The sequence below is a fragment of the Chrysoperla carnea genome, chromosome X (genome assembly GCF_905475395.1).
Source record: "Chrysoperla carnea chromosome X, inChrCarn1.1, whole genome shotgun sequence".
Lineage (NCBI taxonomy): Eukaryota > Metazoa > Arthropoda > Insecta > Neuroptera > Chrysopidae > Chrysoperla > Chrysoperla carnea.
The window spans coordinates 937,779-1,009,867 of NC_058342.1; positions in this window are offsets into that span (position 1 = coordinate 937,779).

Below are 72,089 nucleotides of genomic sequence, written 5' to 3' on the forward strand. Positions count from 1 at the left end.
AAAGAAATAATTGAAAATTATCTTATGAAGAAAGATGATGATGATGACAATGGACACTTTTCAGAATAATAATTATAATGTATTTTCGATAATTTATAAATATATATTTTTTAAATATTATTATAATACAACTCTGTTTTTATACTTTTCAGAATAATAATTATAATGTATTTTCGATAATTTATAAATATATATTTTTTAAATATTATTATAATACAACTCTGTTTTTATATGTTATAGATAAAATTTTACAATAAAAATAATATTTTTACAATGTGATATTTTTTATTTTTTTTTTATAAAACACAAATATGTTCACAAAAGCGGTCCACTATGACAAAAATTTTTTGTTACAAGTATGTTCATAAAAACGGTCCACTATAAAATAAGACTTTTTTGTCAATATATGAATCGTGTAAAGAGTCGAACACTAACCACCTGACTTTAACGTTGGATCCACGTTTAGCTAAGACCTTTTCCACTAAATAAATGTTTGGATCGTGAACTTTTTGTAATTCTTCGGCATAGAAACCACCCTTTATATCTTCGTTGCTGTTATCCTTCAATAAATATACAGGTCTCTTTCTAAACAGGTCTGTTTCTAAACAGGCCTGTTTCTAAACAGGTCTCTTTCTAAACAGGTCTGTTTCTAAACAGGTCTCTTTCTAAACAGGTCTGTATCTAAACAGGTCTGTATCTAAACAGGTCTCTTTCTAAACAGGTCTGTTTCTAAACAGGTCTCTTTCTAAACAGGTCTGTTTCTAAACAGGTCTCTTTCTAAACAGGTCTCTTTCTAAACAGGTCTGTTTCTAAACAGGTCTGTTTCTAAACAGGTCTCTTTCTAAACAGGTCTGTTTCTAAACAGGTCTCTTTCTAAACAGGTCTGTATCTAAACAGGTCTCTTTCTAAACAGGTCTGTTTCTAAACAGGTCAAAACCAGTATTAAACAGGTCAAAACCAGTATTAAACAGTTTTTTTCAACCTAGTATTGAAAACTTATGAAAAAAAAAAAAATTGATTCCAATAGTGATCGTAATATAATAATTGATAAATTAAGAAGACTACATTCTACAAACATCAGAAGAGAAATACTATCTATAATCCATTACTTGAGGAAAACAAATATAATTAAATAACAAGTTTATAATAACTTTATCAAAAATTAAAAAGCCAGAGTAAAATCGGTGAAAGCCGGAGTAAAACCGGAGTAAAATCGGCGAAAGTCGGAGCAAAATCGGTGAAAACTAGAGTAAAATCGGCGAAAGTCGGAGTAAAATCGGCGAAAGTCGGAGTAAAATCGGTGAAAACCTGTTTAATACTGGTCTGTATCTGTTTAATACTGGTCTGTAGCTGTTTAATACTGGTTTTAACCTGTTTAATACTGGTCTGTATCTGTTTAATACTGGTCTGTATCTGTTTAATACTGGTTTTGACCTGTTTAATACTGGTTTTAACCTGTTTAATACTGGTTTTGACCTGTTTAATACTGGTCTGTATCTGTTTAATACTGGTCTGTATCTGTTTAATACTGGTTTTAACCTTTTTAATACTGGTTTTGACCTGTTTAATACTGGTCTGTATCTGTTTAATACTGGTCTGTATCTGTTTAATACTGGTCTGTATCTGTTTAATACTGGTCTGTATCTGTTTAATACTGGTCTGTATCTGTTTAATACTGGTTTTGACCTGTTTAATACTGGTTTTAACCTGTTTAATACTGGTCTGTATCTGTTTAATACTGGTTTTGACCTGTTTAATACTGGTTTTAACCTGTTTAATACTCGTCTGTATCTGTTTAATACTGGTTTTAACCTGTTTAATACTGGTTTTGACCTGTTTAATACTGGTTTTGACCTGTTTAATACTGGTCTGTATCTGTTTAATACTGGTTTTAACCTGTTTAATACTGGTCTGTATCTGTTTAATACTGGTGTTGACCTGTTTAATACTGGTCTGTATCTGTTTAATACTGGTTTTGACCTGTTTAATACTGGTCTGTATCTGTTTAATACTGGTCTGTATCTGTTTAATACTGGTTTTAACCTGTTTAATACTGGTTTTGACCTGTTTAATACTGGTCTGTATCTGTTTAATACTGGTTTTAACCTGTTTAATATTGGTCTGTACCTGCTTACAAACCCAAGAACATATCTACTAAAGGACTACAACAACGATGATATAAAGGGTGGTTTCTATGCCGAAGAATTACAAAAAGTTCACGATCCAAACATTTATTTAGTGGAAAAGGTCTTAGCTAAACGTGGATCCAAAGTTAAAGTCCGGTGGTTAGGGTACGACTCTTTACACAATTCATATATTGACAAAAAAGTCTCTTTTTATAGTGGAACGGTTTTTGCGAACATACTTGTAACAAACAAAAATTTGTCATAGTGGACCGCTTTTGTGAACATACTTGTGATTTATAAAAAATAAAATAAAATAAAATAAAAAATATCACATTGTAAAAATATTATTATTATTTTTTTTTTTTTGTAAGTTTCTTATTTAAAAAAACAGTGTTGTATTATAAATATTTAAAAATAAAAATACATAGATTTTATAAAATGATTTTTTATTCAGAAATTTCTGATGTATAACAATAAAATATATATATATCTTGCAGTAACAAAATTCAATATAGGAATGATTTTAAAATAATGCTTGACTTTCTTCTTCGATGTCAACACAATCTTCGTTAACGTCGTCTTCGAATAGGCGCAGCGTTAATTGGTGACTTCTTCCAATTTTCCCCTCCACCCTCAAGTACCCCGCTTTATTCTTAAATAATTGAAGCGTGTTATCGGTCATTGAAGCGAAATGACGTGGTAGAAACACTGCCTTCTCTCTAACCTCACCACCCCGGCTCACCTCCAGTGTCACCTTTATGGATGCTCCAAGTTTCGTCATTAATCGCTCCAATTTTAAAATTGTTAGTTTTTCTTTAATTGGCAAATTCTTCATTTTTACACACGGTCGTAGTAAACAACTGTCTAAAATTTTTTTTTCTTGTTTGTTCATTTTCAACTTTTATTTTTTACTATAGTTATAATATTAACTAATAAGTATTTGTTATAAAACTGATGTTTCCTGCAATGTAAAGCACCTTTTTATATCCGATTACCACCACTCCAAAAATCCCCCACCAGCAGAAATTATTATCTAATCTCATGTAAACGTGTAAAATTATTTTAAGAAACAGGATGATGATATCATATTTTTCAAGGTTAGATGTTATCTATTTCAACATATTCTTGAGAATTGCTGACTCCCATAATAATATTCAAACGAATTATTTTTTCTTGGAATTCAGACTTATTCATACTTGCAAATTATTATCTAACACGTATAAAATTATTTTAAGATCAAATGCGATTCAAACAAGTTTTAACATGTATTTTTATCATGTAAATTTCAAGTGTCAAATTACAATATTTTTCAAGGTTAGATGTTATCTATTTCAACATATTCTTGAGAATTGCTGACTCATAATATTCTTTTCTTGGAATTCAGACTTGCAAATTATTATCTAACACGTTCAAGTGTCATATTACATTGCTTAATCATAAAAAAATATTAACATCCGGTCACGTGTAAAATTATTTTAAGTCGATTAAAACAAGTTTGAACTTGTAACAGGATGATGATATCATATTTTTCAAGGTTAGATGTTATCTATTTCAACATAAAAAAAATAAACATCCGGTCACGTGTCTTGAATTTTATCATGTATATTTAAAGTGTCAAATTACAATATTTTTCAAGGTTAGATGTTATCTATTTCAACATATTCTTGAGAATTCTCTTTCTCCTGTCCCGTTAGATTTGGATATGAACATGAGTACAATACATGAGTATTAAAGCAGATATAAAAACAATTTTATTAAAAAAATTGAAAAAATCAGAGTATTAAAGCAGTTATCAAATCAATTTTGTTAAAAAACTTATAAAATCGGAGTAGTTTTTAACAAAAACTTATAAAATCGGAGTAGTTACCAGAAATATTCACCATTCACGAGGTGAAACTTACAAACCCAAGAACATGTTTATTGAAGGATTACAACAACGAAGATATAAAGGGTGGTTTCTATGCTGAAGAATTACAAAAAGTTCACGATCCAAACATTTATTTAGTGGAAAAGGTCTTAGCTAAACATGGATCTAACGTTAAAGTCAGGTGGTTAGGGTTCGACTCTTTACATGATTCATATATTGATAAAAAAAGTCTTCTTTTATAGTGGAAAGTTTTTGTGAACATACTGGTAACAAAAAAATTTTGTCATAGTGGACCGCTTTTGTGAACATATTTGTGTTTTAAAAAATGTATTTTTTAATATGAATATATATTAGACTAGGTTCATGAAATTTTATTGAAGCAATTTTTAACTAACACAAAACAATATAAAAATATTGTTGTAATACAAATGTTTTTTGATTCATGTTTATTACTCAAAATTACTTGATGGTGCGAATATAATTATCACAAACAAGGTGTATTTATAACCTGAAAATAAGGTGGTGAGGTCATTTCATAGATAAAACAAAACAATGATTAATTAAATTATAGGTGTTTTTTATTGTAAATACAAACACATTTTTAAAAAAAACTTATCATAGACAATTATATTCATGTTTTTATTTCTATATACAATCATGATCATCACTATTTCTTCCACAATCACATCTGTCTATTTCATTACAATTTGTAGCACATATCCATGGCTCGAACCATTTCGGTATATTTCCACCATCCATTTGTTGGTATAGCATTCTACAGAGAATTTTAGGATCTATTTGTTCATACCATAAAAACATTCTCTCATCATGTCTAGCACTACCACCAATCCATTGTTTTCGGCGGATATCGTATGTACCCCCAATTTTTTCTCAAGTTACTTCCATGGGTAATATCATCACAACATTCATTTAGTAATATTTCAAACTGATTGAAATCTCTTTTAAAGTAGTTGAACTTTTTCGCATAATTTACAAATAAGATTGCATCCAAACAATTTCTTACTATAAATGCAGCAATATGAAAGCAATCATCAACTTCTAAATAAGAATACCGTAATGTGTCGATTAACTTTGTAGGTATACTCCAACGACATGCCTCCATAAGTTGATAAAATTCCATCTATAAAAATATTTGGCTACAATTTTCTAAACAGATCTTATCAAACAATACTCACATTAAAATATTCTGGGTAAATCATCTCCAAATTTTGAAACAGATCAATATGATTTTGTAACGACATTGTACCCCATAATTGTAATGAATTAAAATAAACACCATTTTTTACAAAAATATCCATAATTTATTTAGTATTTTTTTTTTTAAATATCAAAAACATAAACCTTACAATTTTTTTATAACAATAACAATAAAATATATATATCTTGCAGTAATAAAATTCAATATAGGAATGATTTGTTAAAAATTATGATGTTCTTGAACATAGTCATCATCATCATCATCATCACCATCGTCTTCGAATAGGCGCAGTCTCAGTTGGTGACTTCTTCCAATTTTCTCCTCCACCCTCAAATACCCCGGTTTTGTGTTAAATAATTTAATCATGTTGTCCGTCAACACTGCAAACCTAGATGGTAGAAAAACCCCCTCGTTTTCTGTACCATCTAGGCTTATATCCAGTGAAACTTTTATTGATGGCCCATGTATCGTTAGAATCCGCTCCATTTTTAGTATTTTTAATTTTTTTTTTCAGTGGCAAGTCGTCCATTTTTATGCATGGTCGCACTAAACAACTATCTAATAATTTTAATTCTGCTCTATTCATTTTGATTAATATTATGAAAATTTAATGAAAACTGATATTACCGTAATGTTGAGCGCCTTTTTTATATGATTACCACCACTCCAAAAATCCCCCACCAGAAATTATTATCTAATCTCATAACACGTGTAAAATTATTTTAAGATCTAATGCGATTCAAACAAGTTTAAACATGTTCAAACAAGTTTGAACATGTATTTTTATTCAAACAAGTTTGAACTTGTAGCAGGATGATGATATCATATTTTTCAAGGTCAAATCTATTTCAACATATTCTTGAGAATAGCTGACACGTGTAAAATTATTTTAAGATCAAAGTCCATTCAAACAAGTTTGAACATGTATTTTTATTATGTAAATTTCAAGTGTCATATTACATCGCTTAATCATAAAAAAATATTAACATCCGGTCACGTGTTTTGACACATGTAAAATTATTTCAAACAAGTTTGAACTTGTAACAAGATGATGATATCATATTTTTCAAGGTCAAATCTATTTCAACATATTCTTGAAAATTGCTGACACGTGTAAAATTATTTTAAGATCAAAGTCCATTCAAACAAGTTTGAACATGTATTTTTATTATGTAAATTTCAAGTGTCATATTACATTGCTTAATCATAAAAAAATATTAGCATCCGGTCACGTGTTTTGAATTTTATCATGTATATTTAAAGTGTCAAATTACAATATTTTTCAAGGTCAAATTAACATATTCTTGAAAATTGCTGACTAATGTCAACGTCCCGTCCCCCGTTCACTCTCCGCCACTATTGGTCAAAGCCAATGACGTCATCAATGCTTAGGCAGCCATTCCTCCCCACCAATTCAACCACACCTCCCGACGCCATCTTGATTTTTACAGCGCTACTATTGGTCAAACCCAATGACGTCCCCCCTCCAACTTCGCATTCAACCGAGGTTTCCAACATTCACCTAGGTTTGCCCTTTTTGGAAAAGCGTACCATTCTTTTGTGCTGAAACATACATGACTATACTACTAACATTCAAAATATTAAAGTAAAATTTGTTAACACAAAATTTCAAACAACTGTATGTCTGCCAAAAATCATCGAATTTGGAACAGCAACAGCTTCTTTAAAAACTGGTACTTTCTAGTTTTGGAGTTTACCACTCTCCCACTTTTCGTTTTTAAAACGGAAACAAATTATAAATATTATAGACGTTTTTTCACCTGGCTGCCATTTTAAAAAAGGTGTATTCTATAATACTATGATGCTCATACGCAAAACTAATACTTTCTAATTGATTGATTGTAGAGAGCTTTACTTTGTGGAACTCCATAATAGGTTTTGAAGAAATAACTTCCAAATTTTCTTTGCTTAGTCCACTGTTTTATTTATAAATTAATAATTTAAATTACTATTCCAGACATGTTTCGTCTAAACTTAGACATTTTCAATGTGAAGTATAATTTAATGTTGATCGCTTTTTATACCGCAATTTTTGTGACGTATTCATATGGAATGTGTACCAAAATTAACAAGTTTTATTTTTGTTTTCCAAAAAACACATTTACAAGGTGAAATACCTTTGTGTCAAATTGTTAAAATATTAAGAAATTAGATAACAATAGATAAAAATGATTAGAGTAGATAAAATATTTGCATAGAATAAATAACAGTTTTGAGAAGATAAAATTAAATAAAATAGATCACAGATAGGTTAAAATAGTTAAAAGAACAAATAAAATAAATGGATAAAAGAATAAGTAAATCGATAAAAGAGTAAATAAAATAAATAGGTAATAGAATAAATACAATAATAGATAAAAAGATAAAAAGTTAAAAAATCAATGATCTTTCCGTTAAAATTGAGTTTAGATACATAAAATAATAGGGTAGCTATCGGATTATGTCGAAAAAGGTCGAGTAATAGTCTGTTTGGTCATTAAGTAATGTTGAAGAACCTCTCTTGTGTTTGTAAATCTCGATAGCCTCCCATAAATTTAATTTTTGACCCTTTTGCGCAACATGTAGAATTTCTATTTTTTGATCCGGAATGTGGCCTTCTTGTATCAGATGATTCGCAAATGCTGATTCACCCGTCTTCTTCCTCCAATATCTCCAATGCTTACTTTTTCTCACCTTAAAACTTCTCCCAGATTGACCTATGTAAACACCAGTTCAATCTTTACACCGTAATTTGTATACTCCAGATTTGTTTAATTTGTCCTCTTTTTGTTTATTATTTATGATAATGTCGCCCAGTTTTATTGGTGCCATGAATGCAACATTAATTCCTAATTTTTGAATTTCATTTTTAATTTTGTCCGATGTGCGTCCGTAATACGTTAAAACTTTAAACTGTGTGGGTTTAAATATCGGTTAACAGATATGAATCCAAGAGCACCTGTACTTTACGGACTAGAAAAATCCATAAAGACACAGCACCAATACGTCCAGTTGTGTCATACATTGGTCGTCCTTCCTATAAGCTGTCGAAACATCTAGGTTCTATTTTAAAATCCGAACAAGATCTTTTCCATAAACACAGTGTAAAAATTCAATAGAACTAACAGAAAAACTTAAAAACTTTAAAATGGAAAAAGGAAAAAGGATATAAATTGGCTTCACTAGATATTTGTAACATGTTTGGAAACATACAAACTCCAGAATGCATAGCCATTATTTTGGATCTTTTGGAAAAGAAGAACGTCAATCCGATCAAAAGAACTGAAATAACAAGAGCGTTACGGACTATCCTAAAACAAAATTATTTTTTTTTCAACAACAAAATATATAGAGCGACGGCTGGCCTAGCCATGGGATCACCTCTCAGTCCTTTGTTAGCTGATATTTATATGAACAATTTTGAGGAATATATCTTAAACTCGAACCGGGCCCGACAACACATAAAATTCTGGTACAGATATGTGGATGACATAATTATATGTTTCGACGGTACAGATAGACAATTGGATAATTTTTTAGAATACATTAACACCCTAAATTCTAAAATTAACTTCACGTTAGAAAAAGAACTAAACTGCGAGATCAACTTCTTAGACTTAAAAATTTCAAATATAGGCAACAAATTGGAATATGATATATATAGGAAACCCACATTCTCGGACATCACGATTCCCAGTGATTCTCTACACCCAAGTAATAAAAAAATGGCTGCCTACCAATCAATTGTTCATAGAGCTCTAACTACACCATTGTCCACAGGAAATTTCCAAAAAGAAATTAACACCATAAAAACCATTGCAATTATAATGGATTCGAAACAACAATGGTAGACCGAATATTAAAAAAGCAGCAAAGAAAAATCGCTTTAAATGCAGTACACCAAACAGTCATTACTATACCCACACAGTTTAAAGTTTTAACGTATTACAGACGCACATCGGACAAAATTAAAAATGAAATTCAAAAATTAGGAATTAATGTTGCATTCAAGGCACCAATAAAACTGGGCGACATTATCATAAATAATAAACAAAAAGAGGACAAATTAAACAAATCTGGGGTATACAAATTACGGTGTAAAGATTGTACTGGTGTTTACATAGGTCAATCTGGGAGAAGTTTTAAGGTGAGAAACAGTGAGCATTGGAGATATTGGAGGAAGAAGACGGGTGAATCAGCATTTGCGAATCACCTGATACAAGAAGGCCACATTCCGGATCAAAAAATAGAAATTCTACATGTTGCGCAAAAGGGTCAAAAATTAAATTTATGGGAGGCTATCGAGATTTACAAACACAAGAGAGGTTCTTCAACATTACTTAATGACCAAACAGACTATTACTCGACCTTTTTCGACATAATCCGATAGCTACCCTATTATTTTATGTATCTAAACTCAATTTTAACGGAAAGATCATTGATTTTTTAACTTTTTATCTTTTTATCTATTATTGTATTTATTCTTTTACCTATTTATTTTATTTACTCTTTTATCGATTTATTTATTCTTTTATCCATTTATTTTATTTGTTCTTTTAACTATTTTAACCTATCTGTGATCTATTTTATTTAATTTTATCTTCTCAAAACTGTTATTTATTCTATGCAAATATTTTATCTACTCTAATCATTTTTATCTATTGTTATCTAATTTCTTAATATTTTAACAATTTGACACAAAGGTATTTCACCTTGTAAATGTGTTTTTTGGAAAACAAAAATAAAACTTGTTAATTTTGGTACACATTCCATATGAATACGTCACAAAAATTGCGGTATAAAAAGCGATCAACATTAAATTATACTTCACATTGAAAATGTCTAAGTTTAGACGAAACATGTCTGGAATAGTAATTTAAATTATTAATTTATAAATAAAACAGTGGACTAAGCAAAGAAAATTTGGAAGTTATTTCTTCAAAACCTAATACTTTCTAGTTTTGGATTCAATTGCTCGAGAAATTTTATCATCCGTTGCGACTTTGAACGGAGGATTGAAAGGGTTAGAAATGTAAAAGCGTACGAAAATCAAAAATTTTTTTCAATAAATATTTAAGACCACTCTAATATTTGTTTATTTTTCTTGAAAATTAGCTATAAAAAGTCCCATACAAGCTTTTTGGTCCAAGATATTCGTATTCTAAGCAAATTTAAAAGCAATAAATTTTTATTGAAATGTTTAATCAAGTTACTAGCGTGTATTATGTTTACTTACTTGTTGTGCGTGATAAAAGCTTTTACAAAATCATATATAAGAGCCTAAAAGAAGGCAGTTTCAGTTTTCAAATGACATATAAAATTTCATTACGATGATACAGGATTTTAAATCAAAAGTGCCAATTTTGCTTGGAAAGCGAATATCTTAGTAAAAAAGCTCGTAAGGGAATTTTTTATAGCTCGTAGAAAAATAAACAAGTGTTGGTCTTAAAAAAGTAACCAATAAATATTGGTCTTGAAATAATTTTGAAATAATAAAATAAGAAAAGCAGAGAAAAAATATAGCATCAAAAGACGTTTTAATCGATTTTTATTAAAGAGATGAAATATTGTGTTTGCAAACTTTACGTTCCTTTGGTTGAGATTATCCTAAGAACGAATGTCGTGATATTCTTTTTAAAATTTTACTAGTTATCCTTTTTATAGTCCGAGACTTTGCTTAAAAATTCTTTTAAATTCCCTGGTTAATCATGAATCCTACAGAGAGTTGGCCTCTTATGTATTACTTGTAATGGGAAAAAATCTTTTTTGCCAAACGAGCGCCAAGGGAACTTAAGACTTGTGGTTGAAATTATTTTTACAGAATTTTCAACTTTGATGCTGAATTTTGTTATAACTTCATGAATGTAAACGAAAAATAAGAATAAAATTATTCGATATCTGCCTGGATATTCGAAGCATCGAGAGCAAAATAATAAAACGAGTTTTACAATTTTCAATATTTTGAAAATTACTCCGGATATCGAAAAATTTTATTCTCACTTTTCGTATTATATTGTCAAGTTATAACATAATTTACCACAAAATTGGAGAAAAAAAATTTTTTTTTAAATTTGTGTCTCACCTATTGTGCCATGATCATCCATCGCATCGTTAATTAGTCCGACACAGCATTTTTTTTCAATAATTTTTTCAGGTTTTAACTTTAATTTGAATTTTGTTTTACCGTTTTCCCATAAGTCAATGTTAAATATAATTTATTTATTTAAATAATCAAACTTTCAAGACTTTCATCCAAAATTGCCCTGGCGCTCGTACATTCTTAAAAAATAAATCCTGATTTTTTTTTTTTTTTTTTAAACTGAAAGGGAGCGATTTTTACTACATTACAAATATAGTGTACAAGTTTGGGACTAATCGACTGTTGTTTTCAAAGATATTTATTAAAATCGTTATTTAGGCATTCAATTATCAATTTTCACCTAAGTGAACATTCCCAAAACTGTGGATTCCTCAAAAACTACACATTAACAAGAAATATTAAAGTTGTTAATTTTTTCACATAATTGAAAAAATTGTACATATTTATTGAAAACAAATGTACATATATGCATACATATTTACATATTAAAAGTTCCCGAAAACTAAAAATTTCTGAAAAACCGTACATTATAAAAAAAATTATAGGAGACCCAAGTTTTTCAGCGGTTTCCTGTAAGAATGTTTTCTTTTTATTTTAAAATACTACCGCTTTTTCCGAAAAAGTTAAACACCAATTATGCGTCGTTTTCCTCACTTGAAGGTACATCTGTCCTGAAATCGGAGAAATTACACACACTAATTAAAAATGATTAAGTACAAGTTCAGTGACTCTAAATTATCATGAATAAAACCCTTAATGGGAATCCCGACAGAATATAACATATGCATTCTCCATACAAAATCAAGTTGGATTAGTTTGAATTGCAAAAAATGTTTCCCTTAGTTTCGGAAAAACTATGAGGAAAGCAAAAACAATAAAAAACCATGTCATTAACTTAAGAATATTGTTAAATTTAAGACAATCTCACCCGCATTAGAAGAAAAGTGCAGATTATATTCCACTTTAAAAATAATAAAACTTTTTCAGAACATTGAAAAAATTTTTTGCGATAACGCGAATGCAAAACAAACTAAATTTCGGAAAATACGAACTTCAATTTTTTATGGATTTAAGCTGTCGGGGTTTCCATTTAAGACATCAAATCGCCCTTTCCTTCATACAGCAGAAGTTGTCTTAAAATTACCATTTGTAGGATAATTTCAAGTAAGTCAAATGATTCATTATTATATTTCATTACTTTGTAAAATTTCTTCCAATATTATGAACTACCACGAATAAAAAAAAAAAAAAAAAAAACTAGTAAAACTAACTATTTTTCACATGCAGAATCTGAAAGTATAATAAAAAATTGCGATTTTCATTTCAATAAATTTTTTTAAATATTGGACATGTATTTTCTTTCCTTTATCGAGTTCTTTGATCGTTCCGATACTTTCTTTAAATCCTATATATGATATGCGAAGTAAAACCTCAAACTTATCTAATTAAATCAACCACTTTACTGTCGTAACAGTAAATACAATTTGGGCCTAGCAGATCGTATTTGCTCAGGAAGCTGATCTATGGTTTTAAAATCAAACTAATTCATAATTTTAGTTCAAATAGTTGATATAGTATAGTATAGTATAATATATTTATTTCTTCTAAGAAATAATCTTTTACAAAGGTTTAGGTACATTAATTAATATTTTCTAAAGTATTTGAAAGATAGTTTCATAATGTTTTTACCATAACAAGACAACAGCAAATCAAATTATAAATATTTCACAAAATTAAGAATGGATAATAGAAAGAAATTTAACAATAGATATAAATAAAAATGCATAACTATAACAACAAATGAGAGTCTATTCGTTAAGAATAAACGATCTCAATTTAAGGGCATTAGCGGTATATAGAAAGATATAATTGACCTTTTGAATTGATTCTATGCTCAATAATGTGTCTAATGTCGTCGCGCCATCGGTCTGGTAGTCCGCAAGATAAGTATATCGAATATAATTGTATAGTGGACATGAATCATGAAATGCCTCAGGTCTTCTTTTTCTTGCAAGGAGCATATTGCACAGTTTACTCCAGTAGCAATAATGTATTTTATCCCATTAATGATAAGAATTATAAATTTGGAACCTGTTAGTCTTAGTTGAGCCAACACCCGAGTTTTATTCAAAGCAGTTTTAAATAAAAGGTACTGTGTGGTGTTGTACCTATGCTCTATATTTGTTATATTTTTATAAATATTATTATAGTCATCGGGCTTAGCAAAATGAAACTGCATTTTATGCAGAAAGCAAGCCACTTTACCCAGTGATTCTAGGGACCAATATGAATGATTTCATCCGGGGAAACACAAATTTTATCCACTGGAATTCAAGATGGCGGATCTTTTCCAAACTAGCGTCTGTATACATTAAAAAATTTATAGAATCAAAACGGATGCACCGATTTAAGTGATTGAGGTGTCAATCGATTCCTATTAACATCTCTAATCAAAGAAAAACATGCCATTAAAAAAAATAAAGACGGCGGCCGAATATTCAGAAAAATGTGTAATTTTTCCATAAATTTTTTCATTCTAGTGAAAATAACAACTAAATATCCTATGATATGGTCACATTTGTTTTACTTAAGCAAATCCTGATTATTTTAGCTACAAATTAAAAAAAAAATTGCTTGACAATCCCTCAAGTAGTTTTTGAACTATAAGCATTACAAAAGAAGCGCCTGGTTTTGAAAGCCTTCATTGCACGTATTGTGATGCAATCTACATACTCCAGTAGACATGCACTTTCTACCTGGAAAGTACTCCGAAGTTAATGGTCTATAGTTGTAGAACATTAAATTTGACAAAGTTACTCGAAATGTAAAAAAGTAGCCGAAACATGAAGGTTTTGTACCTATAACTATTTATTACCATCATATCATGTTAATTATATTAATCGCACATCAATATCAACAGTTTAATACAACTATGGCCACAGTCCTACCCTCTACCCCTTCCCTACCCCTTACCTAACTATCCCCCTTCCCAAACGTGAAGGTCTCTCATTTTAATGTAAGAAATGCATTTTTAGAAACCTTCACCCACATCAAATACTCTTACGTTGTACACACAATGTGATGTCAAGGAGTGGGAGGAGGTTCCGTCGACCAAGATTTGATTTGCAGTTTCCACACTTTCATTACTAATTTTTTTGCTTGCGTTTATTCTTTTATATTGGTCTGAACAAATAAATAAAATATTATTGGTTTGTGATTTTGGAATATCTTTAATTATTTTTAAAACAATACATGAAAAAAATTTGGAAAGGTTTGGAAAATTTAGTGGAAAAAATTTACAAAAAATCATAAGTCAGGAGATAATTATGAATATTTAGGATTAAATAATTAAAAGTCTCATAGAGGTAACACAATATGTTACGAAAATCTGCGAGCGTTGGGTGGCTGCTGGACTCCTCGTCAACAAAGTTCATGGGCTTATCTGCCTCATGTAATTTTGGTGATGGAGAAAAGAGGAGATTGGTGGTGTACTCACTCTCATTATTCGTATCAGCTTCGTTGGGGTCTGGCCGATTGAAGTTTAAGCTTGCTGTGCAGGGCTTGCACTGCAGAGTAAGACAACCACTCTTACACTAGTAGCTTATTATATGAAGCAGATATTCTGGAGCAGCGTCCATCGTTGTGGTGATGGGTACCAGACCTGTAGACCGGTATGTTACGAAAATAATTAACAAAATACCTATCATGTTTGGTAAACTTCCGTCCCCATTGAAAAGGGTTATGTTGATGGCTTTCTTGACTTTCCACCCACGCCTGAACTTGAAAGTAGGTCTTATATGAGTGGTACTTGGCAGCATCTCTAGTTGACGGTAGTCTGACAAGCTCACATTTCATGTTTTTCCAAATAACATCAATAAAAATGTTTGGGAAATTCGATTAAATAGAAAATGCTACCCCCTACCCCCATAATGGATGTTTTTTTGTCATTTTCGATCAATTAATTATTCAATTGCATGACGGTAAACTTGATTAACAAAGAAAAAGATTGTAATAACAACTTAGGTTTTATTACTAAATATCATACACAATCACTTGAATAATGAACAAGTTTACATTTTCCCACAAATTTTTAAACATTTCTGAGTTTTTATATGTATAATGTTTTCAATAAATAAAAACATTCCGAAATCATAAAAAAAAATTATTTTGAATGAAAATAATAATTAATGATGAAAAAATTATTATCCTGAAAAAATAATAACGAAAATATGGAAACTGCAAATCAAAACAATAATCTTGGTCGACGGAATTTCCTCCCACCCCTTGACATCACATTGTGTGTACAACGTAAGAGTATTTGATGTGGGTGAAGGTTTCTAAAAATGCACTTTTTACATTAAAATGAGAGACCTTCACGTTTGGGAAGGGGGATAGTTAGGTAAGGGGTAGGGAAGGGGTAGAGGGTAGGACTGTGGCCATAGTTGTATTAAACTGTTGATATTGATGTGCGATTAATATAATTAACATGATATGATGGTAATAAATAGTTATAGGTACAAAACCTTCATGTTTCGGCTACTTTTTTACATTTCGAGTAACTTTGTCAAATTTAATGTTCTACAACTTTGTAAGCGACTATAGACCACAAAATTGGCTTAAGTAACGAGATATAAGCGAAGAACTGTAATGAGTCCGCAAATTTTGATGTTTTCTCAAGGTATTCACACAGGAGCACAGGATTCTCAAGGTCGAAAACTTATTATAGACATCCTAGAGTACCCCAAATGGCCTGTGAAAATTTCATTAAATTCGGAGTACTTTCCAGGTAGAAAGTGCATGTCTACTGGAGTATGTAGATTGCATCACATTACGTGCAATGAAGGCTTTCAAAACCAGGCGCTTCTTTTGTAATGCTTATAGTTCAAAAACTACTTGACGGATTGTCAAGCAATTTTTTATTTAATTTGTAGCTAAAATAATCAGGTTTTACTTAAATAAAAAAAAATGTGACCATATCATAGGATATTTTGTTGTTATTTTCACTAGAATGAAAAAATTTATGGAAAAATTACACATTTTTCTGAATATTCGGCCGCCATCTTTATTTTTTTTAATGGTATGTTTTTCTTTGATTAGAGATGTTAATAGAAATCGATTGACACCTCAATCACTTAAATCGGTGCAACCGTTTTGATTCTATAAATTTTTTAAAGTATGCAGACGCTATTTTGGAAAAGATCCGCCATCTTGAATTCCAGTGGATGAAATTTGTGTTTCCTCGGATGAAATCATTCATATTGGTCCCTAGTATCACTGGGTAAAGTGGCTTGTTTTCTGCATAAAATGCAGCTTCCGATGAAAATATCACCGTAAGCCCTAATTTTATAAGAAGAGTTTATTATTTTGTTTTTGTCATCTTCATATAATCTATTTTTAAATGAATTCATTAACTGTGGTATTGCTTCCTCTAATATATTAGGGGTTTTGGAGCTCAGCAGCTCCAACGACCCAGCTGTTTGAAAAACACTTTCCAGTTGCGTATACCAGTTATTTTCCATCTTATTGTTTTCTGATAAGTTCAATTGAATTAGTCGGTCATAGCATAATTTTGGAATTATATTATTTGGCATTCTGAGAATTTTTATACACCACCGAATAGACCTATGAAATACTTCCCCTTCACGCGGTTTGGCTCCTGTTTCATGGCGAACAAGATGATTTGCAGTACTCCTAGGTAGTTGTAGAAGCAATTTATAGAAATTCAATTGTACTTTTTCTATTTCTGGAATATAACGTAGTCCCCAAACTTCTACCCCATACATTAATATGGCATTCACCATCAAACAGTTTCGTTTTTGAGTCCCAACTATCTGATTTTAACTTGGCCAAAATTTGGCGTACCTTGGCTCCGGCTGTCAAGGCCTTCTGTACCTTAGTTTTAGTAGCTTCTAGAAAATGAGCCGAGGTTGAAAACGTTATTCCAAGATATGTAAAGGTTTTAACTTGATCTATACTCTCATTTCCGAAGAACAGTGTTTTTTAATCAAGGCTACCTTTCCCTTTTTGAATAATAAACATTTCGTTTTCTTGCAATTAACGAAAATTTTGTTGTTGCTGGAATACTGTTTAAAAGTAGATAGTGATAGAGTATTATCTATACTAATGCCTTTTATATCATTCTGCCTGAGCAATTCCTCTAGATCTCCTAAGAAAACATTAAATAATGCCGGCCTTATTGGATCCCCCTAGAGTACCTTACCTTACTGGATTTCCTTAGTTTTTTGTTCTCCTACGCATATGGATAATTTTGTTGTTTCATAGTATCTTTTAATTATTCTAATCATTTTTCTACTGATCCCAAAGTTGAACATTTTTTTCCATAAAATGTCTTGCGCAACGTTGTCGAATGCCTGTTTGAAGTCTACGAAAATTGAAAATATTTTCCTCTTTGGTAGACGTATATGATTTTGTATTACTGCATTCTGCGAGAAAATGTTGTCTAAACAACCTCGTCCCTTACGAAAGCCCGTTTGCCATTCTGGTATTATTTCATGATTTTCCAAAAAAACTTGTCAATCGGTTATTCAGTACATGCGACAGCACTTTTGTGAGCGAATTTATCTGAGCGATACCCCTAAAATTGTCAATAGCATTTATATCACCCTTCTTGTGAATCATAATTTTACTGATTCTACCCCAATCACTTGGTAATTGTTGATTGTTATATATATATAAGTTATATATCCTAAATTCACTTATACTATTAATTAGTATATTTATATAAAATATGTCAAGGACGTTATTAACAAATATGCAATGACGTATTTTATACACATCATTTATAAATAGCTTTCTAAAAACATCCTTATTAAATTGCATTCCAATCTAATGACGTATTTCATATACATCATTTATAAACAGCTTTCTAAAACATCCTTATTAAACTGCATTCCAATCTTAGCGATACTTTCTAAAAACAAACCAAAATTTAGTATATAAGCCATCGTTAAATTGATAACGATTGTCTTTTTCATTACACAAGTTCGGCTTCTTGCACGCTTGATTGTAGCGAACTAGCGATAGAATTATAAGTTGTATAATTGTTATTGTATTTAAATTAAAATAAGTTTTAACATTGTATTGTTGTTAAATTAAATAAAGTATTTTTTTTAATACATTCGAAATCTAAAATATAATTGGCGCAGCCGGTAGGATAGTGTCGTTATTACAGCACTATCAGCGTCCATTGTTAAATCACAACAAAAAGTGCAAAAATCGACTTAGTGAAATTTACGAGTGCATTTTAATGCTTAATGGATTGAATCTACTAAACAAATAAATTTTATTATATTTTCAATCGAAAATTGTGTTTTGGAAAGTAAGCAGCATTGTGGTTAATTGTTGAACACTTCAAGTGGATATTGAAGCAAGTGGAGTTAATTCTGGTCCAACAATCAACACTTAAATTGTTAAAACATAATGTGGATGTTGTTCGTAATCCAACTGTGAGTAATATTACTTTTGATTATTGTTTATAACACCCTAATGCCCAAATTCCCCAAAACACGAAAACCCAAATCTTCCCCTGTTGAAATACGAAAATCGATTTCCTCAGACGATTCGGACTCAAATACAGACTCAGACGCTGACTCTGTGGATTTAACAAATAATAATTCAAATACTTATTCACCAGTGTTAAACCAAATAATAAAACAAGTTGAATCAATTGAATTGAACGATAACCTAAATTTAAGAAATAATATTAGTAACAAAATGGCTACTACATTAACTGTAATGGATTTGTTGAAAAACATTTCAACCTTTGACGGTTCCTTTGGAACCCTAAATCGATTTTTGCGTAATGTAAACAGAATTATAAATGCAGCAACCGATGCTACGAACACAGAAGTTATCACTGATCTAGTACGGAACAAAATAATCGGTAAAGCAAATGACGTGTTAATTTCCATAGGAGATCCAGCTGACTGGACAACTATTGAAACACTCTTAAGAACGCAATTTTCTGATAGACGTACTGTTGAAACAATTCTTCATCGGCTCAATACTATTTCACAAGGTAATAAACCTTTGGAACAATATTTTGCAGAAGTATCTGATTTACAGACGGCATTACTAAATTCGATCGACTAATCAAAATCAGCAGACTATATCCTTGGACAAACGGATCTGAATGTAATGATTGTGCTCAAATCATTTATTGCAGGATTAGATCCCAAACTAGGATACATAGTTAGGGCTAACAATCCAACTTCGATTAAAAACGCATACGATATATGCTTGAACTAATTGAGTATGCAACAATCAAATTTAGACCGGTTTAGGATTAGCAATAGGCAACCTAGTTATAATTCTGATAACTCTAGGAGACCTATTCATAACTCAAACCCCATGATACCACAACAAAAAAACTAACTACACCCCGTCTTACATGCATAGACCCCCAAATAATTTCAATACCTTTAGACCACCACTAAATCCTCAAAATAACACGTACAATAGTAACTTCAAGTCACCACACCAGTCAAATTCCCCAATGTACAACAACCAAAATCCCTTTTATAAAAGTCAAGCCCCCCATCAAAGACCTCCTGTCTTTGCACAACAGCAATACCGACCACAACAATCAAACCAACCCTTAAACAATACTTATAGACCACAACAACAACAATCATATAGACCAACCCCAATGGACGTTAGTTCAGGTAATACCAGAAAAGAATTACATAATATCAAAACTGACGATTACCAAGACGATCCATTGACTACCACCAAGAGGATGAATATTATGACCCCCCGTACGATCAATACGATACGAACGAATGTTTAGATGAAAATTTTACGAACGTAGCCTCGACATAACCAACGGTACCCTCCCGTATATTAAGATCGATAAGTTACGATTCTTAATCGATACTGGAGCTGACAACAATTTTCTCGACCCAAAACACCTTATTTATTTCCCAACAACCATTCCAACAAATACTATCGTAAAAACTGCATTGAAAGAACATAAAATAACGCAGAAAGTCAGAGTTGATTATTTAGCAAATTTAAATAATGACAATCCCATATTTTTCCTCATATTTAAATTCCATCATTTCTTTGACGGAATAATCGGTAACGAAACTTTGAAAAAACTCAAAGCAAATATTGATTATGATTCAAACACTATAAATCTAAACGGAATCATAAACAAGTTGCATTTAAAACCCCTTGATAGACCCCAAATTCATGCTATTAGCGGAAACGAACAAAAGTTTATTTCCATAAAAACCAATATAAAGAATGGCGACGTGCTTATCCCTCATGTTGAAATTGACGATAACATAAAAATCTTATCTGGCGTATACGAAGCAAATAACTTCATTGCTAAAGTACTTGTGACTAACGACTCACAAAGGAAACAAAAAATAATAATTTCACAGCCAATCCGCGCAGAACGCGTTAATAAAATTAGACAAGTAGAACTCAACAACACTGAAAACAGGAACGCATACGATTACCAATACGCTGTAGATAATTTACGTACATCTCACTTAAACAATGAAGAAAGAAATAATACCCTTAAACTCTGTTCTAACTATAGAGACATATTTCATAAACCAGACCAAGACTTGACTTTCACCTCAGATGTTAAACACTCAATACATACATCAGACGATATACCAATGTATACACGGTCATACAGATACCCTTATATACACAAAGATGAAGTGACTCGACAAATAAACGAGATGTTAGAAAAAAATATAATAAGACCTTCTAATTCACCCTGGAGTTCACCCATCTGGATAGTTAGTAAAAAGGCCGACGCGTCCGGTAAAAAAAAATGGCGTATGGTCATAGACTACAGGAAACTTAACGAAAAAACTGTTGACGATAAATATCCCCTACCAAATATAACAGACGTTTTAGACAAATTAGGAAAAAGTCAGTACTTTACTACTTTAGATCTTGCCAGCGGCTTTCATCAGATCGAAATGGATCCGAAAGATATCCCGAAAACTGCATTTTCAGTAGACAATGGTCATTATGAATTTACTCGAATGACTTTTGGTTTAAAGAACGCCCCTGCTACCTTTCAAAGAGTAATGGACAATATGTTACGTGAGTACATAGGTAAAGGAGTATTAGTCTATATGGATGATATCATAATTTACTCATCTTCACTAACCGAACATATTGACATGTTACGCAAAGTATTCGATAAACTCAGAAAATCAAATTTTAAAGTACATCTTGACAAATGGGAATTTCTCCATAAAGAAATCGAATTCTTAGGACACATAGTCACTATAGAAGGTATAAAACCTAACCCTAAGAAACTAGATGCTGTAAAGAGATTCCCAATACCGAAAACAGTGACAGAAATCAAATCATTCTTAGGATTAATCGGTTACTATAGGCGCTTTATTAATAATTTTGCCAAAATAACCAAACCTATGACAGAATGTTTAAAGAAAGGCACAGTTATTAATATAAACGATACGAAATACAGGGAATGTTTTGAATACTGCAAAACACTCTTAAGTAATGATCCTATATTACAATACCCTGATTTTGAAAAGCCATTTATCTTAACAACAGATGCTAGCAACTATGCTATTGGCGCTGTCCTATCTCAAGGAACACCTGGCTCAGATAAACCCGTTACTTACGCCTCACGTACACTTAACAAATCTGAATGTAATTACTCCACGATAGAGAAAGAATTATTAGCCATTGTATGGGCATGTAAAACCTTCAGACCCTACTTGTATGGAAGAAAATTTAGAATTCTAACAGATCACAAACCTCTAAAATGGGTTCATTCCCTCAAAGAACCTAACTCGAAATTAACTAGATGGATGATCAAACTATCCGAGTATGATTTTTCTATTGATTACAAACCTGGTAAACAAAATACCAATGCTGATGCATTATCCCGCATACAACTAAATAACAACGAAACTCACTCTGTTGATGTTGAAATATCTACTCAACATTCAGCTGACTGACTGAAAACCTCTATAAAGGCATACCTATAGCAGAAAGAGCCTTAAATGAATTCAACAATCAAATAATATTTAAAAAAACCATCAGTAACAAACATTCTAATCTTTCATTTTTTTAAAATACTAGAAAACGACAAGTATTTGAAAATCCCCACTTTAAAAACGAATCAATCACGAATATTATCAAACAATACTTTTCGCCTAATAAAGTAAACGCTGTCTACACAGACGACGAAACTTTCTCTACAATAACAAACATTCATAAAGAATACTTTCAAAATTATAAAATAAAACGTTGCACTAAAATACTTGAAGACATTGAAAATATCGACGAACAATCCCAACTCATAAAAAAATATCACGATATATCTATACACAGAGGTATCGATGAGACATTACAACACTTAAAGAGACGATACTATTTCGATAATATGAAACAAAAAATATCGACATACATAAATTCGTGTGAAGTTTGTGCTCAAGCAAAATATGAAAGACATCCCCTAAAACTTAAACAAAATCAAACTGAACAAGCAACAAGGCCTTTCGAAATACTACATATAGACCTTTTCTTTGTTGAAAAATATATCTATTTATCTATCATAGATAAATTTTCTAAATTTCTTGAACTAATACCCCTGCCATCCAAAAATGGTATAGAAGTATTAAAAGGACTTAGACAATACCTAGCTAGACACGGAATACCATCTAAAATATTTCATGACCCTGGATTAGAATTCGAAAACATTAATTTTAAAGAATTCTTGCACATCTACCAAATTACGAACCATACTACTTGTGCTAGAACATCACAAGGAAACGCACCAATTGAAAGATCTCACTCTTCAATCGTAGAAACATTAAAAGTACTACGAGTTAAGAAAGAAAACTTATCTCTAGACGAAATGGTCACATTAGCCGTCCTGACCTATAATAATTCAATTCATTCTGCTACTAAATTAACTCCTTTCGAAGTAATCAATGGTATAAGAGAAAACTCGTTAATTGAACCTAAGACTAATAACGCCCTTAACGATTACAATTCCCATCATCTAAATGAATCAAAACTAATTCAAGATCTAATAAAACAAAATAACTAAAATTTACTCAAAAGAATCGAAAAGAAAAACGAAACTTTAAATAACCCACCTACACTAGTAGAAGGACAAACAACCTACGTAAAAGTTAACCAAAGAAATTCTAAATTACTACCAACTATTGACAAAGTTAAAGTACAAAAGGATAAAAAGTTAGCCTTTACAACCAATAAGAATATGAAGTATCATAAATCGAAAATTAAAACGAGAAAATCTTCTTTGCAGGTTCGCAATGGCGACCAGCCAACAAACAGAATTTCATGACTTGACGCATACACAGGAATTACTAGCACTTAACTTAGGAAAAACCTTGGTAACCACCCACTACAATAATCTTATCCATATAGTAGACTTAAATAATTTAGAAACTACAACTTTAGAAATTAAGAATACCTTAAATAAATTAGAAGAAAATACTACATTTTTTTATAACCCTGATCTTCAACAATCTGCTCAAAATCTATTAGATAAAGTTTACTCACTTAAAATAAATCACCGACATACCCGTGGATTAATAGACGGATTAGGCAGTGTAATTAAGAAAATTACTGGAAATATGGACAATGACGACGCTCTAGAAATAAACAAACAGATACGCAATTTACAAGACAATTCCCTTTTGACTCAAGACTCAATTAACAATCAACATAAACTAAACTCTCAAATGATCCAACGTTTCTCGAACATCACTAAATTCATAAACACAGAACAAACGCGATTACAAATTATATCAAAATCCATAAAAAACTTCAGTAATATCGAACATCGACTACTTGCTACTCAAGTTTACTTTGCTTTACAAACCCAAATCACTACACTTACCGACCATGTAGATAACATTATCCAAACAGTGCAATTGGCACAACTTGGCTTGTTATCAAAACACATTTTAAATAAAAATGAATTATCACTTGTTAAAAGCAAACTCCCACAAATCATTCAAAATTATAATGACGAACAAATTTATGAAATCCTAGAATTAAAAGCGTATTTCAACAACTCTAACCTAATTTTTGCTGTACAAATCCCACAAATGACCATTGAATCATACACAACTTACAGACTAAGACCTCTACCCACAAATCGTAGTAAAATAATTATCCCAAAATCCAACTACCTGCTCCTTAATCAAAAACAATATTCATTCGTAACCAAACCTTGCAAGCAAATAGAACAACTCTATATGTGTAAACAATTAAAATTACAAAATAACTCAATTAATACTTGCGAAGTAAAAATCCTACAAAACGAACCAGCGCAATGCACGTTACATCACACTGTCGAAACAAGTTTCATAGAAGAAGTCGAAAATAACCACATAATTGCTTACGTTAATAAACCTATAAATATTAATACAACCTGCGGAAAAAACATCACCAAATTTACTGGAAAACTGTATATCCATTATAACAAATGTATGGTTATTATTAATGGTATAATTTATGGAACCATCTCATCAAGTACTTCTACTTATAAATTGGAGCAAATAATCTACAACAACATGGAAATAACGCAATTATCCAACGATTCTACACTGGATGTATTAAACTTAAAAACTCTAGAAAACACAAATGAACTGGAACTCATCAAATATCAACATTATACTCACATTTCTACAAATATTATTATCTTAATTATTTTTCTTATTTCAATATTTATTTTTAGTTATATTAAATATTATAAAAATAGAAAGAATCGTGCTAGAATTATCGAAAAGATATATACGGCTTCTAATCGATATTTTTCTGCACTTTGTCTTCGCTACACTACCTTCAAATTCGATTGCTCTAGGGGCGGTTAACTATTTTCGTTAATAGGGTGACGGTCCTGTTTACAACGGACCATTTAAAATATTTTAAACATTTATAATTCGTGGAAATCGAATTATTAACAAAAAACAAGGGTCTATATAATTTTGATATCAGTCCTAAAAGGTTTTTAGGACGTTAGAAGTGAGTTGATACCACACAGAGACAGACACCGATAATCATCCAACATTCAAGGCCAGAAGAACACGCACAATAAAAAAGATGCGAACCACCAAAAAAGGTTAACCTCTATATCACACACTGGATACTTAAATATTGTTTAAAAAAAAACGTAACCAGTTGAATGCACACAGAATAGGGAGTAATGATCTAAGCTGGCCAGTGACCGCTTTGCTGTTAATGCGAGTTCGACCATTTAAGTCTTCGTTTGTGTACTCATCATGATTAAAAAAAATACACACATATTTTATCAAACGAGAGGTAAGCCAAGGTAAGCGAACGAACGAGCTTGTTTTGTTTGTTGTGGCATTATTTTTATGGCTCCATAAATTTTGTTTTTAAACAAATTTTTTTTCTAGATAAGAGATTGTATTTTATTTTGTCCTCAGAGAGCTAAATATGAACAAAGATATTTTTGAATGTTATTATTTTGTAGGTAGTGAGTAAAATTACGCGAATTTCGTCAGTCAGAAAATTTCTTGAATTCAAAATTTGATTAATATACTCCCGTTTTCCTTTTTCCTTCTAGACAGGGAAATTGCTGAAGGGTCCATATATTCATTCTGCCGCCTATTAACACGGATTACTCGAAAATGAAGAGATAGAAAGGTAGTAGGAATTTTTGTGGATATCATTCGAAGCTTATGGATATTAAGCTAGTAATAAATATTTTACATTGTCATGTTAATCGTTGTTTGTAACGTGGAAAGATGAGATGGAGGCCCACTTTTTTCTATACCGGGGCCCTTACCCATCTAGCTACGCCACTGGCAAAATGTCATATTTATTATTTGTGTAATTTAGCTACGGCCAAACATTATTTTTGAATATTAGAATATTTAAAATAATTTTTGGTAATGAGTGTTGTTACGTGCCAAATTGTCTATTTGAAAATAGTTATATTGCATGATTAGAATAATTTAGTATTTAATATAATTTTTGGATTATTAATAATTAAAAATATGACATTAAACTATTTTTATGTTAATTTATCGGTAAATTAGGAATGAGAGAATTTGGGAGGCGAAATTATTTATCTGTCTGTTTCTAATTAAAAATGGCGTTATAATATATAAAAAAATAAATGAAATATTTAAATATTAAAATTTACTTTTTTATTAGAGATTTTTCGTTTTTCTTTTCAATGCCATTTTCAGATTACTTTTCTTCATCTATAGGAAAACGATTTTTAATTGGACAAAAAAATCGTTTTCCTATATATTCTTAGACTAAAAGACGTTTTTCGATTTGATGCACCGTTAACAATTAAGGCTATGTTAATTATCGTTTTCGAAACAAACAAAACGCAATCTGCGATCACGTCAGCTTTATAAAAGCGTGTAGGCAATTGAAAAAAGCCATTATTGACGTACCTGGGTAATACAATTTTGTTCATTCCAGGGTAATACCATGATAAAATATGGATTCTGTTAATGACTTTAGGGTTAGAAGGTCGTTTAATTTTTTACATGAATTTTAAAGAAAATATTGATCAATTTTCTTTTTGAAGATTCAGAGAATTGCATTTTCAAATAAATTTCAATAAAACATGAATAATAAAACTTCAAAAATTATAGGTTAGAATTACTGTTTGTATTTATACCATGGAGACCATTTTAGACATTTAAGACTCCATAAAAATACCTTTTTTTGAAAATTTTATATCCATCTTAAGGTTTTATTTCGATGCCCCTTTAAAAGTACTATTTCGATTGACCTGTGGAAGCTGAAGTTTTTCAAATATCACATAAATTCAAATATCACATCAATATCCTGAAAGATTTGGTCATAAAAAATGTACGTTTCGAAAAAAGTGAAGAAATTTTCGCAGCTTTTTTTTCTCTCCTGGGTGTTGCCAGACGTACTTCATCCCTATCTAATTTCAAAAATATCTTAATTTTTTCGTGACGATGCTCTTATACCACTGTCTACAATCCTAATTGAATAACCTGTACAAGGTAAAAAATGAATCAAAACTAAACAATCGACCTGTACATACATAAACATTTTAGGTATCTATAAACAGATAGTAAATAACGAAGATAATAGAAATACCTTTAGAGTTTTAGTAGTTTCATTACATTACCATGAATGTAGTTAGTACAAGTTATTTTACTTTTAGTACGGCTAAAAAGTTGTATCGTAATGGCAGAACCAAAGTCAACCAACAAGGCTCTTACCTTACCTCGTACACAAGCCATCAAGCCATCCGATCAGTTTTACAATACTTCAGCACCCCAAGAGCCAGTGGAGCTTACACAAAAAGCCCCAATAACTTTTCTGTTCAAAGCTCCATCTTAAGGAGGGAGGAGTTATATATCCTAAATTCACTTATACTATTAATTAGTATATTTATATAAAATATGTCAAGGACGTTATTAACAAATATGCAATGACGTATTTTATACACATCATTTATAAATAGCTTTCTAAAAACATCCTTATTAAATTGCATTCCAATCTAATGACGTATTTCATATTGTTAGGCCCTGGACAGCGTTATCCTTAAAAACGTGGTTCTAACACATTAAATCAATCAAATTATTATCATTAAGTAATAATATTTAATAACCTTATTTAAAGTTTTGGCATAGTTTCGATTATTAAGTAAGTCAGCAAATTTATATTGTATTTTATATTGAATTGAGTTCTAATGTGTAATGGCAACATGGATGACTTTAATTATATTTTCTTGTCAGCAAAATTAACATTTAATATTTTCATTTTTACGTCAGAATATTTAATATACTGACCTAGAAATTTTGTATTTAAAGACATTGGAAATTAATTAGAATCATACAGTGATTATTACAACTTGAACGTCAATTTGAAATACAGTGATTATTACAACTTGAACGTCAATTTGATGATACAGTGATTATACATACAACTTAGAGTTTAAACTTAAACAACATCTTTACAATAATTAAAATATACAACTGAAAGTTCAACGTATAACTCAAAAATCATAAATCGAACAAAGCAGTGATAACAATATAAAATATCTTTAAAACATCGAAGAAATTTAAAAATAAACAAAATACAAATAAGTATTAAACAAACAACAGTGCAGTCAGTATTCATTTTTAATCAACAATTGGATTTCAACATTGCTGCAACAATTTACAAGAGATACACGACATAATTGGTGTGCAGCGGTGGATAATCAACACGGTTGGAGAATTGACAGGAGATCAATTTCGACTTCAAACGGTTCACTTTTGTGATTTGGCTGATTAACGAATCCAATTAGGTTAGTAAGGCATTTTACATTTTTAATGCTCTCAAGTTCCTTATTCCCAGTTCGATTCATCCTGGTATAAAAATTCCCAAAAATTTTTTTTTGCAAATATACTTCCTTTCAACAAAATTTTGCAAATTCAAATTATCCTATTTTTATACCATAACAAGTTGTATAGTCCTGTATCACTTTCCTATCTTCATTTTTTTACTTAATTCTTTCTTAAAACATGCTTTGTAACCCCTTCGACATGACGTACCCCTACACTTGTCTGGTAATACCGTCAGACAAGTCAATATTAAGACTAACTTTTAAAAGTAAACGGCCAGCCAATAACGAAACTTTAGCAAAGAAGCCCCTATATGTTCTTCTCACAGAACGACATCCTAATAACGCGACACAAAAAAATGTTCTCAAGGCAGAACGATTTCCTAGTAACACGATACAAGCAAGTAAACCCCTAAATGTTCTTCGTACAGAACGACTCCCCTGTAACGCGAATTATATTAACCCCTCACAACACAACGGCCTTGTACTAACTTATCACCCACAAATACTTTTTCCCTATACGATACGTTTCTTGATAAACGCCCTATACGAATACGAATTTCCAACGAACTTTAATAACACGCATCTTATTAATATGTACCTTGTTAAATTTCCTCAAAGCATGAAAATTCTTAAATCTACTAAATTCAAACAAAAAACACAAATCCCCAAACTAAAAAATTACTTTCAAATCGCGGCCCCTAACTTGTAACTTAAATCGTGAAATAATATACGCTCAACCTACACATTTTTTTTTTCTATCTTATCTGTAAACAATCCCTAATTTAAATCTTTTCTCTCAACATGACATTTTGCAAATTCTTAAATATCATCCTATTTTAAATCCCAAATTTCAATTCCCAAACGAGAACATTAAATTATGCAGAAAGTTTTACTGGATTTGGAACAGCCAACCAAATTCCTGAAGGAAACTGTGAAGTATAATTGTTCTCGGAACCATCAAATGGACAAACCAGAAACTTGTCGAAGTTGGAAGTGGATATTAAGCCATTGGTCACTGGAATCACAATTTATAATGGAAACAACGTATACAGGATACATACGCCCCCCCCCCCCTTACATTATATCTTATCTTCGATTTACCCTCCCTGGCGTCTTGCTGAATGACGACATTTATGGATAGAAGCAACGTATTTATGGCATCTCAAAACCAAATACTTCAAAACCTTCTACCATATGTTAGAAAAACTTCTGAGTGTATTCCTAAACTGACCAATGCAGTTCGACAACGACAACAAGTAATGGAAAATTCAAAATGGTTCACATTTCTTCAACCCTACGAAATTCAATTCTACAACTTACTAAACTTCAAAAACAAACACAATTCTACTACTACAACTAAACCTCATCAACAATCATCTGCAAGAAAGAAGTCCATTTTACTTATAAATTTATCATAAAATTTTTTTTTCTCTTCAATTCAAGGACATGTTTATTATTATAATTTTTTTTTGCAAAATTGCACAATTGCAATAATTTTATTTTTTTTATTTTTTCAAGTTCACAAATATTTTACAAATAGTTTATTGTACTATTCATAGTAAAACTAATTTTTTGCATAGTTGCAAAATTATTTCATTCATTTATGTATCACGTTTCAACTAATCATTTACAATTGTAAAATGAAATTGTTCATTTAATATTTAAAACTTAAAACATCTTTTTTCTTAATTCATTCAATTTATAAACAATTTCATAACTCATCAAAATGTAAGTTTCTTTTCTTTTTATGATTGATTTAACGAAGTTATCCTTATAGTTTTCCAAGTTGTTTATTTTGTAAATTTTTAATTTTTCTTTAAGGGATAACTTTACTTCTGAGTTAGATGAAAAATAATTTGCAATTATTTTCCCTCTAAAAAAAAGTCGGAAGGTGTGTTAGGCCCTGGACAGCGTTATCCTTAAAAACGTGGTTCTAACACATTAAATCAATCAAATTATTATCATTAAGTAATAATATTTAATAACCTTATTTAAAGTTTTGGCATAGTTTCGATTATTAAGTAAGTCAGCAAATTTATATTGTATTTTATATTGAATTGAGTTCTAATGTGTAATGGCAACATGGATGACTTTAATTATATTTTCTTGTCAGCAAAATTAATATTTAATATTTTCATTTTTACGTCAGAATATTTAATATACTGACCTAGAAATTTTGTATTTAAAGACATTGGAAATTAATTAGAATCATACAGTGATTATTACAACTTGAACGTCAATTTGAAATACAGTGATTATTACAACTTGAACGTCAATTTGATTATACAGTGATTATTACAACTTGAACGTCAATTTGATTATACTGTGATTATTACAAACTAAGTTTTAAAAACTATTAACTTCAACATCAAGTCAAACAATAAAGTGATATTATCAAACAATAAAAAAGTCGATTTCATTCTACAAAGGATTCATAAGGTCTCTCCTTTCCAAATACAAAGACCTTTGGTGGCAGCATCATTCTCTGGACCAACCCAGGTACACGACAATATACATCATTTATAAACAGCTTTCTAAAACATCATCTTAGCGATACTTTCTAAAAACAAACCAAAATTTAGTATATAAGCCATTGTTGCGGGAATTAAATGTTTTGGTGAGGTAATTAGAAAAAAAAGAAACGTATTTTTTTTTTCTTCCCAAATTTAAACACTTAATTGATTCTCGACTTGCGTCGAGAACAAGAAGCGAGCCTCAGCCAAAATTCCTCGCAACCCCCAGAACACTCGGATTAATATTTACGATATCCAAAAAAAAGAAAAGAAATATTAAACAGTGTCACTAAAGGGAAACATCCCGGTTTGAAACATTCAAAAAATAAAAATATGTTTAAGATTTTTTTTAATGTTAAAAAAAAAACCGAAACAGATCAATTTACGTGCTAGGCCCAAAGATAACGCCGAAGGCGATTACCCCCCAGAAAGTATTCACAATACAAATAAAAAAAAGTCTACGTTTAAAATAAAATAAACTATAAAGTTTGTTTATTTGATTAATTCAAAAAAAATATAAATGTTTGAGTATACACACTTAAGAAAAATATAAATTCAGAAGGCATCAGCCTTGTTTTTACACTTACATGAATTTTACATGTTGAAATTAAAACCAAAATACAAAGTTTTTGAAAAAATATCTTACGATTTGAATTTAGAAAAAAAATTAACTTATATATAAAATATATAATTAAAAAGAAAAGTTTCCTGTATGCAATTTGCGATCACTGTGAATCCAGCTCCCCAATTCACATTTTTAAGGGGCTGTGCTCACATATGGGATTCGAAAAGTCACAAAAACACAGGTAGAAAAAACCAATATTAAATTACACAATTTTAAATAATTGAAGAGTGTCTGTCTACACTCTTCAAACTGTGCGTTTTTTAATGAAACGACATTTCACAAAATATTTGATAACATTGTCGTATTGCAAATAAATATAAATTCTTATTAAGAATTAAAAAAAAAGAAATATTAAAATTTAATAAATTTAATTATTTTGCCACACACTAAAAGGTGTGTTTAAAAAAAAAAAGTGAAGCCATGCTGGAACAAATAATTTAAATTAATTATTCCAACATCTTGTTCTTGTGAAAGTTCAAACCCAAAAAAAAGGCTGAGAGTACTTGAAAAATTACTAAGCTGTATTTTTTGTGTACCGACTGGTGGTAATAAAAAGAACTAAAGTTGAAAAACAATAAGGTACAGTCGCAGACAGCGTAAACTTTTCAATTCAATATGTACCGTCACAGACAGATTTAAAGTTTGATATTTTACATTATTGTTGCATAATTTATTACTAATTAATTAATTATAATTAGTTTGCCAACAATTTGTAACACCATCGTTAAATTGATAACGATTGTCTTTTTCATTACACAAGTTCGGCACGCTTGATTGTAGCGAACCAGCGATAGAATTATAAGTTGTATAATTGTTATTGTATTTAAATTAAAATAAGTTTTAACATTGTATTGTTGTTAAATTAAATAAAGTATTTTTTTTAATACATTCGAAATCTAAAATATAATTTATATATTGTTTAGCGTGGCCAGTAAAAAATGTTTTCCTTCTTCAGGCATGTTTTTGTAGTATTCGCTTGGTATGTAGTCTGGGCCTGCCGATTTATTATTTTTTAATTTTCTTAACGAGTGATTTAGTTCGTTTAAGCTAATTGGTTCATCTAAGAATGAATGATAGCTGTCGTAGAATATTAGATCCGTAGTTCTATTTAGGCCGAAAGCCGTGGAGAGTAAACGCTGTTCCTATTTCTCGATATTTATAACAGAGTTACAATTGGTTTTTGGTTTGCAGGTTTTTATGGCTGACCAGAACTCTGCCGAATTCATTATGTTGCCTAGTTTGTTCTTTATTTCACTATAGTATGCCTCTTTAGTTTTTCTAATAGTATCAACATATTCTTTTTTGTGTGTGTTATAATCCTTCCATTTAATTGAATTAGCCCTATCCGTTTTTGCCTTGCGTAAACATTTTTTGGCTTTATTCTTAGCAATTTTGCACTCACTGTTAAACCAAGCATTATGTGTTGGCCTATTTTCTAAAAATTTTCAATGAATGGTTTTTAATTAAGTTTTCCGTTTCAGCAAAAGAAATGATACATGTTTTTATTTGTTTAGTGGATGATTCGGAGTTAATATTTGGTTGATCTCTGCGTTTGTTTTTTCTTATTTGTATGGACGTCTTTTCCTTTTTTGTGCAGTAGTTTATATATTCATCTATTGTTAGGTCAACCAGGAAATGGTCTCCCTCTATTATATAGTCCTCTATATCCAACCTAGCAATTTTTGAGATTCCATTTAGGTTAGTCCAACAAAGATCAATTGTACTACGACCACGCTCAGAATTAAATGTAAATTTGCCTGGCATATCACCTGTTGTTTGTCCATTCAATAAGATGAAGCCGTGAGCTGACATGAAGTCAAAAAGCTCTCTTCCTCTTTTATTTACTTGAAACTCTAGAACTTGTCTATGACTATGTAATTGACTTCCATCCACGAGCTTCGAATCTATTGTAAATCGAGACAGGCTGTTAAATCTTTACTTGGCGAGAAATATATGAAGCCAATGATGTGTATCGTATCATGTAAATAAATCTCAATGAAAATATATAGATCTGTTATTTCTATGATTTTGTATTTTGATAAACTATTCTTAATGAGTACAAATAAACCGCCTGATGCCCTGCCTAAAGAATTTTGTTTTATAGCTGGACTGTCCAAGACAACATAATTTGGGTAATCATCACTTAAATCAACCTTACAAACTAACCAACTCTCATATATACCTATTACATGATAATCAATAAAATGCGTAGCGTCTACTTTTTTGAAATTATTTAGTCCCTGGCTATTCCCAAAACAAATTTTGAGAAAATCGTCACCTTTATTTATCTTTATAAGTTTTTTGAGTTGTTTGATTGGCTCGAATTTTTATTCTTATGCTCTACCCTCGATGTCTGCATTATTTCTTCCCTTGCCAAGTCTTCATTACTCCGAGTGGTGGGCGAAGATACTTAGACCATTTTCTTGGTCTTACTTCCATGAGTTTTCTCTTCGACTTCTTCAGATGATTGGGTGGCCATTCGTTTTTTTTTTTTATTTTGTTGTGAAATTACATTTTCGGCGTGCTCTTTTTTGCTACTGTTATCATTGATGTTTCGTTGTCTTTGGAGGAAACGGGCTTCACGAATTTCCCTCGGCAAATCCTCTCTTATAAATATTGGGATCTCTTTCTCTTTTAATAATAATATTTTTCCATATATAGTCATTCGCTTTTTCATTGTTGTGAAACACACTTTTATTGGCCTGGGTTTACCCGGGTATTGTATACCAAGTCGAACAACCTCATCGATATCTTGCTCTACACATCTGACTTGCATTATATCATTAAATAAGGCTGATGCTTGATTTTCCAGCCCATCCGTATCTTCCGAATCTTGAAGCCCAATTATTATCAGATTTTTCTTCCGTAATTTTCGTTGCAGGTCTAAATTGAGTCTCTTTTGTTTTTTTAATTCAGTTTCCAGCATTTCACTTCTAACAACGTTGTTTGTGCACATTTCCGTTACTTTTTCTATATTAAGTTTCATGTCAACTTGTAATTGTGTTTCCTTCCATTGCCTTTTAATAATAAAATTTGATTGCCCTTTGCTTATTGTAAATATTTGTTATTAGAATATGACCTCTTGTACACTTCTAGATTACTTTTTAGTTTTTGAGATAACACCAATCTTTTGAGTTAACAAACACTTTTGAACTAACGCTCATGAGTTAAAGACACAATTATTAATAACGTAAACTTTTCAGGTATTTTAAAATATTATTATCTAGAATTTTGATATTTTATACGGTTGAGACAATAGATTAAAACACTTTTAGAATATTCAGATAAAATCACGTTTGTTTATCAATCGCTTTTTTGGGAAGAGAAAGAGAACAAATACTATTATTAAAGAAAGAAAAAAAAACGCTACAGTATACAAAAAAAAATACTTGACATTTACGAGGATCGAACTCAGGTTTTTAAGTTTGATTGGTTAGTAAGCGACAAATGTTATCAGCTTACTAGTATTACAAACAGATAGTGTTTTCCTATCGTTTTATAAACGTTTTTTAAAAATTTTTTCCTTTTAAAATTTCAATGGAATCAAGTTCTTCTGGAATTTAATTTTTGTTTTTCTTAATCAACTCACTTTAGAAAACTATAACACTTAAAATTTTCTAACGTAGTTCACTCAGTTTTTTGGAAACACTTTGGTTATGTCAAGGATAATTATTTTTTATTTAATGCCACTTTTTTTTTTCTTAGAAAAAAATGATATTTATAACTCGAAAGCTTTGATTTTATAAAATAACATACATTTGAACGTTTTCACATTAAAATTTACATAAATAGCTATTTAAAATACAAATTAAAATTTGAAATTTCAGAGCACTAAAAAAACACGTCTATCTTTCAAAACAACCATACCTAATCATAGATAGTTGATACACAAGAAATGTTTATCTAATTTTAACGGCTAAAATCACATTCTAAAATCAAGTGCACAGCTCTATTGTCAGAGCGTCCGTAAATACATAAAATTTTAAAATCTGTGGCTCAAAAATTTTTGTAAATAAAAACTCTATTTTGAATAATTTTGAATGTGATTTTAATATCTTCTATAAAATTAAAATATAATTTTCCATGTACCTTTTATTATTACATCTTTCTTTAGTTTACGTATTGTTACTGTTACGATAAAATTTGGTGTGGTAATTAAAAAAAAAATTAATATAATGAATTTCTCCCTTTTTTAAAATTTGCGTCGAGAACAAGAAGTAAAAACCACAGCCAAATCCTCCGTAACCCCCATAACACTGAGATTGATATTTAGCAAACAAAAAATGTAAAATAGTGCTCTCAAAGGGAAACATCCCGGTTAGTCACATTAAAAAAAATAAGAAAAAGATGTTCATGAACGTTCGAAACCGGAACAGATAATTTTGCGTGCTAGGCCCAAAGATAACGTCGAAGGCGATTACCCCCCAGAAAGTCTTTAAAAAGACAAAATAAAAAGTCTACGTTTAAAAAAAAAAAAAATAAGAATTAGTTTATTTCATTAAATCGAAAAATATAAATGTTTGACATAACATAAATCAGAAAATATAAATTTAAAAGGCGTCAGCCATTTTGTGACTTACATGAAATTTCACATAGTTGACTTAAAAAAATAAAGTTATGAAAAATACCTTATGACAATAACTTTAGAAAAAAAAATTTGTATTTATAAAATGTTTCTGTATGCTGTTTGTGATTACAGTGAATTCAGCTCCTTAAAATTACATTTTATAAGGAACTGTGCTCACAGATAAATTCCAAACGTCACAAAAAACATACTTAGAAAAGTAATATTAAATTACACAATTTTAAATTAAATGAGAATGCCTATCTACATTCTTCACAACTGTGCGTTTTTAATAAAACGACATTTAACAAAAATATTTGTTTACATTGTCGTGTTGAAAAAATACAAATTCTTAATTAGAATTAAATAAAAAAAATATAAAAATTAAGTAATATAATTACTGCCACACACTAAAATGTGTATAGAAAAAAATGTGAATCCATACTGGAATAAATAATTTAAATTAATTAATCCACCATGTTTCTGCTGTGACGATTGAAATTTTAAGAGAACGATATTAATTGATACAACACTAAGCCTAGTTAGTGTAGCGACTGGTGACAATATATAGAACTATCAGTTGAAAAATAAATAAACTAAAAGTTGAAAAATAAAGTACAGTCACAGACAGAGTAAACTTTTCAATTGAATATGTACCGTGACAGACAGATTTAAAAAGGTTTGATATTTATATTATTGTTTGCATAATTTATTTCTAATTAATTAATTTTAATTAATTTGCCAACAATTTGTAACATTACATTAAATGGGGAAAATACGGGAACAGAATATCGTCACAATAGACTTATCAAAAAATATTCGTAATTTTTGTTACCTATATCCCCGCTGCAAAAAATATTTTATATGCAAACCGATATTAGGTACCATTGCCAAACTTGTCACATGAGTTTTTTTAGCGAATTATTAACTGTCAAAGCAAAGTTGACAATTTTGACTATCTTCTTCAATTATCTATTATCTTCTTCAATTATTTTGAAAAAAAGTAGAAACTCATCCTGTGGGAAGTTTAAGGAACGTCAGTTTTAATAAAAACTTTAAGGTGTCCTTCTAGTTGTAATTTCAATTTTTCTAAATTACATTGACAGGTCATTCATGCAAGTTTGGCAATGGTAATATCGGTTTGCATACAAATTAATTTTTACACTTGGCGGTCCCTTTTTAAGATCGTAAAAATTAGAGAATATTTTCCCTACCCTTTCCAAACTCGATACAAAGCGGTATGGGATGAAAATAACTGTTAAGCTACATTTTCAAAAACATGAAAATGTTTATTTTCGATGAGCTGTGGTTCTCCCGCAACAAAAAATTAACTTTTTTTACTCCTTACGCAAAAAATTTACTGAAAGCAACAATTTTTTGAAGTTTTTTATTTGAATCATTGTCTTTGTATTTATCTGGTAGAGAATTTCAGCTCATTTATATCCCAAAAAGGTTTCAAATTAGTAGACTTACAACTGTTCATGAACACTGCTTCTTACACTGCTCAGAATTCATTAATTCGTGTATTCGTCGGCTTCGTGAGTTTGTAATATTTGCATTCTGTAGTAATCGTTAATTTAATGCCCGTGGATCATTGTATAAGAATAGCGCGTGCGTTACATTACAATATTCTTTATATAAATAAATTGGTTTAATAATAAATGTTATGACGTTATAATTTTTTCACAACTTTTATTAAACATCAAAATTTAAATTTAAACAATCAAAGTATTCTTCAGATTAAAGTCAAGTATTAAATAAAGACGCTAATGTAATACTTTAATGCTTCTTTACGGAAAAGTTACTCAATAAATTTATGTCATTGTTATCAATTTTTTTCGAAGAATTTTTTCTCTACAGGATTTTACAACTTTTTTGGGCTGATGTAATTGAGTTAATTGGGATTGTGTGACATCTACGCCTTTTTACATATTTATGTTTTTGGTGGGATATCACTTCTTTTTGCAAGGCAATAGTATTTGGTTTGGAACAAGTGTTTGTAACAATTTTAACCCACCTTTATGAATCCATTCAATTACTGTTGAATACTGAGCCTCGTACGTCAAGAGAGATGCCGGACAAGATGTCATCAAAAATGTGTTATTTATAAATATTTTAATGAAAATTTCATTTTCATATAACTGATATTTCTATGTAATAATACATACTATATAATTTACACCAAATTTACGTCCTCAATGGTTAACAGTCATGTTTACGAAAAAATCTTTCATGCAAAAGTTGTTTATTTTTTTATAAGGAATATTTTTTTACATTTAAACTTTTGTTCTATCTCTAACGGCTTACAAGATGGGCCTACAGACCCAGGACCCAATTGACGTATATTGCTCATTTACGATCTCGACCTCACTTTTTATGTCCTGAGTACGCTATAAAAATTTCATCTTGATATCTTTTTTCGTTTTTGAGTTATCGTGTTGGCAGACGGACGGACAGACAGATATTTTGTATCTGCGCATATTTAGGCTTTATTTATGGGTAATACGCATAGCTTGTTTTTATATAACAGTTCTGCACATGGATTGATCCTGAATATTACAACGGCCTTATATTTTGTAAGTGCGCATATTTGGGTCTTATATATTGGTAGTGCGCACACTTTGATCCCATATAATTGTTCTGCGCATGGGATAATACGGAATATAACAACTGCCCAAACATGGACCTTAAATTTTGTAAGTGTGCATATTTGGGTCTTATATATTAGAAGTGCGCACAGAGAAATCACAAATTATAGTTCTGCGCATGCATTTATTCTGAATCTTACAACTGCGCATACGCTGAATTTATATTATCTTACTGCGCATATGTAGGCCTTAAATATTGTTAGTGCGCACATGTCGATTACATGTTATAGTACTGCGCATGGGTTGATCGTGAATATTACAACTGCGCATACAGAGACCTTATATTTTGTAAATGGGCATATTTGGTACTGATATATTGAAAGTGCGCACAAATTAATCACAAATAATAGTTCTGCGCACGCATTTAACCTGAATCTAACAACTGCGCATACGCTGAATTTATATTTTCTTACTGCGCATATGTAGGCCTTATATATTGTACGAGGGCCGTATATTTTGCAAGTATTTAGGCATTGCGCACAGGTTAAGGGGGGTTGTTGCAATGGAAAAGTTGAAATTTTCAGATTTTTCCCTTTGGTTCAAGCAAATCCCTGTCGAATGACCAAAATCGCATCTTCCTATAATTTAGAAGTCCCTTAGAATTGGTATAGCTGAATCATTCCCTTTATAGATAAATCAATTGCAGTGGAAGTGCTGGAAAAATAATAACGCCACTTACCTTTCCATGTTTTGTTATCAAATCTAAACGTGTTTACAAAATTTCAATTTAATCGGTTGAAGATATCTGCTTTAAAATTGAGTTATTAGATTCCCCTCAATTAACCAAATATGGCGGAAGCGACGGGAAAATTCGTTCAGGTCAACCATAAAAATTCAATGCCATTTTAAGTGAGCGTATTTGCAAAATTTCAACGAAATCGGTTGAGGGTGTCGGCTTCAAAATTGGGTTACGAGATTATTTATCGTTGAACGTAACAATGAAAATATAAAAAACAATACCATTGTTTTTAAGAAAATAAAATTCGTTGCCATAGCAACGGTTAGTTGTGAACGCTACAAGAGATGTGATCAAAATGGTTTAAAACTTCTTGTGCGATTATATTTATAGTTTTTTTTAATTTAAGGATAAAAATAATTTGCTGGTTCATTAACGGAAAAAAAACAGGACTGGTTATTTACTTTCTCTAGGGAAAATGATTGTTTTTTCGAAAAAATGTTTCATACAAAAGTTGTTTATTTTTATGTAAGAAAACCGTTTTTTAACTTACCGTTTAACTTACTTGTTTTAACTTACCGTTTTTTCGAAAACTGCAATTTAATATTTTACTTGATTTGCTCTGCACGGGAAAACAATTACCTTTACAAAAAAATATTTCATACAGAAATGCTTAATTTTATGCAAGAAACATTTCTTACATTAAAACCTTTGTTCTATCTCTTACGGTTTTTGCTATAAAGACAAATTAGAATTTTCCTTATAAATGTGATAAAATAATTTATATATGTTTTCTACATGGTACTTTGAAGGAGATATGGTATTCTTCTCGAAATATTAAATTTAATTTTTATAACACTTTCAGTTCGAAATATTGAATTATATAATTATTTTGTAATCATTTATTTAATATTTATTCAAATTTAATCAAAATTTGATAACAATTAGATAAATAATAAATTTTTAAGCGTATTTTAGTTTTCCCATACAAAGTGTATAGGAGAAAAATTAGCCATCTGATTGGTTCATATTTTAACGTTAATTTTTAAATGGGGTAAAAATGCATCTTTAGTTAGCGATATTTCCCATTTCCCGTTAAAAATTTTGATATTTGGTATTTTTCCTGGGGTATGATTTTTCTCTAATTTTTATTTTAACGAAAACCACATCTTTATACCATTTCTCAGGTTTGCTGTGAATTTATATCTGTCAGTGACAAAATTTTGGGGCGTGGCCATTTTTTGACGCGTTATTGCTCGGTAACGATGAAAGACGTGAACGTGTAATTTGATCTACGGTGTCCCAGACTATAGTCTGGGACGTAGTAGATATATATATATCTACTTAAATTGAAAAGCGCAACATTATCGCTCAAGTAGTTTCTAAGATATAAGGGTGTGAACAAGGGCTATTTTACGTCCTGTATATATAGTCACAGCATAAACATACACATTTCACATACATCATCATACATTACCCTTTCAATTTTCCATTTTACTAATCTACGCTTACGCACTGCTGTGCTACATGATATTTACTTATACAGCACACACTACAAATATGTATTATCAGTAAACGATCATTTATAATTACCGATTATGTAAAATGAAAATGTCGCTCCACAGTCGCCATGTTGAATTTTTAGCCAGAGTCACTTGAGATAATGTAGATATTCTAAAAATACCCCATTCATCTAAATCGGTTCAGGCATTTAAAAGTTATGATGGAATATAAAAACTCACATACATGAACCCTGAAAACATTCCACTCCTTTTATGTTTGGTTGGTCGTATAATAAGGGACAGTTGCAAGTACCATATAGATACTAATGTCGAAATAGGTTTTTAAAAATAGCAAACTTTTTATTTTCTTTGATTATGAATATGTAATTTCAAGATATAAAGTTAGTTAAATTACAATTGAGAATACCCTTCCCCTCCTGTTCTTTACAATTAAATAAAAGTCGCTTGAAATGTAATCCTAATACGGGCCTTGATCATGGCCATATCTCATTAATCGAACTCTAAGGCCTAATGTATTAAAAATAATGCAAAGTAATATCTTACCTTCTAGACTAGCACTAAACCATCCCACTTCATAAAGCAATACATTCAGTGCAATATCATTTTGATTATTTCCACCAGTTTCAGGTAATTCAGGAATTGAAGAAAGCCCATTATTTCTAGTAGATTGTGTTGCCATTTTATTAAATTTGACACTAATCTTCCCTCTATCCATAGTTGGAATTTGATCTTTATTTGATTTAGAGATTGCAATGTTTGATCTTTTGAACTCTTTAGATGCAGTTTCTTTCTTAAATATATCAGTTATCTTTATCTGAATGAACATTTTGTTTGTTCGATTCGAAGGTGGTATTACAGGACCATCATCACCGAATATAATTTGATTAAGATCGTAAAACGCAGATGAAAAGTCCGGTTTTAAAGTCATTTGTTTGGTTTTATCAATTTCTTCCATTTCCACGTTTTCAATTTCATTTAATTTTGGTCCCTTCACAGAAAAAGGATGATAGAACCCAGATGAAGTTGAAGGGCGTTGATTATCATTTACGAAGTTTGTAGGCATTTGTGTTTTTTTTTTACGGCCAAAGTTTGTCTGAAATTAATACAGAACATATTAAAAGAAAAATATTATGAGAAAGAAAAAGTTTTACACAGAAAGCTAATATTGAAGGATATATAATTGCACGGGATAAGGGATGCCACATAAGTTGAAATGAGATAGTTATCCAAATCAGAATTAAAACTCCTATTTTTTGGTGATGAGTTTATGCAAGAGCGTTAACCTGCATCTTCGTCCGTAAGAATATTTCACTGAAATTTATTGTCCAAATTTCGTTTAATTATTAATTGAACTAACTGAAATTAAAAAAAAAAACAAATCTATATCTCGGCGAAATTGTAACTGCATTGTTCTTTTTTGAGAAAATTGAACTTAGCTTAAGTTCAAATAGAAATTGAACTTATGTATTAAATATTCCAGATTGCTCTCATATTGACGCTTCAATTTAAAATTTGAGTATCATTTTTTATACTTAGTTTGCAAAATATCAGCTAAGGAAAAATTTTTTTACTGCACATAAATTTAAAAAATAATAAAATAAATAGTTTATCTTGGAAACTTGGACAAAAAATTACTTTATTAGATCCATTATATCCTACGAGGGTCACTTATCAACAAAAAGAAAAAAAAAAAACAAAAAAAAAAAACGTTCGAGTGGTGGGAATAATCAACTATTTTTTGAATCCATACTAGTGGAAAAAAATTGCCGTTACCCTTCACTTTTTAAAAATTTTTCATGCCTTCTTCTTATAAACGTATCAAAATTTTCTCAATTAATTAAAAAAATTAATTTTAACTTTAATTGAAAAAAGGACAATGTAGTATTAATTTCGCCATGGTATAAATTTAAAAAAAAATAATAATACTAATAAGGGATATAAATTGAGAGTTAAACAAAATTTGTTAAAAAATTCGATTTTTCTAAATTTTGTTGGCAAAAGTTTATTCAACAATTTTTGTTTAACCCATAATTGATTCTCGTAACTGCTGTAATTAACGTTCTTTTTTTCTTTAATTAAACTTATAAAATTAGATTACTGCTCGTAAGATATTATTTATGTTTTCATGTTAATTATTAATAATTTATTGTTTTAAAAAAAGTTAATATAAGTTTCAAGTTTTTGTCATAATCAAACAAAAAAGTATTATCGTCCATTGAACAGCGTGCAATAATTGCTCGTAAAATATTATTTATACTTTTATGTCACTAAATAATAATTTATTTATTTATGATAATTAGGAATTAATAAAATTAAAACGATAGTAAATAGATTTAAAAAATTTTAATATAAGCTTCAAAAGTTTGTAATTAGCAAACAAAAAAAGTAATATTCAAAAAACAGCGCGCAATAAGCGCTCCTAAAAAAAGATAGAAAAAATAAAAATTTGTTTTTAATTATTTCTTCAAATTTATTACCCTAGACGTTTGAACTACAATTATATTTATATTTGAAAATATAACAGTTATCCTCGGCATTATAAATTCGTCCTGTGAAACTTAAATATCCAGTAACAAATATTTTGCACACGGGAATGAAATCCGCAAAAATTTTTAATAAATATAGAAAATTCCAAAAAACTCTTTTCACAGCTGCACAAATTTTCAACAGGAAGTTTTATTAAGTCAGAAAAACCCTGAGTAATTCTTTTGTCATTTTTATAAAACACTTTTTTAAGTATTAAAAAGTCTTACTAATTCTTTTTGTAGCCCTAAAAGTTTTTAATTAACTAAAAGAGAGATTAATTAAAAGCCCTAAATTTTTTTAACTAAGTTTTAATGAGTCGGAATAATTCTTTGACAGCCTCAAAAAAATTATTAATAACTTTTATTAAGTATTAAAAAGTATGAAACAGTCATACTAACTCTTTTAGTAACTTTTATTAACTCTGAATAACTCTGCTGGCAGAGTTTCAATTCTTTGAATTCTTATTATGTGTTATTAAGAATTATTCCGACATTATAAAACTTTTTTAGAGTTTTTAAGAGAAATTAAAACTTTGAGAAGTGTTATTCAGACTTATTTACAGTTTCTTTTTATTAACTGTTGGTTTAACTTACCATTGCAATTTGGAAAATTGGTTAATTGGAATTCTTGGTTAATTGGAGTTTTTGAATTTGACTGTGGTAAATTTAGAAAACAATTGGAAATTTGAACTTGATTGGAATTCTGGAAACTTATTAAGAAAATTTTAAGGATTTTGAAAACTGAAAATTTTGAAAATTCCAACTATGTTTATAATTAATTTTATGTAACTTCTTAACTTTTTTATTGGTTTTACAATTGTTAAGTAGTATTAGTATAGTATGTCTTCAAAGCTATCCGATATTAATAAAGTAGTAGAAGTCATTAGTCAACACGTTAGAAATTCAGTACACGTTATAAAATCAGAAGATTTATCTAGTGATTTAGACAGTGAAATGACTGATTCGTACATTAAAATCGGCGTAGCTGAGAAGCCATTGATTAAGTTTGATGGCAACAAAGAGATGTTGCATGAATTTATCGATAATTGTGAACAAAATTACCCAGTGAACACAATTACGTAAATATGACGTTAGAATGACGTCATGCAATGTCATAATTACGTAAGATATGAGCTACAGATGAGTCAGGTTTGAGTCATTATTTCCTCCTTCCTGGCGTAAGATTTTTACGTAATATAAATGACGTAAACATGTCGTAATCTATATGACCTAATTGACATTATAATGATCTAGCACTGATATCACAGTGAAGTCACGTTTATGTCAAATATCTGACTTAAATATGATTTATCCTTACGTAAGGTTTACATAATTCTTACGTTATTATATGTCACGATATTGTAATTAAAATGACTAGGAAATGATATCTTAATGATCATGATTGACATTATAATGATCTAGCAATGATATCACAGTGACGTCACGTTTATGTCAAATATCTGACTTAAATATGACTTATCATTACGTAAGGTTTACATAATTCTGACGTTATTATATGTCACGATATTGTAATTAAAATGACTTGGAAATGATATCAAATATCTTCCTATAATATGATTTTTCTTTACGTAAAGTTTATATTAATTTTTCCGTTGCCCGAATTCACGAGATTATAATATCATTGATATGTAATGAATTGATCTATTCATTCCTGTTAGACAATAATACAAAATTTATATATTGAATCAGAATGATGTATTTACTCATTGTGTGATCTTAGCTGTACAGCCGATAAATCAAAACAATACCTACTTCTGGTAAAGAACGTGATTATATAGGTACCCTAAATTACCTAAAACAAACTCCGAGAATAATACACAAATTTCTAACTAGTAGAAAGAAGCAGTGATGTTCTAGTTGAGATAGGAATATATATACACAATAGTATAAGTATGTTTCTGAGGTAAGAATAGGATTCCCATATTACGTAAATAATACGTAAACTTATTACTTTGATATGACGTCACAATGTGATTAAAATATGACATCAGTTTTACGTAACAGTATGACCTGTTTATGATGTAAGAATATAATTCACATATTACGTAAACTTATGACTTTGATATGACGTTACAATGTGACTAAAATATGACATCAGTTTTACGTAACAGTATGACCTGTTTCTGAGGTAAGAATATGATTCACATATTACGTAAATATTACGTAAACTTATGACTTTGATATGACGTCACAATGTAACTAAAATATGACATCAGTTTTACGTAACAGTATGACCTGTTTATGAGGTAAGAATATGATTCACATATTACGTAAATATTACGTAAACTTATGACTTTAATATGACGTCACAATGTGACTAAAATATGACATCAGGTTTACGTAACATTAAAGTCATAAAAATGACATCATATCAAAATTACATTTAATGTCAGTATGACATAATAGTGAGATCATTCAATATGACATCATATTAACATCATAAATTGAGTCACCATTATATCATATTTACGCGAAATATGACGTATGACCTATGATCTTTTTATGACTTATGTATGACGTCAAATTAGTGTCATTTGTTCACTGGGTTAGAATTAGTTAGCGAATCCGATAAAATTTTACTTTCAAAATAATAAAATCAAAACTAACAGAAAAACCGAAACTTATGTCTAAATATCGGCAGCTAAATAATTTCGATGATTTTAAAACTTTTTTAGAGGAAGTCTTTACAGAAAAGCGTTCTGCTGCACATTGGCAGCATGAGGTGATTCTGGCTTAAAATCAAAATCTGTCATAAATTATGCACAGAAAATAGAAAAATATTGTAATAAATTAATCGAAAATTGTACGGAAAACAAAGATCTATCCATTGCTACAGAAGTTTCGAACTTGCTCAGGCAACAAGCAAAAAATGTGTTCATAAGTGGGTTATTAGACAATTTAAAAATTCAGGTAAAGGCAAGGAATCCTAGTATCCTTTCAGATTCTATTAGCTGTAGCTGAGGAACGCGAATTTCTGAGTGAAAAGGAAGCACCTAAGTTTGTAAATTCTAAATATGTTGCTTCTAAAAATAGTATCAAATGTAATAATTGTAATAAAACTGGTCATTACGTATTCTTCGCAGTGTTTTCTCAAACAAAAATTTGCTACTCAGTCAAATAGTAAGCCTGAAGCAAGAGTAAACTATATTTCCGATAGAATAAAAGGTGACCATAGAAAACCTAACTGTACTAAAAGAATAAATAGAGAAAAGAGAGGTGATCCTCCTAAAAATTCGGGAAACTTAGTAGAGTTTAAATTAGATAAAAATAATATACAAAATTCGAAAACTAATTATTATGAATGTTAAATTTAAAAACAAGTCTAATTACATTAGTTGAAGTTCGAAAACATTTGAAAATAATTCTGTTAAGCTTTTATTAGACACTGGATCCAATGTACTGAACGGAAGCTAGCAGACAATTCTAGCAGACAAATTTATTATCTTCTCAAGAATATACGAAACTCCCTGTACATCATAAAAAATTTGAAAAACTAAAATATAATTGAAAATAATAATTTGTATAAAGTTTATACTAAAATAATAATAAATTTTAAAAAGGTTCAAGTCTCTAAATTGGTGAAAATGTCATTCATGGGGACTCTTAATAAACAAAACTGAAGGTAGCAGACAGTTTTAAAAATTCGTTTAAAGACATTTAGCCTTGTACCCTAGTTTAAAGCCTTGTACCCTAACAATTGTCATTAAAATGGATTAACTATTTACTAAAAAAGAATTACTGAACGCTTAAACTTTTTTTAACGACCACAGCCCTTTTTGTACGGACTTTATCCTAACAATTGTCATTAAAATGAATTAACTATTTACTAAAAAAGAATTACTGAACGCTTAAACTTTTTTTAACGACCACAGTCCTATTGGTATGGACTTTAAGTATGGAATATAGGGATGCATGAAAATTCCTTAGAAGGTACTGTTGTGTCCTTAAAATGTTAGGTCATCACTTAAAATTATTATCTCTTAAATTTATAATATAAAATTTCAGTCATTTATAATTTAGAATACAATGACCCGATCGAATATTAATTCATAATTTCAATAAAATACTTCGCCATATCCTATCAATAAATACGCGTGCATTTAATATATAAAAAAATGCTTATTTTCAAATCAGCATTTTCAATTTAATTTATAAAACAATACGTCACTTTTTGGTTGTGGATACATAAAATTTTTGGATAAATACATTGCTAATTATTTTGTAAAATCAGAACTTTGTATCTTAAAGTCATGTTCAACTATATTGTAATAAGGTAAGTGTACATTATAACGGGTTAGTACGTTATTCCGGCAATTTTTTATTTTAATTAAAAAATAAGACACCCTAAATAAATTTTTAATTTTAAAAAATAACAGAGCCTCTAGCACTAATATATAAAAAAAAAATCGAATTTGAACAAATCAAATCACACATAAATACTAGTATCAATCGAAAAATTGATCGATCGGTTAACATCTGGTTTTATAACAAATATGTTGTCTGTAAACGTAAGATGACAGTGTTAGATTGTTAAGCTTTTTTTGGTTTACTGGTAAGTTTGTCATTTTTGAATATGTAAAAATATTGATTAGAATGAATAAATAAATTGTTTTAAAGCTTTTTCAAATTATTTTAATTAATTATTTTCTTTAAATTATGATTCCCGGAATTATGTTCTTAAATCAGTGATAGTGAACCATGTTACGGGAGTCTACCGTAATTAGGGAAAATAAGAAGTAATTATTTATATCTCTCATTTAAAAGTGGTGTTATAATTATTAAAATATTTTTTACTGATTGAAGCAGTAGATACCGTAGATTTTTGTGAGGTAATTACGGGATATGTTTTTTTTTAATTTGGCATAATTTATACTTAAATACTTGACTTTATGATAAGTATATAATGTGTTGTTAACTCCCGGAATAATGAGCAGAGTTTTTACTTATACTGTATACAATTACGGGAGTATCACATTATAAAGGAGAAAATTGAAACTTGATTTTATTTTATTATTTAAATTAATTTTTGATGATGATTATTGTTAAAATAACTTTTACTAATATTAAACGAATTTAAAAGAATAACAATTCTACTAACTTCATTAATTTAATAACGATAATATTTATAATACCAGTGATTTATTGTCATTAGTATTCCGCAATATGTTATAATTTTTTTTAAATTAATTAAAAATTTTTATTTTTCAATCAAATGTTATATGATAATACTCAATAATCTTAATGACATTAAACAAAACAATTTCTTAAGTTACCTATGTTAAGTGTGTATCCCGGAATTATGTACTTTCATTCCCGGAATCAGGTTCAAAGCCAAATTTTATCACGGAATGAGAGACAAACTCGAAGTCCAGAAAATTAACGTTTCATACTATAAATTAAAGACTTTGGAGTGAAAAAATGATCAAAACTAATTCTTAATAAATCATTTTATACGGCAAACCAATTTTTGTAGAGGAAATATTTATATTTATTTCAATAATCAGCTTCAAGGTGCATTATGCCTAAACATCCCGTAATATGGTACATTTACCTTATTTCGTCAAATAAAATTATATTATCTATTTTAAATAAATTAAAACAAGTCTAAATTTAATATTTGTATGTACTTCCACAAAAGAAATAATTAAAGTACTGGTGTCAGTTTTCCTGATTTTCGAATGGTAAAAGATTGATAAAGTACAATTTATCGATCATACAAACCATCCAACACGACAAATTGGTGTCAGAAGTGAAGATACAATAATTGGTCATCGATATTGGTTACTGGTTTATTTTGATATCAACTGCAGCAATTAAAAGGTCAGAATCAACATAAACATCGATCAACATTGTATCGACGATACGAACTCGCCAAATCCGCTCGCCAAAACTATTTTAAAAACTTCAATCAGCTCATCAAAAACTGTAAGTGTTGAATCTAATGTATCATTTTTTATTCTTGCTTGTTTATTCCTTGAACAAATTACTTATCAACATCTTTTTGCGATGAGTTACGGACGAAATACATATACAATAAATACAAACATGACTGACGATATAGATTCTCAAACGTCACTTCGTTCCAACTACAATAATAACAGAACGCCAAATTTTAACTATGCGTCGTGGATCGATTCATTTCAAAGAACGGGTAACGGTAGCTTACATTTTTGCTCACAATTGGGGAATACCTTAAAAGTTGCACCTCCTTATTTACATACTGAGATATTGATGTATGCTTTCAATAAATTACCTATTGACATCCAACACGAAATAGTTGACATTTCATTAGAATGTATAGTCAAAACTATCAAAAGAAAATTTCAAACAACTAGAACACAATATTTAATAGATGTAGACTTTACAAACATAAAACAAAATAGTTCAGAATCCGTTTCAAGTTACTTTGAAAAATTTAACATTTTACGGATGGAACAATTAAAATTATCTCGAGAAAAAGAACCTATTTCGTATACTGTTGTGAAGCACTACATCGAAAAAAATATTGCAGGTAATTTTTTAATAAATATTAATTCTCCAATTTCGATTCATTTAATGGGTAGAGAATTCAATTCGATAGACGAAATTCTTCCCATAGCCCAACCGTACGCAAATCAATTACGAGAATTTAATATGTAAAAAAATGCCAATGATAGATACTGTTCATTCTGTCGTCTCAAAGGTCATAATACTAAGGATTGCAGCTCTTTTCCTACAAATAATTCAGAACCGATACAAACATCAACTTCTATTCAAAATCCTAAAGTTTGCGGCTTTTGTAAATTTAAAGGGCATACGATAGAAGAATGTTTAACAAAAAACGAATTGATGATCTTAAAACAACTCTCCCCGCGAGACAAAATCAAATAAACCATTGAGAATCTCATGATAATCATTCTTTAAACTACCAAAAATCCACTCTGGGAGCCTCCGAGATGGATTCCCCGACACACAATATTACAGCTCAAGCACTTCAAACGGAAGAATGCAACTTTCCAATTCTTCCTCTAAACTTACAAAGTTATGCTTAAAAAATGGCAATCAAAATTGTTCATTTCTAATTGATACCGGGGCTAGTGTTTCCCTTATCAAAGAACAATTCGCCAACAATATTGATTCTTTAAAAAAATTACCTCTATCAGGAATAGGAAATACAGTGCAATATACTAAAGGTAATACGACATTGCACTTAATTCGCGATAAATTTTATTACCTTATTCTTTCCAAATAGTCGACAATACCTTCAATCTTATTACTGATGGGGTAATATAATAAATAATATTTGTTTTAATAATGAGGAAGTATTTTTTGCTGATAACGAAAAAAGTACTTTCACTAATATTTTAAATCACAGCAAAAAAATAACTTATCCAATACCTATCTACGCAAAAAATTATAGGTAACCTAATGTTAATGAATTAGGAATAAAAAGTGGAAAACAGAATTCTAACGCAGACACTCTTTCTAAGCCTGTGTTAGTAATTCAAGATATACTAGCCCAAAAAACTCTAAAACTAAAAACAAATTTGAAGCGTTGGTCTGGAAATATAACACATCCTACCAATGATGTAAAAACAAAGATAGCAAATAGGAGAAAAATTGCTATTAATAATTTTAACACCTCAAAATGGCAGTGAAGGCCCAATACGATAAAAATACGAAACCAAAAAAATTGGAAATTGGACATAATATACTCCTATACGATATCCATGCTCACAAGCACGGCAAGGATAAAACACTAAGAAGTTACTATCAAGGACCCTTTGAAATAAAAAAAAAACATATCTCGAAAAACACGTAGCTCTTATAAAACTGAAAAGATTCGAAAGATGGATACACTACAAATGTTTGAAACCTCTTTCTTCCGATGATTCAAATATTAGTGACAATTCTGATCCTAGCAAACCAGGCCCTAGCACAAATTCAAATTGATCAAATAAAAACACTGCATATTTTAACCGTCTAGACGAAGCTAAAATTACTAACAATTACTTTTAATCCATTATTACAATATTGGTTTTATAGATAAAATTATTGAAAACATACCCCAATATCTCAAAGGACTTTAAATTTGTGTAAAATTAACAATATGCAAGGACGATACAATCCCATACAAGAGCTATGTAAGCTCATCTACGAATTTTACAATTAAGAATTTAAAGTTTTAAAGAAAAGATCCAATGATCTAATTGATCAAACGTACGAATAAATACGAATATGAATAGTTCGACGGTATAGTAAATATCTGGCTTAAATTACTTCACTTACACCGACTTCTTAATCGAAATAAAAATACCACTAGTAGACCTTAAATGCAAATCTACGCCTTGCCAACAATCAAAATAAGAAAACCCTTCCTGCTAACAAGCAAAAATCTTATGTGATAAATATTGGAAACAACTCTTAACAGCTGTAAAGAATATCAAGAGCAAAAGTTGCGAAATCCAACTTTTAATCCAAAAAAATGCGAATCCAAACTTTACGCTAAAACAGCTCACCAAACTCCAAAAGAATGTGGAATTCTTGGAAAAATGTTTTTCAACATCCAATTGGTTTACGATCAAAATTACAATTGCACTTACGATCACACTGGTTATCATATATATTTGCTTTAAATGTGGATGTCTACCCATAATTATCCACAACTTGGATGGTCCAAAATCACCTGCCATAAAAGCAGCGAAAAAGCACCTGACGTCCATTTCACGAAACTCAAAAACTCAAACGAAGAAGAAACTCAACAAGCTGAAATCGAGCCACAATCAAGCCACAATAACAAACCAACCCGCCAGAGAATAAAACGTCTACTGCCGCATGATTTAACACCCTTCCGGTATAAATCATTTTAAGAAAAGAGGGATGTTGTGCCCTTAAAATGTTAGGTCATTAACCATTCCCCTAAAATTATTATCCCTTTATAATATAAAATTTCAGTCATTTATAATTTAGAATACAATGATCCGATCGAATATTAATTCATAATTTCAATAAAATATTTCGCAATATCCTATCAATAAATACGCGTGCATTTAATATATAAAAAAATGCTTATTTTCAAATCAGCATTTTCCATTTAATTTATAAAAACAATACGTCACTTTTTGGTTGTGGACATATAAAATTTTTGTATAAATACATTGCTAATTATTTTGTAAAATCAGAACTTTGTATCATTTTTTCATGTTCAACTATATTGTAATATTTCGTCAAATAAAATTATATTATTTATTTTAAATAAATTAAAACAAGTCTAAATTTAATATTTGTGTGTACTTTTACAAAAGAAATAATTAAAGTACTGGTGTCAGTTTTCCTGATTTTCGAATGGTAAAAGATTGATAAAATACAATTTATCGATCATACAAACCATCCAACACGACAGCACCACTCAGAGGCCTTGTACCCTAACAATTTTCATTAAAATAGATTAATTATTTACTATAAAATATTAACTGAACGACCACAACCCTTTTTGTATGGACTTTAAGTATGGAATATAGGGATGCATAAAAATTCCTTAGAAGGTACCACTCAAAGGCCTTGTACCCTAACAATTTTTATTTAAATGGATTAATTATTTACTATAAAAGATTTACTGAACGTTCAAACTTTTTTAACGATCACAACCCTTTTTTTAGGGACTTTAGTCTAAAACTTGAAGCCAGCAGACAATTTTAAAAATTCGTTTAAAAGACATTTATAAGCCTTGTACCTTGACAATTTTCATTAAAATGGATTAATTATTTACTATAAAAGATTTACTGCACGTTTTAATTTTTTTTACGATGAAAAAATGGATTAACTTATGAAATCATGGCAGCCTCACTTTAAACAATTTCATCAATAATATTTTATTATTTTATGAAATTCGAATAGAAATTTAAAAAAATTATATTATGAGTTAAAAAACTAATATATTTGGGTGAGAACAAAAATAGGACGGTGCACTTAGTGTAGTATGTAGTTAGGTTTTGGGACTAATAAATTACTAATAGGCAGTGACTTGCATTCACTGTAATTATATTCAAAACAATTTACAATTAGTCTAGGAGGAATCGGCGCATGAGTCAATTTTTCAATCAATCAATCAATTTTTTTATGCGATCCTCTTCAAATTGCCCTCCTAATGATATAAATGCATGTTGCAGGGCGAAACCCAGTGCCATATTGTTTAAACCGAAATTGTTTAAACAATAGCAAAGGAATTGTTATTTTTCAACCGGACAAATTTTTTTTATATTCTTTATTTAAATACCAATAAAAAAGGTCCTGTGACTTTTCACGATAAAGTTAATATTTTTAAAGATATGAATTTTTAAAGGTTCGAAAAATCTCAAATTTGGGTACTTTCGACCCATGATAAACATATTAAAAAAAACATAATGTCTAAGTAATATTTTTTTTTAAATTCTCTATACAATTGTTAATAATATTGTTAAAAGAGATTTTAAAAAATTTCATTGTTAATATCTTTTTTTTTAATTGTTAATTCCGCGCGCTCACAACTATGCGTCGCGTCGGCCTCTCTGTGTCTTGAATCATTAATTATCCATTATCTTAAAAACTATCAACTTTGTCAAGATTGTTAAAGAGAGCAATGTTATTAATAATTAAATTTTCTACAATTTGTTTTTAATAAATTTTTTTCTGAAATCAATTTTTCAAAAGTTATTTAAGCATCAATCGAAACATGTAATTAAAATTATTTTTTCATCAGTTTATATTACTTTTTTGTTATTAAAACGCAAAGTAAAGTAAAAGACCCAGTTATTGACACTGGCTTAGTTGTTAAACACTTGCAATTTTATTCTAATTAAACGAATGAAATTTTTTCAAAAAACCGATTATCTTAAAATTTATAATTCAAAAATTAAATCTATTAATTTATTAGAATTGATTTGTTTTTTTTTTTTTTTTTTTACTAAAATAAACTTGTAAGTGTCAATAACTGGGTCTTTTACCTTACTTACATTGAATAATTTCTTCAAACGAAAGTTATAGATAGAGAAGTATGAAATAATAAAACAAAATTTAAAAATAAGTATTTATTCATTATCAACATCATTTTAATATATTATATTCTTACAGTCTTCTGAATCACAACCACATAGAAGTTTGCAACTAATATTATTTTTTTTACAATAACAAGCTTTGGTTTTACAGGCTTTCTTACAATTACACGGTTTTTTAAGATTAGTAAGATAATAAGATAATTTAAGTAAAGTACCATTCTCTAATTTATAGCCGAAATTCGTAAAATCTAATATTTCATATTGGGGATTCAAAGCATTTTTCCAAATGTAAGTCTGGGCAGAAGCTCTAAGTGCATGCACTTGCAAGGCATCTGATGTGCACGGAATTTAAGATAAATTAATATTAATGCCAAAGCAACGAGAAAAAATTATTTGTCTAGCTTCATCCGCAGTGCTACCTTTTTTACCCAAAATATTTAAATACAAGGTTTCTAAACCTTTTAACTCCTTACTACTTAATTCTAAGCCATTGCCAAGAGGGACTAAAGCATCACGATTTTCTTTAATTTTTATTATTTCTAAAGCTTTTTTTAAATGTTATATATAATCAATAATTTTGTCACATATTTATAAATAATTGTGATTTCAAATAATAGTCAAATACCATTATATCTTATTATTGTTGATATAAATGCAAAAATTACTATGATAATAACAAAAAAGTAATATAAACTGATGAAAAAGTAATTTTAATTACATGTTTCGATTTATGCTTAAATAACTTTTGAAAAATTGATTTCAGAAAAAAATTTATTAAAAACAAATTGTTGACAATTTAATTATTAATAACATTGCTCTCTTTAACAATCTTGATAAAGTTGATAGCTTTTAAGATAATGGATAAATAATGATTCAAGACACAGAGAGGCCGACGCAACGCATACTTGTGAGCGCGCGGAATTAACAATTAAACAAAAGATATTAACAATGAAATTTTTTAAAATCTCTTTTAACAATATTATTAACAATTGTATAGAGAATTAAAAAAAAAATATTACTTAGACATTATGTTTTTTTTAAATATACTTTTCATGGGTCGAAAGTACCCAAATTTGAGATTTTTCGAACCTTTAAAAATTCATATCTTTAAAAATATTAACTTTATCGTGAAAAGTCATAGGACCTTTTTTATTGGTATTTCAATAAAGAATATAAAAAAAATTTATCCGGTTGAAAAATAACAATGCCTTTGCTATTGTTTAAACAATTTCGGTTTAAACAATATGGCACCGGGTTTCGCCCTGCAACATGCATTTATATCATTAGGAGGGCAATTTGAAGAGGATCGCATAAAAAAATTGAGGTGGAATAGTTTTCGGTACTCATGCGCCGATTCCTCCTAGACTAAATAATATTTTATTATTTGATAAGATTCTAATAGAAATTAAAAAATAAAATAATATTTCTTGAGAAACAAACAAATTATTAAACAAACAAATTAATTTTTTGTGGAATCAATTTGAGTGAAAACATAAATGGGATTAATGAAAATTGTAAGGAAAATCTGTAAATGTCTTTTATAAAATTTTTTAAATTGTCTGCTCGCTTCAGTTTTAACATCCAGAACCCCGGAAAATATCTTTGAACCATTTAAGGATTAAATATGCTCAGAAAATTTCTTTAGTATATCATTAATCCAAAAAAATCATTAAGTTGATTTTTCCACCCTCATCTATATGCATTCCGATATTCCATATAGAGTCCCTATAAAAGGGTTTTCGTAGTTAAAAAAAATTCAAAAGTTCAGTAAATCTTTTTAAGTGAATAATTACTCCACTTTTATGAAAATTGTTAGGGTGAAGTCACTATAAAAAGGGTTGTGATCGTTAAAAAAAGTTTAAACGTTCAGTCATTCTATTTTAATAAATAATTAATCCATTTTAATGGAAAGTGTTAGGGTACAGGGCCTCTGAATGGTACATCTTAAGGAATTTTCTTGCATCCCTATATTCCATACTTAAAGTCCCTACAAAAGAGGGTTGTGGTCGTTAAAAAAAGTTTAAACGTTCAGTAATTTTTTTTAATAAATAATTACTCCATTTTAATGGAAATTGTTAGGGTACAAGGCCTGTGAGTGGTACCTTTGTAGGATTTTTCATGCATCCCTATATTTCATACTTACAGTCCCTAAAAAAGGGTTGTGGTCGTTAAAAATAGTTTAAGCGTTCAGTAAATCTTTTATAGTAAATAATTAATCCATTTTAATGAAAATTGTTAGGGTAAAGGCTTATAAATGTCTTTAAACTGAAGCAAAAACAAAAAGAAAAGAGATAACCCATGATGGGGTTATAAGAAAATGAGAATATCAAAATTAAGTTTAACGAGTTACGAGTTACGAAGTTAAGAAATATGCTAAAGGGCCCACCCATACAGTTTTCCGGGATAATTGTACTATTTCGAGCCACCCTGATATTTAAACTGACAGGTCCAGAGGTTAAGAAGATCAGAACTTGAATGCATGTTTGGTGTTCAAAGCAAAGGCTTCATTTCTTTACTTTCCAAAAATTACCGCATGGATTTGAATTTCAGATCTACAAAACAAAATGTCCAAAAAGGAAAGTGTTAACAATATCAAAGATAATATAAACTTGAAAGATATTTTATGTAAATCATAATTAATTACAAAATTGGTACAGTATCCTAAATTTAACACATTAAGTGTTTACTGAATAACAAAAATACAAGTAAGTATTTAATAAATACACAAAATCTAAGGTGTTTTACAAATAAAGATTAATAACTTCTAAGTCATTTTAACCTAGAAATCTTAAATAACTTATATCAAAGTTTAAATGGATGCATAATATATTGAAACCAAAAACCTTTCAAACTATCTCCAAAAATCCAATAATTGTAATAAATTAATACATACCAGATAATTTAATAAAAATTCACTGTTTTTACATATTATTTTAAGTATGCTGCATACTAATAATTTAAAATTGTATTTAAAGAATGGGATCCATTACTGTTTTTACATTGTCGATGCTCGCTGTTCGATTGCCCAAGCCGAAGAGGCCATTATCCTCATACTTCACCCAGTAGCTTAGTAAATTAATTCGCGCATCAATCATTGCGCATAAGAAAGTAGTTCTATTATTTTATGTAATCTGTTTGTTCGTAATTTATGTACTCTAACCGACATAAATTACGGAACATTCCCCAAGAGTCAGGAAAAAAAAAATTTTTTTTTTTTGAAAGAAAAAAAAAAAATTTTTTTAAAGCAATCACCCTATGTATAAAGAAAGCAAGAAAATTCGCCCCATTCAACGATATGCATCCATTTTCACCCTTGTATAACTAAGTATAAACTATAAATTTATGAAAAAGAAAATTATATTAACGATTAATAAAGTTTAAGACAACTGTAACTAGAATCTATAATACAATTTAAATAACAAATCTAAGAAAAACTTTCAACAATGTTAAAGGATTTTTTAAGCTTTAACAAAAATTATTAAATTATCAAAATTTTTCAATAACATTTTTCAATCTAACTATCTCTTAATAAACAATTTTTACATTAATTATAAACCATAAATTTAAGAAGGAAAAGCACAATTATATCAATAACTAAGCGAAACATAGACAATCTTAATTAGAATCTATAATAACAATTTGAATAATAAATTTAAGAAAAATTTCCAACAATCATAAAAAAATTCTTAAGCTTTAACAAAAACTTCCCTAACTTTCATTTTTAATACGATATCACAACTTTAAATCTGTTAATAAATAGTTTTCACATTTTTGTAAATATTTTCTAAATAAATCATTTTAATTTTTACTTATACGTACAAAGAAAAATTTATGTTGTACTTTTACATTTAAAAAAAAATGGTACCGTTAACATTTACAAAGACAAAGAAAAGAACAAATTACACCTCTGACATTTTTAGAGGGTTGAAAACGAAAATACAAATGTCAACTGACGAAAAGAAAGGAAGAAAATTGTTTTTAAAACAGGTATGTCCTTATCATGACCTGATTTACAATTTTAATTATAAGATTCAAAAAAAAAAATTATTTAAAATTATACAATGTCAATTGACGAAAAGAAAAGAAGAAAATTGTTTTTTAAACAGGCATGTCTTCACCATGATCCCGATTTACAATTTTAATTATAAAAAGAAAAAAAAAAAAAAATTTAAAATTAAGATAGGGTTGAATTCCTACTTTACACATACAAATTTACTTAACAAGAAAACTTAAATTATTGCACTCGTAATGTTTAAAATTTAGATTAAGAGTTAATTCGCACCATTATATTAAACCACCTTTATGTCACCTTACTCCTGATACGTACAGCTGATATAGTTAGACTTCCAGAGTACGACTGTTAATAGCACTTAGAAAATCATACACTAGGCAAATTACAAAATCAATGTGTCAAACTGCATACTATATGTTAAATTTTTAACATACATAATTCAACATTCAAAGTATCTTCTAAACGGTCAGGCAATCAGTTATCATTAATGTTATATCGATTGCATAAAAATTGACGCCAACATCCAAACACGAATATATACACATGTATCATGGTAAGTTGTTTATTGTGACCAAAAAATATACAAAATTTTCCATCGAATTTTACGTATCCAAATATAATTATGCATAATCCATTTTTGTAAAACTTAATAGTTCATCTCCATAAACAAAAAATAATTCATGCCAAAAGTGTACGAAATTTCAAATCGTTATCTAAAACAGTGTACTATCATATTTCTGTATGATAGTACACTTCAAATGACATTTAATAAAGATGAGGTTATGTTTGATATAATACAGTTTTCGAAGAATTTGATGATTAACTTTGTTATTAAAGTATGATGATTAATTTATTTGTTATTAAAGTATAATGGTTAATTTATTTCTTATTAAAGTATAATTATTTGAGTGCGAAAATTTTAAAGGAAAATAAATTCGATCAAGACTTTTCCCTTCTTTGGATGAAATTATTTTATTCATTTAACTCCCAGTAAAGAGTTCTAAAATTACAAACATCGTATTTGTTTAAATACACCAAGGTATACAAAAAATATTTTTTATTTAAGAAACGGTAATATTTAAAAAAGAAAAAGACTTGATCTTTACAATAAGTTTTTACATTATGCAATAAAATATTTGATTTGTAGGAATTCAAACAAAGAAACTCAAAATTAAAATAAAAAAATATACTAGATGTTATTTGAATTTTTCCGCTCTTCAACTAGGAAAATGAAAAGTTTATCTAAAGAAATCCTTACTCCAACAAACAAAAGTTTTTCCTTTTATTTATTAAAGGAAAATACATCCGCGATATGTGAAAAATTCCTTCAGACAAAGTTTAACTAAAAGTTAATATTACGGATCTCTATGGAAAATTCTTGTACAATACATTATACGTGAACAATTTTAGAAAATATAATAACAATAATGATCCAATAAATTATACTGCTGATAGGTACTGATTTAAACAATTTAATCTTAATTGCACGTAATATATGTTTTATAAGTTGTTAAATATTATGTTTATTTCAGTTTTAGGTTATCTTCATGACAATTTACTTTATAAATAAACAATTGCTGATGAAACATGGTAAGATTTTATACGACAAAATTAAAGTTTGAAAGAATAAAGTAATTTATAAATAGCTTAATAAATTTTCGTTAATTTACAATTTTGATGTACCAGTTTCTTTTTCAGAAATATCTCTGTACAATATCGTGAAACGGAATGAGATAGATTATGAAAATACTAAGTGTATAATTAAAAAAATTTTCGGAAAGAACTATTCTATTCACCCGACTTTTACCCCACGAACATACACAAAAGACCATCCTGAATAAAGAAATATATGACATTTAAACCCGACTGGCGTCACGGTAAATGAATTTGCAATATTCCGAACTTTTTCTGTGATTCTCGTAGAGACAAATAGTGTTGAGATAAATAGCCCTAGCTAATAACAGCTTAGACACCGAAAAATGAAATTATTTATTTATTTATTTATTTTTTTTTTTTTTTTTAAATTATCAACATTGCATAAATTTTACGAAAAAAAAATTAAAGTTTGAAAAGAATAAAGCAATTTATAAATAACTCAAGTTTTCATTAATTTACAACCTTGATGCACCAGTTCCCTCCCCTAGATATATATCGTTAAATAAGTATTAGTATCCTTTAGGATAATGTAATTATCTATTACTATGATGGACAGGTTTAAGATGTGTCACATGGCACTTTTTAATTTCGTTTGTATTACTAAGTTTTACTTGTACAGAAGACGGTGTATTAAACTTTGTAATCACATATGGACCCGAAAATCTAACAGCGAATTTTTTATCAGTATCAAAAGTCGAAGATGGTTCCATGTTTTTAACCATAACAGTATCACCTATTTTTAGATTTGATTGAACAGGATAATCTTTATACTTCTTTAAAGCTTTTACGTTCGCGGCATGAATCGCGGCCTTCACATCATCTATAGAAAAATCGTTTTCAGCCAAATTAATACTATACGCTAAATCGAAAGGAGTTTTCAATTCTCTACCCAGAAAAACTTTTGCTGGTGTCGTATCAATAGAAGAATGATACGTACGGTTGTAATTGAAAGTCACAGATTTCAATAATTCTGACCAATACTTATGATTTAAATCTTCCATTTTTAAAACAGAGGATAAGTTTATTTTAATATTTCTATTGACGCGTTCTGAAAGATTGCTTTGTGCGTTATAGGCTGAAATGAATACCGGTCGTACAGCGCATTTAATTAGGTAATCATTGTATAAATTTGACCTAAAATTCGGAGCGTTATCAGAAATAACAAAATCCACGTAACCATACTGACAAAATATATTTTTTAAATTTTTAACTGTTACAGCTGCCGTAACCCTACGAGTAGGAATTGTAATTAGAAATTTGGAAAACCCGTCCATGGCTACAAAAATGTATTTAAAATTATCCACGGAATTTAATAACGGACCAATATAATCGATATACAAATGTGTCCAAACATTTTCTGGGGATATATATGTTGGTTTAACGATCATTGATTTATTGTGTGGTTTCATGACCGCACAGATATCGCACTTATTAACAAAATTTTTAACCAACTGAAATAGATTTTTACACCAGAATCCTTTGGCTATATCTCTGTACAGTTTAGTAATACCAGAATGAGATAGATTATGAAAATACTGAAGTGTATAATTTAGAAAATTATCGGGAAGAACTATTCTCTTCACACGACTTTTACCCACGAATTTACACAAAAGACCATCCCGAATAAAGAAATCTTTGACATTTAAACCCGACTCGATGTCACGGTAAATGAATTTGCAATATTCTGAATTTTTCTGTGATTCTCGTAGAGATAAATAACCTTGCGGTTCTGTGTGAATAATATTAGATACTAACAGTTTAGACTCCGAAATATGGACTTTTTCTAAATTATCAAATATTGTATCTTTCTCGCTTGGTTCGAAAATACGCGACAAAGTATCTGCTATAACATTATCTTTACCTCGAATGTGTACTATAGAAAATTTAAACCTACTCAAATGTAAAATCCATCTACTGAGTTTATTAAAAGTTTGTGGTGTTTTAAAGAGCCAAACTAAAGCTGAACAATCAGTTTCTAACGAAAATTCCCTGTCCAAAAGGTAATCTTTAAAATGCGCTAGGGCCTTGACCACAGCGAGTAATTCCAATTCGTGCGCACTGTAGCGAATTTCCGCTCCTTGTAATTTTTTGGAAAAATATTCAATAGGATGTCTGCCGTCCACAAAATCTTGTGACAAGGTTGCCGAAATACCGAAAGAAGAAGCATCAGTAGTAACAATAAAACGTAAATTAAAATCTGGGAAACGTAATAAAGGGGGAGATATTAAAGCTTTTTTAAGTTGTTGAAAGGCTGTATGATGACTTTGATCGATTTTGAACTTAGCGTTTTTCTTTTTGAGACAATTAAAGGGATTAACAATTGAGCTAAAGTTTGGAATAAACTTAGCATAAAAAGCACACATACCCACGAACTTTTGTACCTCCTTAAGATTTCTCGGAAAAGGTATTTATCGCTGCACATTTTTCTGGATCAGGTAATTTTCCCATATTACTGACAACATGTCCTAAAAGTCTTAAGCGTGTCATACATAAACGAAGTTTTTTAGGATTAATTGTTAAATTTAGTTCCTGGAAACATTTAAACACTCTTGACAGCTGAGAAATATGCTCATCCAAGTTATCTGAGTAAATAATCAAATCATCATAATACTGTAGGAAAAAACCTTCTTTCCGAAAGTCAGAAAATTCACGTAATAAATACCTATTAAGAGCTTGAGAGGAATTTACCATACCAAAAGGGACCACATTAAAACGATACTGGCCAAAGGGGGTTACAATCGCAGTAATATCGCGAGACTCAGGAGCTAAGGGAATTTGATAAAAGCTGCTACTCATGTCCAAACTGGAATAGTACTTAGACGAACACAAGGAATCAAAAATCGAGTTCATTTTCACTCCCGTAAGCGGATCAAACTGTATTTTAGGGTTAACGAACCTATAATCGGCACATACACGAACACCACTTTGTTTTGGAACGAAAAATACTGGCGTTCCCCAAGGAGAAATACACGGAGAAAGAATTTTCCAATCTACTTATTCTTGAATATGCGCCTCCAAAAGTTGCATTTTATCTTTAGGTAAATAGTACGGAGATTTTCGTAAAGGTTCGCTATCTTTTAAAATTAATTTATATTCAAAATTGCGAGCTAAACCCGGTTTATTAGATAAAACGGATGAAAACATAGATAAAACCTTATTCAAGCGTTCAGTTTGAGGTTGTGATAACACCGCTTGTACCTCTGAAATTAGATTACATACTTTTGAATCACTTTTATAAGATACAAATGGAACTTCGAAATCTGAATCAAACTGAAATTTGATTCTTGAGGTCGCAAAATTAATTAAAATACCCGTGTGAGTAAGAGTTTCAGATCCTATAATAACAGGAAAAGGGATCTTATCCGCAATTAAAAAGGTAGATTTCCAAGAAAAATAGCCCAACTTAAAGGATAGTTTACACGCTTGCTTAAATTGCATAAAGTTAGAACCCGGTAACGTTGCCGTATATGAAACAGTTTCGAAATTAATTTTTATAGTTTTGAGTAAAGAATTGACTGCTTGTCGTGAAATAATATTACATGTGCTGCCCGAATCCAAAAGAGATAATAAAGATGTACAAGAAAAATTAAGATAAACCAAGGGTAAGTGTATAGAAAAGTTAGGGGAGTTAGAATTTAGTTTTTTGAATTACTCGAACTATTATTTGGTAACGGTTGAGAAACAATTTCAGTAGTTGCTACAGAAGTTTGTCGCCTTTGAGGCCTTGTAGGGCAATCTGAAATATGATGATCAGGCGCTTTGCAATACGCACAGTTAGTGAAATTACTACGAGAACGATTTAAACTAGAAATTGATGTACTATTTGAAAAATTTGAAGCTTGTGCAATAGTATTTCTATGGCTACTAGTTGAAGCATTTGTACCATAACTATTTGTAGGTGATAGAAAACTAGTACTTGGCAAAACAGTCGAATAGGAAGCAACACGGTTTTGTATTTGTTCGATTTTCAAAGCAAAAGAATCTAAATTTTCGAAATTACGTGGCATATCCATAGTTTTAATTAAATCATATGTCTGTGAATTTACATGAGAAAATATAATACTAATTATTTCTTCTTGCGGAAATAACGGACAAATTACTATAGCATATTTACGAATAGAAAGGCAAAAACTGTAAAATTTTTCATTGAATCTCTGAGTTCGTCTCACAAAACGGTCTACCAAAATTTGAATTTCTGGATAAGGGATACAAGCTATTAGATTATTTCTGATAATATTCCAAGGTAAATTCTGTACAATAAACTCAGACCATTTATGTCGTGAGTGCACATTAACTTTCGCAACTAATGACCTTATCAAAATAGACTCTTTAATAATGCGAAGTGAAACTACTTCATCAACTTCAATTACGAAGTTCAAAATCGACTCAAAATTCAATACATCCAAGACAGAAATTTCCTTAATGACATCATGGGGTCGAACAGATTCATTATTATTGTTACTACTGTTATTCAGCTGCATTTGCGCATTTCTAGTCAATTCAGCAACAGAGTTCTGTTGTTGGTTAACGGCCAAGGATAAATTCCGTAACAAGTTTGTGGTTTCTTGTAAAAATAATGAAGTTTGTCTTAAAGGAGGACTCACCAAATCATCAATTCGCCTTCTTGCTCTTCTAAATGTAGATAGTGGCGTACGTTGCCGTATACGTGGACTAGTGCCTGGGACAGGTATTGCTGGTCCATCGGATTGAAGTTCAGTGATCGATGAATCCATGGTAACAATATCAGATTAATGAATTTTACAGATGTAATTAATATACAACCTATAAGAAAAAACTGTACATAAAATGTTCAAGAAAAACCTAAAGAGAGAAAGAAAATACACTAGGTATTTTCAAAAAAAAAAATTTTTAATAGTATAACATCAAGTTATCCATTAATGCACAAAGGGTGCTTTAAATGAGAAAAAATCTCAAGTTTAAGGTAAAAACTTAAAGAGTGAAAGAAAATACACGAGGTATTTTCAAAAAAAAAATTCTTAATATTACAACATCAAGTTGTCCATTAGAATATTAGTGCACAAAAGGTGCTTTAAAATGAGAAAAAAATCTCAACTTTAAGGTTAAAACTTAAAGAGTGAAAGAAAATACACGAGGTATTTTCAAAAAAAAAATTCTTAATATTACAACAACAAGTTGTCCATTAGAATATTAGTGCACAAAAGGTGCTTTAAAATGAGAAAAAATCTCAACTTTAAGGTAAAAACTTAAAGAGTGAAAGAAAATACACGAGGTATTTTCAAAAAAAATTCTTAATATTACAACATCAAGTTGTCCATTAGAATATTAGTGCACAAAAGGTGCTTTAAACGGGCAAAATCTCAGTTTTAAAGTAAGAAAGGGAAAACAAAAATTAAATATAATAAGTAATGAGAATAAGATATCATATTAAGGGTTTGAGATAGAATTGAAAGATAAATTTAGTGTAGACCAAAACGAAAATAAATTATCTAGTTTGATAACCGAAGAAATGTGTATATCCACAGGTTACGGTAAATTTCGGTTATAAAACACCAAACATCCATCCATTTGGCTCGCTGCCAAATGAAGCAAAAACAAAAAGAAAGAAAAGAAAAAAAAAATAGAGCAGCAGTGGAAGGTATGTTTAGTGGTAGCAGTAAAGGTTTCATACTTTACTGCCCAAAAGTTACCGCATGGATTTGAATTTCAGATCTACAAAACAAAATGTCCAAAAAGGAAAGTGTTAACAATATCAAAGATAATATAAACTTGAAAGATATTTTATGTAAATCATAATTAATTACAAAATTGGTACAGTATCCTAAATTTAACACATTAAGTGTTTACTGAATAACAAAAATATAAGTAAGTATTTAATAAATACACAAAATCTAAGGTGTTTTACAAATAAAGATTAAAAACTTCTAAGTCATTTTAACCTAGAATACTTAAATAACTTATATCAAAGTTTAAATGGATGCATAATATATTGAAACCAAAAACCTTTCAAACTATCTCCAAAAATCCAATAATTGTAATAAATTAATACATACCAGATAATTTAATAAAAATTCACTGTTTTTACATATTATTTTAAGTATGCTGCATACTAATAATTTAAAATTGTATTTAAAGAATGGGATCCATTACTGTTTTTACATTGTCGATGCTCGCTGTTCGATTGCCCAAGCCGAAGAGGCCATTATCCTCATACTTCACCCAGTAGCTTAGTAAATTAATTCGCGCATCAATCATTGCGCATAAGAAAGTAGTTCTATTATTTTATGTAATCTGTTTGTTCGTAATTTATGTACTCTAACCGACATAAATTACGGAACAAAACGAATTTTTAAAAACGTCTGCTACCTTCAGTTTTCTTTATTAAGAGCCCCCATAAATGACATTTTCACCACTTTCGAGACTTGAACCTTTTTAAAATTTTTATTATTTTAGTATAAACTTTATACAAATTATTATTTTCAATTATATTTGAGTTTTTCAAATTTTTAATGATGTACAGGTAGTTTCGTATATTCTTGAGAAGAGTATAAATTTGTCTGCTAAAATTGTCTGCTAGCATCCGTTCAGTGATCCAATGTTAGTTTAGTCAAAATTGGTTGTGTAAATGATAATGAAATTATTACACGTCCGCAAAAATTCCCTTAAAAGGCATTACAGATCAAATAGTTTATACATTAGGATCTTTTGAAGTCGTTGATCGCAGTAATAATTTTATCTTTCGTGTTGAAAATTCGTTCCCCTTAGAAGCCGATGGTATTTTAAGATTAGATATTGTGCAAAAATTACAAGCAAAATAGATTACAAAAATAACTTCGTTGAAACGAGATTAGGTAATTTCAATTTGTTCACGACTTCGAATATAAAAGCAGAAAATTCTTCGTTTATAACAATTCCTGCTAGAAGTGAACAAATTATCCGTGCAATCACCAACTCTGATGGTGATGGTACATTAAACTCAGAATAATTAATTTCGGGAATTCGGTTAGGAAATTGCAAGTAATAATTCGTGTTTAGTAAATGTTCTTAATATATCAAACGATAATATAAAAATAAAATACCAGAGGTAACATTAGAGGCTTCTAGTGTTCCAAGTAAAGAAGAATGTTATAATATTAGCAGAATTCAGAAGGCTAAATTGTTTGTTTGTACCTTCGACTCGATCATTTAAACTTGGAAGAAAAAGAATCTATAATTGAAATTTGTAAAAAATATAATGATATTTTTTTTTCTTGAAGGAGATATGCTGACTAGTACATCTCTTGTTACACATAAAATAAACACATTTGATGATAAGATTATTACTACAAGGCCATGTAGGCTTCCGCAAAGTCAATACGACGTAATTAATTCTCAAATAGAAAATATGTTAGAACAAAAAATTATTAAACCTAGTACTTCGTCGTGGAACGCGCCATTATTAGTTATTCTAAAGAAGCCAAATCCTAATTTAAGTCCGGGCGCACCGATCGAAAGGAAATATAGGGTAGTTGTCGATTTTGGAGTATGTTCAATATGGATGGATTTGAATTTGAGAAACGATATTTCGTTATTATTTAGGAATAAATTTCGTGGAATTGAAAATTTGAATAGACAACAATCAATCAATACAATCTATTACGAAGAATTTAATACCCGGATCGGTTCTTTGGGCCACCCCAATCCCAGACCAGACAATAGCAGATTTATAAAAATATCTTTTTTCAAAACGCAATAAAAGGCGCAATTTTTTTTTTTAATTTTCAAAAATGCTCGTTTTCTACTCGGCAGAGGTAAGTAACTCTTTGTGTTAATTACAAATAATCACAATAAAAATTAAACCGTTCACAGCGAAACCTAAAAAACACAAATTTTCGATAAAATTTCGCGATTTTCGGGGGGAATAACCAATGTATATCCAGACTATGTCATTAGATAGATTTTTTTATTCTCTACTGTCTCATTTATCTTTTGTTTTGTACATTGCTTTGGTTTTTTTTTATAAATGCAAAAACCGTAATTTTTTCGATTTTTTTAGGTTATATTCTGCACCAGCTGGAAAAATTCAAAAAACGCTATCTTAGAATTTTTCTTCTGGCCGACCAAATTTTTTACGATAGCATACTTCAGGCTTAGGATTTGATCATTGGGTTATTATAGCTCCATGGACAAAATCTCGTTGAAACTCTTGCGTTTATCTAACATGTGTGATGTAAGTATGAAATTCTAAATTAAAGTACACGTATTATTGTAAGTTGTATCATTTCTGTCTCTTGTCCTGTTGTATAAGAAGAGCATCTTTTTAATAATTAAACATCAAAGATTTAGAATAAAGGAGAAAAATTTAATTTTTGGCATTGTCGTTCAGTTCTGATAATGACCTATTTGAAGTTTTTCCATACATTAAATTGTTAATATGTCGGAAACTGTGAGCTGTACGAAAAAATTACAAGATATTTATTTAATCAAAATGACCGAAAAAACCTTAAATAGCAGCTCTATTTGAATAAAAAAAAATGGCATTGACAGCTGCCAAACAAAAAAAACTTTTTTTTAATTCGTCCATTTTTCTTGACTAACTCTTGATCTTAGGTCTTGATTGAGAAATGTCTTTCGAACGGGAACATATAAAGTCATTTTTTCCGGTGGATGCTAATTTAGATTTCCCGAGAATACCTCAAATGAAATGGAAATCTTTTTTCTGATATTTGCTAAATGTTTTGGGATCCTGAATTTATATCCTTAAAGTTTCGAAGCATGATGTTAATTCCAAAAAACATTTCCACAAAACGCATTTTAAAAGTTTTTGTTTAGCACCTTAAAATTATCAAACGGGGTTCATATGATATCAGGAGCAATAACTAAATTATTTGAAACTATGCACAAATTTGTGAACTTCTATCCTTGATAGCTTCTCTGGAAATTAAACTACGCAATTTAGTGTCCTGAAGTTTCCGGTGCTTTTCTCTGAAACCGTAAGATAAAATAGTTTCCTGTTTGGTATTGAAGGTCCAGTCATGGCATTTTAACGATATGAGGTCATCGCCACGAGTAAAACATATGTAAACCATATTTGTTAAAAAGACAAAAAAAGATGTATCATATTTGTATTTGCATATGTAAGTAAAAATAATTTATGTTAGAAAATATTTGAAAAATTACTTTCTTAAAATGAAGACAGCACACTCACCTGAGTGTGCTGTCTACCAAGACAAACATCTTCTCTAAAGCATTAAAGAAGTTGGTAAAATTTAGTTATTTTTATTCCAAGACTAATTATCAAAAATAATGAAATTTAATTCAAAACAAGAAGGAATAATATTTTTTTAAATTCATAGAAAATTTTCTAAAATTTTGGCTAAAATTTTTTTAAAAAATCCTTGAAAAAGTGTTTATAAAATGCACAATCTATGAATTATATCCCAAAAAAGCCCAGAATCAGACTTCTAATGAATCGTTTTGTTTATATTATTTTGTATGTAAATGTTCGAATGAAATACTTCATTTAAAAAAATCGTTAATGAGATATTTGCGTTAAAAAAACATTTTCTGAGGTTGTACATTTTCATGAATAAAAAAATGAAATACTAAATTATAATTTTAATCTGATGACTGAAATAATTACTAAACCATTTTGGTGTTACACCTCCCAAAAACTACAAACAAAGCAGTATTCTTGTGGAATAATAAAGTGTTTGATGATTAGAATTTAATAAACAAAAGTTTACATCTGCAAAGTGAACGGAACATACAAATTTTGGCCATTTTCTGCAAAATTTTCGTATTTTTCACAAAAATCGTTAAAATACAATCAAAGATTTGTGTGTGTGTGTATGTATAAGATTTTTGTCATTAAAATTTAACTGAATTGGTCGATATCGCGTCGTTTACAAAACACTCATATGTTGAAAACAAAACATTGGACGGGATTGAAATATAAAAACAATCAAAGAATTGAATTTGAAAGACATTTCTCATATACTTATTTCTTAATTGTCCTTTAATTAATTTTCAAAAATTGGCCTAAATACTGCTGAAACTGAATTTTTCATAAGCCACAAAAGCGAATTCCATCTCCAATAATTTTTTGAACACGCTTTTTCCAGAATAAATTGTTTTTATACAATTTTCGAGTTTTGGTATAAAATTTGTAATGGCTTAATAGCCCTGGCTAAATAATTTTAAATCAACAACAAAAATGTTGTCTCTATCCAAATCAAGTGAAAGGTGTTCATAAAATCACCCAATTATACCATTTCAAGTTGTCTGCCTGTCAACATGATAACTCAATTGAGTCTTGGGCCCATCTTGTAAACAATAGAGATAGAACAAAAGTTTAAATATGAAAAATGTTTCTTATAAAAAAAATTAATAACTTTTATTTGAAACATATTCTTGTAAACATCACTGTTTATCCATGAGGGCACAAATTAGATCAAAACTTTGGTGTCCATTTACTCCAAAACTATACAAGATTGTTGGCAATTTGCAGGTAGCTTCATCTAGTGGTTTTGTGAAACATTTTTGTAAAATGGAAACAATTCTTGAAAATAATTGCGAAATATTCGAAAACAAATCGGCCGCCACAATTGTGTTGGTTTTTAAAATTTTTCTAATTTATAAAAAAAACAATGCAAGCACTTATATTCAACATTTTTTATATAGGGTATTCAACCGTTAACTCAGTCAATTGTTTGTTTTCACTTTTTTTTTATGTAGAATGGCAAATGAAATAAGAAGTATAAAAAAATTGTCTCAAAAACCGTATTCATTGTGAGAAAATTAAAAATATATGTAAATAATAATTGATGGTAAATAACATCCTCTAAACAACACTTTCTGGCTTATTTAAGACAATTTTTGAAAATTAATTGAATGACAATTAAGAAATAAGTATATAAGAAACGCCTTTTAAATTCAATTCTTTGATTGGTTTTGTAAACGACGCGATATCGACCAAATCAGTTAAATTTTTATGACAAAAGTTTTATACATACACAAACAAATCTTTGATCGTATTTTCAAAATCAAATCTTTTATTAACTTACCTGGCAGTAATTGCAAAATTAACAATTTTGGCATTTTGAGCAAAACTTAATTACAGCGCCCCTATCGGATTGAAACGAAATTTGAATTTTTGTGTACTTTAATGCACTTCGGAAAAGCTTGAAAGAGTCCAGACTCGTCTCCATAGGGCCACTAGAACCCGAGATATCAATTTTTTTGTGTTTCTGCTTATTTAATCCGAAATTCATTATTTATTTGACCAAGAATTTAGCGCTGATAATTTAGAATCAGTTTTAAACAACTTAGTATAAAATTAACTTCCAACGCAAATGTATCTTATTATGAATTTCTCATCTACCAAAAAATTATCGTGTTTGAAATGAGCGGTACTTCAATGCGCTGTTACCACATTTTGCTACTGTCTTTCAACTCACAAAAATGAAAAACATAAGAGTTACAATCGTGTTGTAGCTTCGTAAAATGATTAATAGACAGTTTGATCAAGATTATTAATATCGAGGATTCTATGAAATCCTATACATTTGCTGTCCTTTTCACAACACTCGTATGCATTTGTTTGCTTGTTTAATATTAAACATCTTGGAAAGTGTGTAGTAAAAAAAATTTAGTTAATAAAAAATTTTGCGTAAAATTGCCCTCTTTCTT